This window comes from Schistocerca serialis, chromosome 7 (genome assembly GCF_023864345.2).
Source record: "Schistocerca serialis cubense isolate TAMUIC-IGC-003099 chromosome 7, iqSchSeri2.2, whole genome shotgun sequence".
In the NCBI taxonomy this organism is placed as follows: domain Eukaryota; kingdom Metazoa; phylum Arthropoda; class Insecta; order Orthoptera; family Acrididae; genus Schistocerca; species Schistocerca serialis.
Window position 1 is genome coordinate 309814812 of NC_064644.1, and position 72089 is coordinate 309886900.

At 41.7% G+C, this 72089-nt stretch overlaps 1 protein-coding gene across 2 annotated transcripts; it reads right to left on the minus strand.

The window, feature by feature from the left end:
- Window positions 1-24120: 24120 nt before the first annotated feature.
- Window positions 24121-54664, minus strand: LOC126412275 (single-stranded DNA-binding protein, mitochondrial). Of its 2 annotated transcripts, XM_050081782.1 has the most exons (4): window positions 54528-54664; window positions 54357-54450; window positions 32050-32169; window positions 24121-24822 (listed from the first exon to the last, which is right to left on the minus strand). In XM_050081782.1, the coding sequence occupies exons 1-4, from the start codon at window positions 54636-54638 to the stop codon at window positions 24608-24610; spliced, it is 540 nt and encodes a 179-aa protein (XP_049937739.1). In that variant the 5' UTR covers window positions 54639-54664; the 3' UTR covers window positions 24121-24607. The 2 variants fall into 2 exon arrangements, with proteins under 2 accessions (XP_049937739.1, XP_049937740.1); XM_050081783.1 differs by lacking the exons at window positions 54357-54450; window positions 54528-54664 and adding an exon at window positions 54017-54159.
- Between the last annotated feature and the right edge of the window lie 17425 nt (window positions 54665-72089).

Genomic DNA, 72089 nt, shown 5'->3' on the forward strand with positions numbered 1-72089 from the left:
ACCTTCTGTATTTGATGCGAAATACAGCTGTTCTCTTTAAAAACCTCCTCCAGATGCACCAGTTCTCTGTGATGGCTTTACATGCACCCGATGAACTAAAGTACTAAGAACACTTGCAGTTTGTGCAGGGCAGCTCGAGCTTTTTTGTGGATTCTGCAGACGAAGTTCGTAGGGAATCGTGTCGCACCTCATTGAAATGTGCGCCGCAACAGAGTAACATCTCTCCAGCGGAAAGAGCTGCTCTTCACAACCTCTGTGAAGATATTGGTACGGTCTTACTCCCTGCTGGTAAGGGTAATGCTATGGTCCTTTTGACAAGGGAAGCCTACAATGAGAAGATATATAGTCAATTAAGTGATTCTATGTACCGCAAAATTGATGAGGACCCAACGAGCCGCATATCCAGGAAAACTGCCACTCTTTTGAACTATAGTTCTTTACCTGAGCAAGTTATGAAGAGGCTGTGACCACACAATGCTGTTCCACCAAGACTGTATGGGCTACCCAAGAAACACATGGATGGTGCTCCACTACGATTGATAGTGAGCAATATTGGTGCCTCTACTTATTCGACTGCAAAATATTTGGCCTCCTCTCTCAAGCCATATGTGGGTAAGTGCTGCCACCATACACGTAATTCCAAGGATTTTTTCAGTCGTTTGAAGACTGTTAAGCTGAGCAGCTCGGATTTACTAGTTAGCTTCGATGTGGTCTCACTTTTTACTAAAGTGTCTTTACTTGACTTGCTACATCTTATTAGTAACTTGTTCAGTGATGATTTGATGGCTTTTTTGGACATACTCTCTCCTCAACTTATTTTTTATATAATAACGAATTTTTTGAACAAACTGATGGTGTTACCCTGAGGAGTCCCTTGTCCCCAATCTCTTCATGGAAGGCTTTGAGGAGAAAGCTCTTGAGTCTGCCGTCATAAAGGCTATGGTTTTCTGGCATTATGTAGATGTTACTATTGTTGAATGGCCTCATGGCAGATAAGAACTGGAAAAATTACTTTGTCATTTGAACTCTTTACATGAGAACATCAAGTTTACTATGTAGATTGCAAAAGATGGAACTTTACCCTTTCTAGACATGTTAGAACACCGTAAGAACGACGGTTCTTTGGGACATTCGATGTACACAAACCCACACATACAGATATATATCTTCAGGCGTCCAGCTGCCATCCCCCCCCCCCCCCCCCACACACACAAACCACCTGTTTTCTTAGTGCTTTAAGTCTTCGGGTGCATGTAATATCAGATGCTGATAGCCTTCACGAAGAATTAGTGGATCTGGAGAAGGTTTTTAAAGAGAATGACGGCACTTCACGTCAAATACAGAAGGCCATGCACAATTATAATAACAAGAAGCAATGCTCTGGGGAGACTGATGATGATTATAAATCAGCTTCTGGGACTCTCTAATTAAAGAATCTGTGCAAATACGTCTTGCTGATAATTTAATGAATCGTAATAACGGCTTTCAGCTGGATAAAAATTGGAATCCAATTATTAAAATTATGTGGTCACAATGGAATCAACACACTCAGCCAATACTCAGCGATTAGTTTGTTCTTACTTCACCATTGATAGCGGCACACACAACTTGGCTGCCTAACACATGTTACCTCTTAATGCATGCGCTGTAAACTGCCAGTATTATCCGCATGCGTGAATTCACTATAAATACCATGACTGCATCAGATCTCTTCAGTACTTCATCTATTCACCTGAGTATGGCCAGAGGTCTCTGGGCTGAAATATCGTGGCAGAATGTTGATGGGATCCGACTGCAAACCCGAAAATCACTGGAAAAAATACAGAAAACTAATTTTGAAAATCCAGTACAAATAATTACCAATGATGGGATGATGGACTTGCTTTACTTGTGACTGAGTTTAAGGAGTGCTCACTGCATTATGCAATGAAGCAAATACATTTTAATAATGACAGGACTCCCTAGAGCCAATGAAAAGACTGAGAGAATCAATTGGGAAAACACCATATGAACTTCTGATAGGAGTTAAGGTGCACACACACACCAACTGATCTTATCACAAAATAATTAGAAGAAGAAACTGTTAATTCATTTGAAGATAGACCCCGTAAACTGAAGGTAGATGCTATGCTACAAATCAGCAAGGTGCAAGAATAAAACAGTGCTAGCTTCAACCACCTTTGGGAGAATGCCTCAAAGTATGAAGTTGGTGACCTGGTGGCAATAAAAGCAACACAGACTGGAGTAAAATTAAAGCTGAAGGCCAACAATCTAGGTCTCTATTGAGTTATAAGTGGGATTTGGATGGTAGGGGTTAATCTCTTACTTCAGCACTGAGGGCAGCACACACAAGACCAGTGACATATCGGAGAAGCTGAATACTGGACACACACACACACACACACACACACACACACACACACACACACACACAAGGTGTAGCCATGGCCTTTGTGTAAGATGTAAGATATGAAGTTTCACATGAAACTTGGAAAAAAATGCTACTGAAACCTGTATGTTACTAGAATAAGTATGTGGCAAAGACTGTTTATGGCATATGTGATTTTTTGAGTGGTTCAAGTGTTGCTGAGATGGTCGAGAAGACGCCAAAGATGACTCGTGCCTGGCACATCACATCCTTCAAAATCAAAAATGGGTGAAAATCTCGAAAAGTAGGGTGATCCTATCAGTTTGTCAGTTGAGTAACCGATTGATTGCTGAAACTGTAGGAATTGAAAAAGAACGCGTAAGGCAAATCTTGCACAGCCAATTTAACATGAAAAATGTATTCGTGAAACTAGTGCCAAAAATTCTCACAGTTGAACAAAAAGGAGCTCGTGAAAATGTTTGTATAGACACTTTGAATGTCTTTGAAAATGATCCTACTGTCTTGCAAAGAGTAATAATGTGAACCACTTATGATGCATAAACCAAGCACCAGCTGAGCACTGGAAGGGTCCAAATTCATTGACAGCGAAAAAAGCTTGAATGGTCAAATAAAGATTCAAAGTAGTGATCCCTTCCTTCTTTTTTATATTCATGGAACTGTGTATCTTCACTGGGTTCCTGAATGTCAGACTATTAATCAACATTAATACCTTGAGGTTCTTGCTCAATTGTATGAAAAAATAAAAAAAAACCCAAATTATGGAAGAACAAATCAAGGAAACAAACCGGCTCACACAGTACTGCACAGATTGTGAAGACAGTTCAAGCGAAGTTCAGAGTACCAGTGTTAGACCATCCACCTTATTTGCCTTATCAAACACCATGTGACTTTTTATTTATTCAAAATGGTCAAACCTGCATTAAAAAGGAACAATACCTCAGTGAATTGAAGCAGTGAAAGAGAAATCAGCATGCGTCATCAAGGAGCTCTCAGGAAAAGCTTTTCCAAACTGGCTAACTCAGTAAACTACACCATGTGATCAAAAGTATTCGGACACCCCCAAAAACTTATGTTTTTCATATTAGGTGCAATGTGCTGCCACCTGCTGCCAGTAGGCATTAGACATCGTGAGAGAGCAGAATGGGGCGTTCCGCAGAACTCACGGACTTCGAACTTGGTCAGGTGATCGGATATCACTTGTGTCATACGTCTGTATCCGAGATTTCCACACTCCTAAACATCCCTAGGTCCACTGTTTCTGATGTGATAGTGAAGTGGAAATGTGAAGGGACACGTACAGCACAAAAGCGTACAGGCCGACCTCATCTGTTGACTGACAACAGTTGAAGAGGGTCGTAATGTGTAATAGGCAGACATCTATCCAGACCATCACACAGCAATTCCAAATTGCATCAGGATCCACTGCAAGTACTATGACAGTTAGGCGGGAGGTGAGAAAACTTGGATTTCAGGGTCAAGTGGCTGCTCATAAGCCACACATCACGCTGGTAAATGCCAAACTACGACTCGCTTGGTGTAAGGAGCGTAAACATTGGACGATTGAACAGTGGAAAAACTTTGTGTGGTGTGATGAATCATGGTACACAAGGTGGCAATCCAATGGCAGGGTGTGGGTATGGTGATTGCCTGGTGAACAACATCTGCCAGTGTGTGTAGGGCCAAGGAGGCGGTGGTGTTATGGTGTGGTCGTGTTTTTCATGGAGGAGGCTTGCACCCCTTCTTGTTTTGTGTGGCACTATCACAGCACAGGCCTACACTGATGTTTTAATCACCTTCTTGCTTCCCACTGTTGAAGAGCAATTTGGGGTTGGCGACTGCATCTTTCAACACGATCGAGCACCTGTTCATACTACATGGCCTGTGGCGGAATGGTAACACGACAATAACATCCCTGTAACGGATTGGCCTGCACAGAGTCCTGACCTGAATCCTATAGAACACCTTTGGGATTTTTTGAAACACCAACTTCGTGCCAGGCCTCACTGCCTCACTGACCGACACACTGATACCTGGCCTCAGTGCAGCACTCTGTGAAGAATGGGCTGCCATTCCCCAAGAAACCTTCCAGCACCTGATTGAATGTATGCCTGCGAGAGTGGAAGCTGTCATCAAGGCTAGGGGTGGACCAACACCATATTGAATTCCACCATTACCTATGGAGGGCGCCACGAACTTTTAAGTCATTTTCAGTCAGTTGTCCAGATATTTTTGATCATGTAGTGTATATGCATGCCACTGGGGTTAAAGTACACTGTGCATGGCGATATGACACTATCTGAAACTGGTGCCAAGGCAACTGTGGTGCACCAAGGTTCATAGATGACAGAGCGAAATGACGGCTGTGGAGATGGGTATGGGCGAACAGATGTCAGTGGTTGTCAAATTACGGCAAAAATCAAGTGTTTGTGTGGCCCGCATTTCTCAGATTACATTATAATAATATGCACCTAACAATTAACACTAACATTAAGAGCTTCTTAAGAGCACACAGTAACAAACACAAATACTTAGAGAGACACTAAATATTTTAAGATGAGCTTAATTTCAACTGGCATTGGTGAATTTGGCAATGAGTTAAGCAAAGTCAGCCACTTACCTCAGTGGAAAGGGGTAAATAGCATGGCGAAGATGATGGGTACGAAACTCATTGAAACATTGTGACAAGACAACGCCACCACTCGGCTGATAACTTGACAAGAATTTATCAGTGGAATATGCCAAGAAAGACTGCAAGGGGCAATGTTTTATTGTTTGTCTAGTGACAACTCGTAAGCAGGTGTGCCTCATACCAACAACTGCTATTGTATACATATCAAATGGAAGTAACAGATTCATGAATGCAAATTACAGAGACGACCATATTCAAATGCAGTACATATTCATCACAATAAATTTGAAATTAAATTTAGGCTTTTGTAATACAAGGCACCAAGTAGAAGAAAAATAGCATTTAAAACATTTAATAAATGTTTGTGAGTGTCTCATATTTAACTGCATTATGCAATATACATACAATTAGTGTTATTAATTAATTAATCACCTGGTCACTCAGACAACACAACAACACTCTGTCAGACAACTGCAGTCAGACAGTTTCGGAGTCACTGAGGGTGGCAGCAGTCAAACAGAGAATAGATGACACAAAGTGTCCCATATGGTGCTGACTTCTAATGATCAGTAATTGGGCCTGGGGGCCAGTGGTCAACATATCATGTCTCTACAACAGTTAGACTATTGGAGACTCCAATCTACTGATTTAAGTACGTTACCAATTAATAATAAGATCAGTACATATAAGTGCCATCCTATACCAGTATTGGCTCTTCAGCAAAAAATGTTTGATGAACACTAGCCAAGATAAACCAATGGGCTATGAACATTGCTGTGTATTAGTGACAAAGGGTGGAATGTGCACACTAATACCGCAGCTGGGCAGGTGGCCTTTTAAGATTAATCAAGTTTTACACTCCATCAGAAGATGGCTGTTGGATTGTACAGCCCTGCAACAATTGTCGGAAGAGTCCAGGTTCTAACAGGGAGTGTTACAGTCTGAAGAATGTTTTTTTGGCATTCTCTGGTTGATCTCATCCTTCTGGAAGGCACAGCCGATAAAAAAAAAGGTATGCTCCTACCCCTGGGGACCACGTCCACCTCTGGACCAGCTTACACTGTGATAGGTTCCATTGTCCTGCTGGTAGACACCATTGTGCTGAGGAAAAAACAAACTGCTTGCAGCAGCAGCACCAAACTCCCAGATTTAAACCAAAATGAGAGTCTGTGGGGCCACCTTGATCGAGCTGTTCACATCTGGCTCCTCAACTGAGAATCCTAGTGCAGATGGCCATGGCACTGGAGTCAGCGAGGCTCCACATCCTGTCAGTAACTTCCAGAACCTCACTGACTCTCTTCCTGCACATCTGTGCCATTGATGGGAGAAGAGAGAGACCTCTGATGTGAAGTTAAAGCAAGATTCAAGCAAAGGAGATGAAGGTGGATAACTGGCCCCAAGAGACAAGAAAGGGCATGAAGACTAATTTTTTTTAATGTGCCACAACAATTACACACTTGAGTTGCTTTGAAAAAACAATGGAAACAGTTGCTCTTCACAAAAAGACCTGGACTGAACTAGTTCAGCCTGTGTCTACAAAAATCTGACACAAACTATTTTTCTCTCTTCTTCCTGTTACATAAATTTAGTGACAGCATCTCATGCAAAAATACTGTACAAGAAATTCTTAGGTGTGATTAATACAACAGTCTTAGATTTCACACATGAGAAAATGATACATGCTCTTGAGTGAATCACTCAATACATTGTATCTTTTATTGCGTTATCATACGTTTACATTTATTTTTTTCAAATTTATTATTCGTTATCTGACACTATTTCAAATAATTACCTGTCTGTACTACTCCATTTGCAAATGTTTTACAACTGAGAATTTCTTATACAGGGCTATTACAAATGATTGAAGCGATTTCATAAATTCACTGTAGCTCCATTCATTGACATATGGTCACGACACACTACAGATACGTAGAAAAACTCATAAAGTTTTGTTCTGCTGAAGCCACACTTCAGGTTTCTGCCACCAGAGCACTCGAGAGCGCAGTGAGACAAAATGGCGACAGGAGCCGAGAAAGCGTATGTCATGCTTGAAATGCACTCACATCAGTCAGTCATAACAGTGCAACGACACTTCAGGACGAAGTTCAACAAAGATCCACCAACTGCTAACTCCATTCGGCGATGGTATGCGCAGTTTAAAGATTCTGGGTGCATCTGTAAGGGGAAATCAACGGGTCGGCCTGCAGTGAGCGAAGAAACGGTTGAACGTGCGCGGGCAAGTTTCATGCGTAGCCCACGGAAGTCGACGATTAAAGCAAGGAGGGAGCTAAACGTACCACAGCCGCCGGTTTGGAAAATCTTACGGAAAAGGCTAAAGCAGAAGTATTTCTTAAACAGGAGACTGGAAAACCCATGGATCGGTCGTGGTGGAGATCATGATCAACAATTCATGTCATGGCCTCCACGCTCCACGCTCTCCCGACTTAACCCCATGCGATTTCTTTCTGTGGGGTTACGTGAAAGATTCAGTGTTTAAACCTCCTCTACCAAGAAACGTGCCAGAACTGCGAGCTCGCATCAACGATGCTTTCGAACTCATTGATGGAGACATGCTGCGCCGAGAGTGGGAGGAACTTGACTATCGGCTTGATGTCTGCCGAATCACTAAAGGGGCACATATCGAACATTTGTGAATGCCTAAAAAAACTTTTTGAGTTTTTGTATGTGCGTGCAAAGCATTGTGAAAATATCTCAAATAATAAAGTTATTGTAGAGCTGTGAAATCGCTTCAATCATTTGTAATAACCCTGTATAGCTATTTTTATTCTGATAAAATAAGAATTTCTAATCCTGGGAGGTGGTAATTCGCTCTTATAATGCATGCAGAGAGGAGGGGGGGGGGGAGGGGGGAAACAGCAGCCCGGGTGGCCTGGCACAGAACTCTTTGACATCCACAATTCACTTATTAAAAGTGAAAACACAGTGCCTCTCATAGCTGGTATGGAACTACTACGGAACACTGCACATACACACACAAACAAACACTTCACTTCTCCACACTAGCATGCAACAGCTATCATGCCAGAAGCTCTACTAGCCCCTTCAGCTGAAGTGGACCATCAGTATCAAGGAAATGGCCAGGTATTTGGACATGGCGTCCACATTGGTTCATACATGTCGGTGGGTGTTCTGTAAGCAGTTGTGCCCCTGGTGGTGCTTGGGCTAGTCATCTTGCTCAGGCAGGTTCTGATATGTCTGTTGGGCAGTGAATGGTTATGCCTTTTGAAAAATGTACACAGGCTTCACTGTTCAGAGAAGAGGATGTTGACTTGCTGTTCACCAGTGTGTCCATTGTCCTCATACTTCTCCATAACATACTGTATGGGCCAATGTACAGAGGTTGTAAGGGTGGTTTGACACTATAGGTGCGAATTTATTTATTTCTTGTTCCGTAGATCCAGTTAGTGAGTCAATCACAAGGATATGGAACGTGTCAAATTGTAAAAGCAAGATACACAAGCAGTGATCAGTGTCCTGATGCACAAAACAAAGTGGTGTGCTGTGATGTGAAGCCTTTGAAGGATGGATCTGTGAAACATGGTTCTGCACACAACTTAAGAAATCCAGTTGGCCTTGAGAGGGAGTGTACAGTGTATCGGCATCAACGAATTTGCCAGACAGACACAATGTGTCTCCATACACAGTCTCCCGATCGAGAAATTGATGTTGGGGTTATAAGTTATTCGTGAACGAGTAGAAATGTTGGAAGAGCCAAAATCCATGTGTTTTCATGACACATGAGTGCCGTGTTCAAGAAATGATACCAGCATTTGACAATGTTATTGCTAAGGAAATTGTAACCAGTGGTCTTGTGGGCATACGCAGAAAACCTGGCAATCTGCACGATCAGGTCCGACTCAAACTGCTGTCCACAGTCGGTAGTAATATGCTGTAGGCACCCAAACCTCACTAACCCATGGACACAAAGGTAGAGGCTAATGTTTCAGCGGTAATATTATCAATTAGCACTGCCTTTAGCCAGCAAGAAAGAATGGTTGGTCATTGTGAAAGAGAAGTGTTGACCATTTGATGGACGAAGCTGTCGCACAACATCCACTTACACATGGGCAAAATTTACAGCTGTATTGGCAAAATCACCGAACATGGCATATACATGGCGATATACTTTACATCTGTGGCATTGCAAACATGATCTTGTCCATTCTCAACAGTTCTTTCTTATGCCTGACAATGCAGAACATTGAGAACCAAGCTGAAAAATGGGATGAACTCCTGGATGGCACACAAAATTCGCTTCTGAATGCTTGTGGGAAGAAACGGGTGAGGTCATCTATGAGAGACACTGGAGCAGAGCTTGGGATTTTCTTCCCAAATGTCAATGACCTACAATTGTAATGCTGACACTGCACTGTCCTCAAATGTTTGTCTTCTTGCTGTGCACAAGCCAGTGTAGAAAAATCAATAGAACTTGTCATGCTGCCGATGCGTGATACATAGTCGGCCGCTACCTTATCGATTTACAAAATGTGTTTGACATCAGTAGTGAACTGGGCTACAAACTCTAGATGGCCGAATTGGTGAGAAGAGCACTTGGCACTGTTCCACTTGAATGCGAAAGTCAGTGGTCTATGCCTAGATAACTGTAAAATTGTGTCAACTTTCTCTGTCACAGCTACAGAGACCACAGTACAGACCTTAAGACCAACAAACATCACTTCAGGCTATCTGTAAATCTTGTTTATGTCCAGTATGTCTCCATATTGTTCTAGTTGTCTGAATACTTCACACAGCAGAAACGCAGGAATCTTTGAGTGCAGTGCTGACTGGTCCTACGACGAAAAGTAACTCCCCAGTGTAGTTGACTGAGGCTCTGTGTTCCACATTCGAGGCCGTGAAACAAAGCATGGTTGATGCAGTGCTTCTAGCTCATCCTAACCTTGACACACCTTCTTGCATTAGGAGTGGATATAAGCCAGATGGTTATCGGCACGGCACTACAGCAGTGGTCAGATGGTTAAAGATTATCATCTTCTAATCTATTTACAGTTTGAATAGTTGGTCATTACATTAAATAGTGCTTTTCTCGAAAAACACTGCTGTGACCAATTACTCTAACTGTAATAGTTCAGTAGATAATAATATCTAACATTTTTTAAAAGCTAGTTGCTTGTAACAAGTACTATAACTTTAGCACTGAAGCCTCTGCATATGGTAGTGTTCAAGGTGTGTTCAAGGTAAGCAAGCAATTCTGCAGCAATTTGCATATTTCAAAAGCAACTACTCGAAATCAATCGTTTCTGAATTTTTGAATAAAAAGAAATTTTATAAGAACACAGTGTCAAATGTTTTCTTCATTATTATAAAACTATCAGGCTTACTTTTTGAGAATATGTAATTTCATTAGAGCTTTACAAAGTATCTGGTGGTTATAATTAAACTGACAGTGCTCCGAGTGCTGCAGTGCAGGTTGCATATATTGTAGCATGCTGAAACATCATAGATATTCTCATTAATCAGAACACTCATGGAGTATGATGAGAAAATAATAGTTACACTTTCTGCTACCATGTGAAACTATGGCACTGTAAGCAGTCAGAATGTGGTATGGGTGTAGGAAAAGGGGAGGAATGATCAAACACAAGTTAATGTACCGTATTTACTCGAATTTAAGCAGCACTCGAATCTAAGCCGCACCTGTAAAATGAGACTGGAAATCGAGGAAAAAAAAATTTTCCGAATCTAAGCCGCACCTGAAATCTGAGACTCGAAATACAAGAGGAGAGAAAGGTTTTAGGCCGCACTTCCAAATCGAAACAAAGTGGGTCCATTGTAATATGAGACACAATTTAGGTTGAATGAATGACGATACAGCTGTAGTAGTTTGGTTCGAGTCGTAAGCTTAGCAGTTAAGCTTTACCAGGTAGCCGTTGTTATGCGTCAGGCGCTCCGTCCGTATTTATACGGGTATTCTTCCTTTTTCACGTGCTTCGTCTGATTTGAATTGATTGCTTATTTTTCTTTGATCTGACAAGTGCAGTTCTCTTTGTTATAGGTGTTTCCGTCACTCAAAGCTGAAAATGCATTACTGTACTGTGTCATGCATTGTTTGTCGCATTCTGAAAATGAGGGTTTACGGCTGTCGCCGCTCGCGGCATGGCTTGCTTTTGTGCACGCTACCGCCACTTACAATTAAAAAAAACAAAGAGAGGAATCGTCTCATTAGCGAAACAATGGCAAGAGACTGCTATTCGTTGCTACTTACACTGCTGCTTTCTTTGATAATGATCAACAAGAACCAAATAATAGACTGCGTATGATTGAAGATGTTCTGAACGAGAATTTAGCGAAAATTTTTTCCGTTTGAAAATCTTTGCAGACGCCTCTTTTGTACATTCTCATTATGCACAGAAATTAGAGTCATCTTAGATTTAAAAATCTAGTCAATTGCCGTGCTTCATTTCTGACTGTATCACTATTAGGCATAAGAATAATACGAATATAAACATGACATGGTATGTATATTCTTCCGCGTCTGTTGTTGTCTCACTCTAGTTTCGTAGTTTATTAGGCGGACAGGCTTTAAATGAGATAGCAGCTAACACGAAAGAATACATGGCAAAATGTTTATATTCGTATTATTCTTATGGTGAAGAGAATACTGCATGTGATTCACAATTCATAAAAGTTCCTATTAGCAACCATTTCTTCTCACAGTTAGGAAAAAATTCAGAAAGCAGAGTTGGCCATATTGACAAATATCCCAAACAGTCTTGCCAGTCGGATTTTCGTAGTACATTGAAATGCTGCTACGTTCGAAGAGGAACAATAAGGAATTTGTATTTACTTCGTTGGATAATGTATGAAAATGCAGTGGTCGAAACTCGGGGCGGAGAAAAAAAAAAGCTTTTTTTTTTATTCATTTACTGACGCAGAGGTTTTGGTGCCAGTATTTGTCTTTGTGCCTGCGAAGCATGCCTGCGTAGCGCTACATATATTCGACGACAGAAGTTAGTTGTGGCGGCACCTACCAACATTTTTCAGAACTTTCGCTTACTTTGCACTCGATTCTAAGCCGCAGGCGGTTTTTTGGATTACAAAAACCGGAAAAAAGTGCGGCTTAGATTCGAGTAAATACGGTAGTTATGGCATGTTTATTGGGACGTGCTCACAAGTTATTCAGTATCATCTCCTGACTCAGCAACATGCTACATCCTTAACAAGCATGGTTGACAGTTGCTTGCAGCACATCTGGTGCAATGAGAGCAATATGTCATCATATGCTATCCTTCAGACCACAAGGAGTCCAGATAAATCACTGTAGAAATGATCTTTCCGCAATCCCCACAACCAAAAGTCACATGGATTTAGGTCAGGGGACGGGCGAAGGCCACTCAGCTTGAAATTCCCTGGGGATGATATGGTCATTACCAAAGTTTTCTCGAAGTAAATTTCTTGCAAAGCTGGAAACACATTTTGCACAAGCAGGTCCTTATAATGTGCAGAAATCACTGTACACCTAACAGGCCCATGTGGCGTCATCTCCTATAAAGAAAACGGACTGAGAAAATAGGAGCTTGTGAAACCACACCACATAGTCACAAAAGTTGAGTGCAGTGGATGTATCTGCACAACATGTAGTGGAGCAGAGCCACATATGCGACAGTTCTGCACATTTACAATACTGTGCAGAGCACAGATCCCTAGCCATGTCATCCACATTCAAACAACGAGGGCCAAGTCACGGCATTGTAGCCTATTTTTTAGGCTTCACTTGGTCTACATTCTGAATCTTGTAGGGGTATCAGTGTAAAATATGCCACAAAATCTTTTGAACAGGGGAGAGAAAATTCCTATGATACAGCTTGAGTACTGGCAACAGAATCTGCGGAATGTGCTGCAGGGTCAGCTATAGCTACAACAACTTTTTTACTTGCCGTGGGTACGGGCCCCCCGACTCCCTGCTGCACCCATTTCTTCAAATTTCTTAATCATGTTCTTTAGCCCATTTGTTGAGATGGGCCCCCTTCACAGCTGTTCAGCATTATTCCAGCAATGCAGTGCTGCTACTACTGCTGTTCTGATAAAACAGCAGAGCACTGTCTTTCTTCTAAAGAGCTATTTTATTTTGTATTAGAAACTTCAACCTTCTTAACCCTTTACAACCCACAAAAGAAATCAATAAGCATTGCCAAGCGACAAACAGCATAATGCTATCAATAAGGGAAGTATTCACATTCTGACTGTTGCAGCACCATATTTTCACCTTGTGGCAGAAATTGCAGCTATTATTTTTTCGTCATATTCCATGAGTGCACTGATTAATGGACATACCTACAGTGTATCAGGTTCCTGCGATGTGTACAGCCCACACTGCAGCACTCTAAATGCTGCCAGTTTAATTATAACCAAGCAGTATTAATACTAATAATAAACTTATCAAGGATTATTACTTTTTATGAAGAGGCAGCAAAAAGTTTCCATTTCAGGGCGTTGCTGCAGCAACTCTGGTGTGGATTCATGAGCACAGCCATACAGCCACAGGATTAGTGTTCATGTCTTTCCATTGTGCATAAATGTTAACTTTGGTGACATTATTACCAAATGCATCCAAACAGGACCAATATGCTGTTATTCTTTCCTTGGCTGTTGAAGGACACACAGCGGTAGTTGTCCATCAGAGAATGAAGAAACTGTATGGGTAGCACGTCCGTCGACAGTCACCACTGTGGACTAGTGCCCCACTTTCTGTGCTGCTGCTTCATGATAACACGCATCTCCGTATTGAAAATGTAACACAGAAGTTATACAAGCTCAATTGGGAAGCACTTGAGCACCTGCCCTATAGTCCCAATCTCTCCCCATGCGATTATCATGCATTCGGTTCCTTAAAAAGGCCCTTGAAGAGTTGACGGTTCCTGTCAGACAAGGATGTACTGCAGGCAATTACGTACTTGTTAGAGTTTTATTTCAAGAGGGCGTCTGCTATTAACAAACAAGGTCAGCTACTACCACCCTCAAATACTTCAATGTAAGCATTCATAACAGAAGTTTTGTTTCCTGCTCTAAAAATTGTATTTCTTGCAAAACAAACTATAGACGAGGAAAATGAAATTTATAATAGATTTTGAGCTAATTTATATTTCACACACACACACACACACACACACACACACACACACACACACGCACGCACGCACGCACGCACGCACGCACGCGCACACACAAACTAAATGTCTCAAAAATGACACGTCATGAAAAAAAAAAAGTTCTAGGTGAAATGTCAATATTAGTACAGGGGATATCAGCTTGTGCTACAACTCGCCACATTGCAACAATGCCTCCTGTGTGGGCGGGGTCAACTTCGTATTTTCAAAAGGGAACACCTCTGCTTTATTGCATGTTGGAATTCTATGCCAAAAAATACATGCATGAATACTAGTGCAACACTAGAATGGTGGTTAATTTCCAAACTGCTCTCTTTCTAAGTAGAATTTTCTCTGATGACATCACTTGAATCGCTGAGTTGGAGAAAGTGTCTTGCCCAGACAAACAAGCATATAGTGGACCTGTTCTAGGGGGAAAAAACACCCCCACACAGCAAGGTATTAGACAATGTAAAGAAAGTTCTACAATACGTACCGGAATAGCAGAAATCATTTCCTTGCAGTATCTGCCAGTGGCCAGCAAAGGATGGACAAGATAAAGCTGAAAATGATTGTATTTTGGGTACATTACGAATAAACCCTTAGCGGGCTCACAGGTGATCATTTTGTGTTCCAAAAATGAACAGCATAGAGACAGAAGTGATGACACTTTCTGTAGAACCTGACAATCATTTTGCAAGACAATGCTCAAGCACGTACAGTGCAAGCTGTTACTGATTTGTTTGACTGACGGGGCTGCTAAGTTCTATACCACCTACTGCACTCCACTGACTTAAAACCTCGTGAGTTCAACTCGATTTCTTAACTGAAGGAAACACTACATGGCATTCGCTTCAGAACTGCTACAAATTTGTCGGTCAATAGAACGCGCCGCTCGAACTGTTAACCCAACTGGCATTGCTAAGAGTATCCTACGACTTCTACATTGCTGGCAATGGGTTATTCTGGTACCGCGCGCCGCGGAATTTGAATCTGCGCCAGACGTCATGGACATCGAAGACCCATAGAGGTCGCTGCACCGTAAGTTGTGGCGGCACACGCCTCCTGGCCCACTTTTAATGTGGGGGCGCCACCAGTGGAACACGTGGTCCCAGCGGCCAATAGCGGCGCCCCCGAGAGCGTACTTAAGCGCCGGCCACTCGCACATCAAGTCAGTCTTTTCTCGCTTACGTCAGTTTGCACCTCGCTTGCGCTAGACTGCTTTCATCCTGGTACGTGTACGAGTTTGTTTCCTTGTGACTCTGTTGTTCGGTCTTGTTGTATTCATTCTGTCGTGTCCGTCCTTTTCCATTGTGTTGTTGTTCGCGGGCCTCTCCGCGGGTCCCGCCGCCCTTCGTCAGTGCTACCCCGCGACAGTCTTGGTCACAGTTACAACAGTTATACACAATACTGGTGATTACTTTGAAGGTCAGTAAAACTTCAAAACATATATCCATTTTGTACGAGCTGTAAATAAATAGTTTCCACTATTAAAGTTCCAACCCTCGTATTATACCAGTAGTACCATGGGTCATTTTTGACCCATGCACAGTTTAACACAATCTGATATCAGTAACACCTGTTTTTAGATAAGAACTACTTTGTGGGCGTACCTCGACACTATTCACGAGAGGTTGGAGTATATTATGACACTTTAGGCTACAAAGACCGTGAAATATACAAAAAATTTGGTGGTCAGGCGACGCCTTATACCAGCGTGACTTTCGGTTTTCTGTAGACTGGCAACAGGCAGACGTATGAAGTTACACTGGGAAGCCACAGAACAATCACACCTCTGAGGCACTGGTAATGGTTCTGTGATGCAACATAGTATGTGAGGCGCGTCACCCTTACAGAAGTTTCCTGTCTGTGTACCTTTGTCTTTGGTCAAGCCGAGTTGGCTGGGGCATTTATGGTGGCAAGAATGTGAGCTCGTGGTTTATTTTTGCAAGTTCGCGTCACTGAAGCTACGATGGCAAGACGACGCGGTCTTATGTGTGCCGAGATTGTCTACTATCTGGAGAGGGTTTCACCAATGCAATTGAAAGACGAATCTGTTAGCAAGACATGCGCAGAGCGGAGGGGAGGGGGGGGGGGGGGTTGGGTTGTTTGGGGGAAGAGACCAAACTTCGAGGTCATCGGTCTCATTGGATTAGGGAAGGACGGGGAAGGAAGTCGGCCGTGCCCTTTCAAAGGAACCATCCCGGCATTTGCCTGGAGCAATTTAGGGAAATCACGGAAAACCTAAATCAGGATGGCCGGACGTGGGATTGAACCGTCATCCTCCCCAATGCGAGTCCAGTGTGCTAATGCGCAGAGGAGGATAACGATTTTGTTTCAGTGGAAACTGCTGAGTCAAATGATTCAGTAGCATCAAATGAAAAGCAAACAGAGTCTGAAACACCTGGTGATGATTTACCTCTTGCAAAACGTAAGCATGAGCCATTCTACCTCAGTTTTTGAACCAATAAGCACGCAGTCCTATCCTCTAGGTGTCGGATTTATGGATTTTACCTGTGGATGTCCATCCTGATGAGGAGCCAAATGTGTGTGAAATGTAGGGCGTAGCCTGCGACAAGGACAAAGACAGTGGCGTGGAAGAGTTATAGGTGAGTTGCCAGATGAAACCAGTAAGTCACTGATGAATAAATCTTTTCAAAACAGAAATGCAGTATCACTGATCATCTGACGTAAGCACATAAGTCTGTTTTCGTCATGGTCAGTCTTCTTCTCTCTTACTAATTACAAAGAATTTTGACAGACAATTCAATCTGCAGGGGACAACTCACAAGATGGTGGCAGTGTGGCAGGCATTGAAGTTGACAGAATGGTGAGATCTGGACACAGTCGCAGTACACTGGGTGCCAGTTGTGGTTCAGCAGCTTATCCCGGACAAGGAAGAGGAAGTGCTGTGTGGCACCCACGCTCTGGCAAGGAAGTGAAGAGTACTGATGGCACCAAGTGGACATGGACTGGTTGGTTGGTTTAAAAGGGGGGAAGGGACCAAACTGCTTGGTCATGGATCCCTTGTTCCTGTTAAAACAGCAATAGGTACACCACAACACCGAAAGAAAGGAAAAACCACAAGAATGACAGAAAGGCAACAAACACTATAAGGAACAAAAGAGGACAAGAAAACCACAGAGAGACATAAGAAACAGGTAGAAGAGGTTAAAACAAGAAATCAGATTACCATGGATGGCTGACCATGAGAATAAAAAGAACTCAGCAGGACAAAGAACATGTGCTAAAACTTAGAGAGACTGATAAAACACATGCTCAAGGATAAAATGTAAATCAGCTGACGAGGCGTTGTCAACTAAAATTAATGGCAACAAGTCTAGTAACTGAAGATTTCGTTGCAGGGCAGCCCAAGTAGGACAGCGCAACAGAATATGGGCCACTGTCAACCAGGTGCCACAGCGACACAGAGATGGGTCTTCACGGCTCAGGAGATAGCCATGGGTGACCCAAGTGTGACCTATACGGAGCCTGCAGCGAACCAGTCTCCTTAATGACACAGTTTGTTGTGCATACTGTTATGCCAGTCCTTCTGCCAAAGATGAAAAACCTTGCAGCATAAGGAACGCAGGTCAGTTACAGGAATGCCGATCTCCATAAGCGGTTTTCGTGTAGCCCATTTGGCCAGCCTGTCAGCAAGTTCATTGCCTGGGATGCCGATATTTCCCAGGATCCAGACAAACACCACTGACTGACTGCACCATTCAAGGGCATAGATGGACTCCTGGATCACCGCTACCAAAGAATGGCAAGGGTAGCACTGGCTGATAGCTTGTAAACTGCTCAAGGAGTCAGTACAGAGAAGAAACGTCTCGCCAGGGCATGAGCAGATGTGCTCAAGAGCACAAGATATAGCCGCCAGCTCTGCAGTGAAAACACTGCAGCCATATGGCAAGAAGTACTGTTCAATATGTCCTTTGTGAACATAGGCAAAGCCATCGAGCCGTCGCTGTAAACTGGTTCAGAGCCCTGGGACATGTCAAGAATCGAAAGGAAGTGACAGCAGACAGCTGCGGGGTTAACTGAGTCCTTAGGGCTAGACGAAGCTTCGGCCTAAGTTTCCACCATGGAGGTGTATGTGAATGGACCTCAAGCAGAGGTGGTAAGGAGAAGGACTCCATTTCATACTGAAGGGATCTGAGCGCATCTGATCTGCAATGGAGGGACTACAGCTTCCACCAGTATGCTGGTCAACAGACTCATCCCAAAAGCTCCTGTCACTAGTCGAACTGTGCAGTGGTGCACTGGGTTGAGTAAATGCAATGCTGAGGGTGTCGTCGAACCACAAACCACACTCCCACAGTCAAGGTGGGATTGAACAAGGGCTCTGTGGAGTCGCAGCAGTGTAGAACAACCACACTCCCACAGTCAAGGTGGGATTGAACAAGGGCTCTGTAGAGTCGCAGCAGTGTAGAGCAATCTGCACCCCAGTTGGTGTTGCTCCGGCAGAGGACGACATTGAGGTGCTGGCAGCACTTCTGCTTAAGCTGACAAAGATGATGAAAGTCGAAAACCAGTCCTAAGAATCAATATGTCTCCACTACCATGAATGTATCATCATTAAGGTAAAGTTCTGGTTATGGATGAATGGTACAATTCCGACAGAAGTGCGCGACACGTGACTTTGCAGCTGAAAGCTGGAGGCCATGGGCTACAGCCCATGACTGCGCATTGTGGATGACGTCCTGTATGCACCACTCAGCAACACTAGTATTGGAGGAGCAGTACGAAATGCAGAAGTCATCTGCATACAGGGAAGGTGAGACTGATGGCCCTACAGCTGCTGCTAGACTGTTAATGGACACTAAAAATAAAGAGGCACTCAATACAGAGTCCTGCAGGACTCCATTCTCCTGGATATGGGGGGGGGGGGGGGGGAACTATGGGAAGCACCAACTTGGATACGGAAAGTATGGAGCAACAGGAAGTTTTGGATAAAAATTGGGAATGGGTCCTGGAGACCCCGCTCATATAAAGTGGCAAGGATATGATGTCACCAGGTTGTGTCAAATGCTTTCCATAAATCAAAAAAGACGGCAACCTCGAAAAGGCTGTTCGATGGCAAACTCGAGGGACCCAAGAGTATCAGTGGTAGAGTGACCCTGGCAGAAACCACTCTGGCATGGAGCCAGTAGGCCCTGTGACTCCAAGAGCAACACAACTGCCGACTTACCATACACTAACAGCTTACAAAGAACGTCGGTAAGGCTGATAGCTATCCACATCAAGCAGGTTTTTACAGAGTTTCAGCACTGGAATGATAGTGCTCTCCCACCACTGCGATGGAAGGCGCCATCACACCAGATCTGGTTGAAGATAACGAGGAGAAGTCACTTTTAGTCTGACGAGAGATGTTTAATCACCTGTCTGCGGATGCGATCTGGTCCAGGAGCTGTATCGGGGCAACATGCAAGGGTGCTGAGGAGCTCCCACTCTGTAAATGGAGAGTCATAGGACAGGAGTACTTTCCCTTCCATCCACCGTTTGAGGTTGCGAAAGATGGGGGAGGGGTAATTCTTCGACACAGAGGCTTGAGCATAGTCCTCAGCTAAGTGCTTGGCAATGGCATTTGTGTCAGTAAGTAACATGCCATTGTTGTTAATGCCAGGGATACCTGACAGAGTTTGGTACCCAAGAACACGTCTGATCTTCGTCCAGACCTGGGAAGGTGCCGTATGGCACCCAATGGTCGAGATGTACCTCTCCCAACACTTCTGTTTTCATCTTTTTATAAGCTGGTGAACACAGGCACTGAGCCATTTAAAAGCTATTAGGTGCTCCAGGGAAGGGTGCCGCTTACGTTGCTGTAGAGCTCACCGATGCTCTTTAATTGCCTCAGCAATTTCCGGCGACCACCAAGGTACCGACTTTCGTTGGGGGTACCCTAAGGAACAAGGGATCGCGTTTTCCGCCACAGAAACGATCGTCCTTGTGACTCACTCAACCACCACATCAATGTTACTGTGTGGGGGAGATGCAAAGGTGACAGCAGAGGTGAAACCTTCTGTCTGCCTTGTTTAAAGCCCATCTGGGTAGGTGTCCATGGGCATGACGCCAGGGGAGTGACAGGAAGATGGGAAAGTGGTCACTACCACACAAGTCATTGTGGGCTCTCCAGTGAACAGATGGGAGAAGCCCTGGACTACAGAGGGATAAAACAATGGCTGAGTAAGTACCATGAGCCACACTGAAATGTGTGGGGGCCCCAGTATTTAAGACGCAGACAGTAAATTATTGACGTATCTCCCTCGGCCAGTGAGCATTGTGCCACCCCATAAGGGGTTATGAGTGTTAAGATCTCCCTAACGTAGGAAAGGTTTAGGGAGTTGTTGAATCAGTTCAGCCAATATTCAGGGGTATTGCACCATCTGGACGAGAGATATACACTGCAGACGGTTATTTCCTGTGTCATCCTTATCCTGACAGCCACAGCTTCAAGAGGAGTTTGAAGGGGCAAAGGTTCACTACATACCAAGTTCAGGACACAAACTCCACCTGATACTCTATTATAGTCTCTATGGTTCTTGTAATAACCCCTACAGCCACAGAGGGCAGGGATCCGCATTGCTGGGAACCACATTTCCTGAAGGGCACTGCAGAAAGCAGGTGTAAAGCTTAACAGTTGCCGTAGCTCAGCCAGGTGGTGGAAAAGACCGCAGCAATTCCAATGGACGATGACGTTATCGTGAGGCTGGGAAGGCATGAAACGTGCAAGGAGGCAGGTTACTCCTCAGGATCACCTGCTGCCACCGATTGAGTATTGGTATCCATTCCTACTATGGATGAGGCATCAGTAAGATCCAGGTCCTCAGTGGACGCTAAGATCTCCACCTCATCCACATATGCACAATTGGCACAAGGTGGTGATGTTGGGGCCGCCAGAGTGTCCTGTTTCTTTGCAGTCTTCTTCTTAGATTGCTTACCCTCTCACTTCTCTTTAGAAGCTTGCTGGGAGGGCTTCTTCGAAGTAGCTTCAGGCATGGAGGAAGATCATGACGCTCTTTGTCCAGCAGCTTTTGGCTCCTTTAGCCACAGGCGGGTGTCCGCTGTGGCATTAGTAGAGACCTTGGAAGAGAGTGCTCCCAATGGACCCCTTCTGCATGAGAGGAGCCAGAGGACACTGTTGCTTCTGTGGCTGGGGAGAGGGGACTGATGGGAGGGCATTGCTCCTGAATTAGGTGCTTTGGGAGCAATGGGATAAGATTTATCCCCTACTGCCAATGGGGTGGTTCTATTCTGGAGGCCAAGAGGGCCCACTGTTTGTGGCACAGTGTGTGGAACTACTGGCATTTGTGACGGTGATACTGAAGTAGCTGCAGCTTGTGTGGACGTCAATGTCGTTCAAATTTACGCTTAGCCTCTTGGTAAGTCAACTGGTCCAGGATCTTTTACTCCACGATTTTCCACTCCTTTTGGAGTACTGTGCAGTCTGGCGAGTAGGGGGAGTGGTGCTCTCCACAGTTGATGCAAGTGGGAGGAGGCGCACATGGAGTATCTGGATGCACTCGACATTTGCAGTCTCGACACGTGGTGCTCAAGTGCAGCGGGAAGACATGTGCCCGAATTTCCAGCACTTAAAGCACTGCATAGGGGGAGGGACGTATGGTTTGATGTCACAGCGGTAAACCATCACCTTGACCTTTTCAGGCAATGAATCGCCCTCAAAGGCCAAGATAAAGGCACCAGTAGCAATCCTGTTTTCTCCAGGTCCCCTGTAAACGTGCCGGATGAAATGAACACCTCGCAATTCTAAATTGGCGTGGAGCTCGTTGTCAGACTCCAAGAGGTGGTCACGAGGGAAAATAATCCCCTGGACCTTGTTGAAGCTTTTATAAGGAGTGACAGAAACAGTAATATCACCCAGCTGGACACAGGTGAGTAACGCCCGGGATTGGGCTGGGGGTGCTGTCTGAATCAAGACTGCATCGTTTCTCATCTTGGACAGTGTTGTCACTTCCACAAACTTATACTCGAATGTTCAACAAAAAATTGAGGCTGTCGATGAGCAGCTGTAACCTTGCAAGTGCAGGTGACCATTCATACAGTACAAACCTGATAAATATGGCATAAAATACTGCTTTTTGCATGATGCTGACAAGTGCTACATCCTAAATGGATTCCCTTACTGTGGGAAACCTAAAACTTATGATCCAAGCAAGAGTCTTGGTCACCGTGTCATTATGAAGCTGGAACAGCCATTCCTCAACTGTTGTCGTAACATCATGACTGACAACTTCTTCACTTCCGTGAAACTGGCGAATGAGCTGGAACAAGAAAGAACATGTTTAGTTGACACTCTTCAGAGATCACTCAAAGAGGCCCCTCCTGTGGCACGAAGTGGAGAAAGTATTGTATGCAACACACTAACACACTTGTATAAGTTAGGTGACGATCTTCTCACAGTATACCAAGGGGAAAAAAAAGTCTTTATTCTGAGTACAATGCATGGTGAATGTCAGGTCAATGACAATATGGAGAAGAAACTTCCAGAAACTATGAAGTTTTATAATGAAATCAAGGGTGGAATCAACGTTGTTGACCAAATGGCAAGACATTACAGCGTCCGAGGTGGCAGCCACTGACTGCCTGTACATGTCTTTTACAACATTCTTGACCTTGCAATGATAAATGCTTATACAATTTTCAAGTTATGTACCTCTAAGAAGACTTCATGGTGGGAGCTTATTCTCAAGAGTAGCAGTCGCGCTTGCTGCCCACTACAAATTACAAAGTGGAGCCAGACTCCCCTCTCAAGCACTTGGCACAAGTGCTGGCCAATATAGAAATAGAAGACGTTAAATTCAGGTTTCCGGCAAGCAATGTGTTGTGTTTCAAGTGCAACAAGTACATGTGCAAAAGCTGCGAAGCCAAAACTCTTGTCCAGTGTCTGAACTGTGAGCCCATCCCAGCTTAGACAATACTGTCGACTATTTGTTCCTAAATATTTCCAAACATTTACAAGTATAGACTGAAATAGTTTGTGCTTATGTTTTTGTCCCTTGATTTCAACAAGCAACAACACTTGTTGCATTTTAGACTCTTTTAAAATACTCCATACTTACCTTCTATGTCCGTAAAAGTAAAATTCCTCTGAATAATCATATAAACTGTGTGTTTTGGGTCTGTTTCAATTTTTTTATAAAAGTAAACATTGCAAAATTCTTTTATTTGTTTTAACAAACTTCTATGTAAAACAGTGGAATTCCTTCTGTAAAATTTAAAATTAAAATAAAATTTATTTACAAAAATTTGCTTTTGATGATGTATTATTTATTTTAGAGAATAAATAATAAGTTTTTTGCACGTTAGAGTCTTCTTGAATGTAATGTCAACATGGCAAAGCCCAAAATACCATCCAAAAACCAATAAAATTGTGCTTTCTTACTGTGGGTAAAAAATGATCCTACTAGGGGTACGGAAAAGTCTGGTACTTCTAGAATTAAAACTTATTCCTAGATATTAAAGTTTATGATGATGCTCTATATGCAACAGTCTGCTACAACGTCTGGCCAATATCCCGAACTATTACTTCCTTCTCCTACCACCTCAGTAAGCCTTTTCTTCCTAATTCTGCTTAATTATTCTAGTCAAGTTTTTTGTTCTTGCTCTTGAGCACATTAACACTCAATAGTTACATTACATTTAGAGAGACTGTTTAAATGCTCAGACAATCTTCACATAACTTCATTAGGAAGAAGAGAGACACAATTGTACATTTACAGTTGTAGACGACCTTTTCAGCTTCTGATGCAAATGGGTGAAGTGGAGACCTCTCACTTACCAACATCTCTTACCTTTTTATTACATCCAATAGCTAAAACATTTTCAGCCTTGCTGAATGTTTTATTCACTGAAGTGCACTCTGAATTTTGCTGTAAGACAAGATCTTCATACTCGGCAACTGGCAAATGCGAACTGGTGGTGAGGGATAGGGATATATTGAAACAATACAGTGATTTCAATTATCAACTATGTCTTTTGTCTCAGATCTTCAGAAGATTTATTTCCTGCATCAAATGGTCACTACATTTGCCACAATACATTATGTTAGTATCTGAAGTGAGTAGTAAGGTGCTGGTTCTGTTTCTTACTCTCATTTTATTGACATGAGAGATGTGAAAACAGAGGCCATCCACTAATGATCTGGCATCCTATTGCAAGAAATATATCATTGTTCTCAGTCTTAACAGTAAAGGATGTAATTTCTCAACTGCAATATCTGTCACTAACATGCTGAGGGCAAGTCACAGGAAGAGAATTTATCACAGAATGACACCCATTAGCTTAATTACAGCAGTCAGGGCCACCAACAATAATGCATCCCATGCACTTAGTTCTTTTGTAGGGACTGCATTTGCTCAATCCCAAATCAAATACAACACTGAACACTTGTGTTTCATTCTCACCAGGTGGACTGATTTGATTTTATTGTTTCACACTACATTATGATGGCTCTGACGACTGAAAGAAAATAACATCATCAGCCACAACAGCTGTGGTTGTCCTTGTGTTTCCCTCTCCATCTTTCACTTCTCCATACGTTAATCGGCCAGTGATGTACACCCTTTGTCCCTTTTTGAGGTAGTTGTAGACCACTTCTCTCAATGAGGGCTTGAAAACACAGATTCTGTGCCAATCAGTTCGTTGCACAAACTCACCTGGAACAATAAATGAAAACAAATATTCGTAATGTTACAAGAGTTGTTATGTGTCATAAAAGCATTTTTGTAGTTGGATACAAATTACGAAAAATGCTTTTAGAACAACATAAAAAAATCAATTTTTGACAATATAACGCAACTGAATAGATAAAAAAAATCTACTCATCAAGTTGTGGCAGGGGGAACACATTTATAAAAAAAGGTTCTCCTGCTGCTGCTTGGTGAATAATTTTTTTATCTATCCAATTACGTTATATTGTCAAAAAATAATTTTTTTATGCTGTTCTCAAAAGCATTTTTGTAATTTGTAATTTTATTTGAACAAAGGCATTAGGGAACAGTGAAAACATCAGATTCCACAGGAAGGTGTGAAAGGCACAGATATGCCTCTCTTTAAGAACCTGCTACCTTATTCATTTTAGTTACTTAGGAGAGCAACAAAAACATTAAATATGAATGGTCTTCCTGGGAATTTGATCCCAACTCTTACCAAATAAAAGTACACTAAATGACAGCATGACTTTACACAGTACACGCTGTCTGCTATTGACACTGAAGTCCTAGTGTAGTGCTATTTCATCGGCTGTAGAAAAAAATATACATCATGAAGAGCTTCTTATATTTCCCTGTTAAGGAAGTTATTTACTAACTCACTCCACCCATCAATATTCCTGTCAGTGTTGCATTTGGTAGCTCTCAGGCAGACTATTAGACAGAATAGTGGCAAGAGAAAATTTAGTACATGTTGTAATGGCAGCAGCACATTTACATGCACAGTGCTTGTCTCATTGCTAGGGAGCATCCTGCTGAGGATTATTCAATGACAAGCACCCAAACTCCAGGCAGTACTTCATGGTGACAAGAAAAAAGTACATGTCAAAACAGTAAAAAGAGGGGCAGAAGAATATTCATTAGAAATCATAAAAGGTTACTAACATACATCTGTAGCACATAACTACATTCTATTCCACTAAGTTCAAACTAATGGTAGACCTCCACACCAATGACATGTACAAGTCATTGACAATAAAGTTCTGCTGTTTTGTTATTCACATCAGTAAAAGTGCTACTACCTGCTCTCTCACAGTAAATCTGTCTGCTACACAATCACATGTAATTTAATTATGGAAGCAAGCCACGTAACTGTAAAGACAATGTACATGTTATGTCTCTCGTATTAAGAGAACATCCTACTGGAATAGTTGTCGATACGGAAAAAGATTATTTGCAGTAAGAGAAAATTTGATAAACAGTTGTAGAAATACTGAAAATTATTTTCCGTACAGACGCCATTCAATATGTTCTATTGTTATGTAATCATAGCTTGATACAATAAGGACTTGACCGAGTAAGTGCTATTCTTAATACTGAGAATCTCTGTCAACATTCTTGAAAACCTACACCCTTAGATAAGACTTAGCTAGTGACAAAATAATCTATTTAGTGCATTTTACTGATCCTCTAAGATTCATTTGTACACAGATTTTTGAAAATATTTTGATCCACGAAGCAACAGTAAAAGCACAAACTTCACTGAATATACAGTGGTGTTGCCACATTCAAGTAACGATTGGAAAACCATCTTATTAGGTAGCATCATATTCATCAACAAAATGTGGAAAAATATGTTTGGTTTCTGGAATCAGATTCCTGGCAAATTACAAATGATGGCTGAATAAAGCAACACATCTAAAATTTGGTCCAGATTGTTAAGCTAATAATAATAATAATAATAATAATAATAATAGATGCTGCTGCATAAGTGTGGTGCAACTACCATTATATGTACACTCCTGGAAATTGAAATAAGAACACCGTGAATTCATTGTCCCAGGAAGGGGAAACTTTATTGACACATTCCTGGGGTCAGATACATCACATGATCACACTGACAGAACCACAGGCACATAGACACAGGCAACAGAGCATGCACAATGTCGGCACTAGTACAGTGTATATCCACCTTTCGCAGCAATGCAGGCTGCTATTCTCCCATGGAGACGATCATAGAGATGCTGGATGTAGTCCTGTGGAACGGCTTGCCATGCCATTTCCACCTGGCGCCTCAGTTGGACCAGCGTTCGTGCTGGACGTGCAGACCGCGTGAGACGACGCTTCATCCAGTCCCAAACATGCTCAATGGGGGACAGATCCGGAGATCTTGCTGGCCAGGGTAGTTGACTTACACCTTCTAGAGCACGTTGGGTGGCACGGGATACATGCGGACGTGCATTGTCCTGTTGGAACAGCAAGTTCCCTTGCCGGTCTAGGAATGGTAGAACGATGGGTTCGATGACGGGTTGGATGTACCGTGCACTATTCAGTGTCCCCTCGACGATCACCAGTGGTGTACGGCCAGTGTAGGAGATCGCTCCCCACACCATGATGCCGGGTGTTGGCCCTGTGTGCCTCGGTTGTATGCAGTCCTGATTGTGGCGCTCACCTGCACGGCGCCAAACACGCATACGACCATCATTGGCACCAAGGCAGAAGCGACTCTCATCGCTGAAGACGACACGTCTCCATTCGTCCCTCCATTCACGCCTGTCGCGACACCACTGGAGGCGGGCTGCACGATGTTGGGGCGTGAGCGGAAGACGGCCTAACGGTGTGCGGGACCGTAGCCCAGCTTCATGGAGACGGTTGCGAATGGTCCTCGCCGATACCCCAGGAGCAACAGTGTCCCTAATTTGCTGGGAAGTGGCGGTGCGGTCCCCTACGGCACTGCGTAGGATCCTACGGTCTTGGCGTGCATCCGTGCGTCGCTGCGGTCCGGTCCCAGGTCGACGGGCACGTGCACCTTCTGCCGACCACTGGCGACAACATCGATGTACTATGGAGACCTCACGCCCCACGTGTTGAGCAATTCGGCGGTACGTCCACCCGGCCTCCCGCATGCCCACTATACGCCCTCGCTCAAAGTCCGTCAACTGCACATACGGTTCATGTCCACGCTGTCGCAGCATGCTACCAGTGTTAAAGTCTGCGATGGAGCTCCGTATGCCACGGCAAACTGGCTGACACTGACGGCGGCGGTGCACAAATGCTGCGCAGCTAGCGCCATTCGACGGCCAACACCGCGGTTCCTGGTGTGTCCGCTGTGCCGTGCGTGTGATCATTGCTTGTACAGCCCTCTCGCAGTGTCCGGAGCAAGTATGGTGGGTCTGACACACCGGTGTCAATGTGTTCTTTTTTCCATTTCCAGGAGTGTATGTATTCAGCTATTTTTCTTCATAAGTAGGTGAGGATGAGTAATTTGTGTGCAGCACTAACAGATCAATACTGGTGAGCATTATTATTTTTTTTTTATAAGTTTCTCTTTAATGCCCTTAGAAATTCATGAAGTATAAAGCAACTACACCTGGAGAGCATAGTGCCAGCAATGGCCAACTGAGCAGCAGCAAATACATGGCAGATATGTGCCTGTTGCTAGAGCATAGCAAACCTTCCAAGAATTATCATGCTGAGAGCCTAGGCAAAATTTGCCAATACCAGTGCTTTCTTATTATTTAGTGAACACTGTTACAGTCCAGAAAGTGACGTTAGACTGTCACAGTGGCCATTTAGAACTGATCTCAGCAGATGTTTATACTCTGGTATATGAACACAGTTTGTGTAAGTGTATCACTGTCACCTTTTTTTCCATTTTTAACTGTGGTAGTGAATGGACTGGAAGCACTTTTTGTTGGCGAAGAAAATACAGGGTTATTACAAATGATTGAAGCGATTTCACAGCTCTACAATAACTTTATTATTTGAGATATTTTCACAATGCTTTGCACACACATACAAAAACTCAAAAAGTTTTTTTTAGGCATTCACAAATGTTCGATATGTGCCCCTTTAGTGATTCGGCAGACATCAAGCCGATAATCAAGTTCCTCCCACACTCGGCGCAGCATGTCCCCATCAATGAGTTCGAAAGCATCGTTGATGCGAGCTCGCAGTTGTGGCACGTTTCTTGGTAGAGGAGGTTTAAACACTGAATCTTTCACATCACTATGCGTGAAACTTGCCCGCACGCGTTCAACCGTTTCTTCGCTCACTGCAGGCCGACCCGTTGATTTCCCCTTACGGAGGCATCCAGAAGCTTTAAACTGCGCATACCATCGCCGAATGGAGTTAGCAGTTGGTGGATCTTTGTTGAACTTCGTACTGAAGTGCCGTTGCACTGTTATGACTGACTGATGCGAGTGCATTTCAAGCACGACATACGCTTTCTCGGCTCCTGTCGCCATTTTGTCTGTCTGGCAGCAGAAACCTGAAGTGCGGCTTCAGCCGAACAAAACTTTATGAGTTTTTCTACGTATCTGTAGTGTGTCGTGACCATATGTCAATGAATGGAGCTACATGATTTATTATGAAATCGCTTCAATCATTTGTAATAGCCCTATAGTTTATGTTTGGTGTGCACAGAATTGATAAAAAATTTTGCATAATTGTGGGAACATATTAACCAGAGCCAGAGCTAGAAGTAGGACTTTTTTGTGTAGCCAAAATGTAATATAGAGTTCAGTAGCAAAGCAGTCCTCGAGATATTTGTTTTATTTCTGTTTGGAATTTCAACACAGCTGGTTCTTACAGTATGATCATACAGAATTGATCACAAATGAGCAGGAACACCAAGTAAAACATTTTGGGTTGTACAACTTTGCCTAACACGAATTAAAAAGAAGTTTATTGTCTTCAAAAGGAAGGATTACAACATCCTGTACTAAAAGAGTTCACCGCCGTAGTTAAGGGATGAGCAAAGATGGCTGTCATATGGATGACCCAGGTTCGATTCCTCGTAATGCCAAGGATTTTTCGTTGGTGGGAGGACTGGTACAGGGTGCACTCAGCCTTCCAAAGCCAACTGAGAAGCTACTTGACCAAACAGCAGTGGCTCCATGGTCTGAGAAGGGTCAAAACGTCCGTGAGAGCAGTGTGCTGACCAAATGCTCCACCTCACCACATTCGCATGATACCGCATGACAGAGAATGACATGGTGACCGGTAGACATTCCTTGAGCCTTCACAGCTTGGTAAGGTTATTTTACTAAAATAGATCCCTTTAACTTTGTAGCTGTTAAAGTCACTGTTACTGGTAACTAACACCTAAACTAATAAACACAGGAAGCTGTCAAAGTAAGCAGTGACTTCTTTTAATTCTCACAGTTGCTAAATCACAACACTGTATTTAAAGTCATTGTTAGTATTTGAGAAAAAAGACATGTTCAGCCAAAATAATAATATTGAGTGGAGCTTATAGGTGCTCGACACTAGAGTTACCAGCGCTTTTACACATATTAAACAAAACAAAGGTGGATAAAATGATTAAAATTGTTGTCACACAGTGAGAAAGAAACCTATAAAATGACACTCATTCACTCAGTCCCACCTGCTTGCACTGACCTACACAAACACTATCTCACAGGCCTTAATACAACAGAGAATGGTGAAAGCTGCTAAACATGAGATTAAAACAGAAATAAAACTACAGAAGAGCTAAAACAAAGGCACAGGGGAACCATGACTGGCTAACCACTTACAAAAAAAAGCAAATGTGAGACAGTCACACTTTTAACACATTAAGAACATCACACGACCTTAGAACTCTAACCACATTCCTTTCAATGTCACTTAAAATAGAGGGCAGAGCTGTGGGCAAATCTGGTCTGAAAATAAAACATAGTCTAGTAAAATGTGGCACACATTATTTGTACACAACAAGCACTACTAGCTGCAGCCACTGGTCTTCCACTGATGCAAGACTCTGTACGTCAACAATGAGGTGATATCATCCAGGGCGATAGCACACTAACAATTGAGGGTTGCTACACACCTCCTTGGATGCTATATCCAACCTTTCATTCCCTGGTACCCAGCACAAAGACATCTCCTTCCCTAGTCACTGTAGTTGAAGCCGGCCATCCTGGATATTGCGGACTACTGTATCTGCTTGGTTACAAGTGGTGTTGTAAGTGAAGGGCACTCAGAGAATTGGAATAATAAAGGACTTTAGCACGTAAGCATGCCCGATCTGCTACAGTTCCTGCAAGATCACATTCAGTTCCGCATTGAAGACAACAAAGTCTTGAGGCAATCAAACCTTGAGGACACAATGAGCGAAAACAACAAAGCAACCACTAGAATCCCCCTGTTTTGCCCCAGCCATAAAGACAACTGAACAGTTGTGGTGCTCAGTTAAAATGGCAGAAAATAAAGCAATAAAAACATATGCAAGAGTGCAATCTCTCCTGTACTGCACTAAATCTAAAATTACCAATCACGGTGGCAGGTGGTTAAAACACTGGATTTGAGGTCATATGTTTTCCACACCAAGTGAATCCAGCACATGCTGCATGCAGATACCAAATGGCACTGCTGCTTGTGGACGATTGGAGAAAGGTGTTCAAGAGGTGGTCGAGCAACAGTATGGTGGGCAGGTGAATTTGGAGCTGCGAGGAACTTGCACACCTGATGCACCATGAGGAGCTTCTGCTGGAAGGTGAGTGCCCGTTCCCAAGCCTCAGCACAGGGACTGGGTACGGGGCTGGTCCTACAGGTGCCTGTGGCCAGCCTAATCCCCTCCTGATGGATAGCGTCAATAACCTTCAGGTAAAAAGGTCTTACTGACCTGTACACTGTGTATCCATAGCCTAGCTGTGAATGCACAAAAGCCCTATAAAACTACAGCAGGTGCACCTTCTCTACTCCCCCACGACCTGTAGCTAAGGCACTTTACGATACTCAATGCCTTCTGGGTTCTGGTTTTCAGGTCTCTCAGATGTGTTAACCACGACAGTGTGGAGTAAAAAATGAGGCCCAGAAATCTTACAGTGTTTTTAAAATGCAGAATGAATCCAGCATATGCAAGTCATGTAAATTACAGATACGACGAGAACAATCAAAATGAGCACACGCAGCTATTGCTACAAATGCTAACAGTAATAAAATCAATGTAGCTTTTTACAAATTGCACTTCAGAAACTTTCAACATCCTTTAATAGCAATATAACCAGCACACTTCTTATTGTCTAACATTTTGAATGTTACAATTCCAGGGTAAGAATATCAAGCGCACACAAGTAGGAGCAGCTGAAAATTTTAACCATAGCTTAAATAGAAGAACTTACCCCAATCAATGAAACAAATCAAGTTATCAGATTATCCATTGTAATAATTTTATATCGGTTGCAATTTCACCTTAGTCATATACTTACGATTCATTGCATTACTCACCAGATTCATATTTGTAGTTAGTGTGTGTAGCAAGTGAAAATATGACAACTGGATGTTCTTCAGTACCCCTCCTTTGTGGCTCAGCTCCAACACGGCCTAGGAGTTTGACTTCATTTATTGCTGAAAAAGCAAAGATATGATATAGTATTTCTAGTGCCCTGAATACATCTGAGCTACATACAAGGCATATGGCTTCTAACTCTAAAAATTGATGTAGTTTTAGTAGTTTGTAATATGCTAGATATACACGGCCAGTCACATTAATGTGACCAATGCCTATGTTTGACATCAAAGTGCAATAACCATTCACAGATGGCAGGTGGCAGCATTAGCAGTAATGAGTATATAAAGCATGTTGGGGGGATGAAGAAAATAGTGCAGTCATTGTTATAACATGGAAATGGAACAATTTTGGGCCAGGAGTGGAAGCATTTCCAAAACTACTATGTTTGTAAACTACTCATGTGCTTGGTATACTGTGGTTCAAGCATGGCAAAACGGCACTATCAAAAATCGGCACTGAAACAACTGTGGTGCTGTAATAGAACATTATGACAATTAATCCACAGTCTCCCAAGATATGAGATGATGTAGAAATTATAATCTCTGTGTAACATTGGTGTTGTGTTTCTGTTTTTAAAAACAACTGTCAGGTCTAGCTCACTTCTTCCTGTACCATTTACTTTTTGGTGCCTTTTCTGTCTGCATGGAAAAGTAGAAGGTGATTTTGTTCTACAACTTACATTAATTGCATTTGATTCAAAGCTCTATTACCTAATGAATTTTGTCTTTACTAAAACAATGAGACTATTCATCAGCTGCCATTGCTGCTGCCTTAAATGCAAATTGCACAATCAATAAAAGAACTTGCGTTTAATCAAAATTTGTTTCACGAAGTCCAATTCTTTTAAAAGGAGCATGAAATACTTATGTTTCCTTCCACACACACATCACTCCATTAGTAATGGACCATCTATCACTGATTGTGTCAATTTTACTGCCACTCCCGTCTCTAAGATAATTCCACTCTCTCTTCTTGTTAATCACATCAACCCACCTAAACTTAAACTTAATTATTCACCAAAGAGGAGGAGGAATAATAGTACAACACAGGCCAAAGATGACAGGTGTGAGTGACAGCAGCAGAGATGTGCATGGGCAAACAGACATGCAATTGTTGAGCAACTGACTGCAACTGACCTAGGGACTACCAACAGTGTCCCTCAATGACCGTTCAGCGAACATTGCTCTGTATGGGCTTCCACAGTGGGTGCCTGGCTCATGCACCCCTGCTGACTTCAGCAGTGAAGGCTGAAATCTGCAATGCCAACATTGCAACTGGACATCCACTGATTAGCGACAAGCAACCTTCTTCAATGACTCACGTTTTATGCTCTATTGGACAGATGGCGATTGGACTGTACAACGTGAAATGTCTGAAAGCAAACACCACACAACTATCATTGGAGGAGTCCAGTCCAGAAGAGGGAGTATTATAGTCTGAAGAATGTTTTTTTGAAATTCCCTGGGTGATCTCCTCTTTCTGGAAGGCAGAATGAATAAACTCAAGTACCCATCTATCCTTGTGGATCATGTCCACCCCAAACATTGTTTACTTTTCTTCGGCACAATGGCATCTACCAGCAGGACAATGCAACATGAAGCATCGGGTACCAGGATGAGTATACAATATACCCCAGACCATCAAACTCCCCAGATTTAAGCCCAACCGAGAATCTGTGGGACTACCTCAATGAGGCTGTTCGTGCCATGGATCCCCAACCGAGAAACCTGGCACAGGTGGCCACGGCACTGTTGGTATCTTCCAGAACTTCATATACCCTATTCCTGCATGTCTCACACTGCAAAATGGTGGTTATTCAGACTTTTGACAAGTGGTTACATTGATGTTAGTGAACAATGTAGATCTGATTGCCATACTTTTGACTTTAAGGCAAGATCACATGCCTTACCTAGGACACACGAAGGATCACGTTTTTCCATTCTACACAGCTTTTACACAATTACAGTTATGATGTTGCAGCTTTCTCTCCCACAGTCATGTGATACCTTATGTGTGATTAATTTCCCCCACCCTTGTCAGGCATCTTAACAAGCTTTGAGAAAATATTTCCAAGTAAAAACATTATCTTATTTCTACAATTTAGCAAATGTCCCTCAATAACCCTTAGCCATTCTGAGCTTAAGAATTCCATAATCTTAAGACTTCTTACAATACAAGGAGATTGTATTCCAGCTCTCTGCCCCTCTCTATTTACATGTTCACAATACTTTAAATTAGCACTGTAACTATGTGATGACAGTTCACATTAAAGGGAGTACCAAGCTTTTTCTGTGTGTCCCCTCAAGATTCAATTTATGAATGAATTCATTATATCTGATGCACCATCACATATTATTTTAATTATGGAACACCCAAGACATGAGGAGCCACAGGAATTCATGTAGCGGCTCAATATCAATGCCCACAGAGAAGTAAGTTAATAATATCCTGGACCCCTTTTCTTCAACAAAAGTTGGGAGGAGGTGTTAGTCTGCGAGGGAACTGTAGTAAAAACTAGTATTAATTCCGTGAAGGAGGAGGGATGGAGAAAACTAAGCATTTCTTACAAAATAAAACTGAAAATGATTAAAAATGTGTTTATTAATTACCAAACATACTAATGCTATCACTTCAGAGTAAGTGCCAACTAGGGATAATGTACTGAACTGCCAAAAGTATAGTTCTTATGAGAATTCTGTATTTTTTTTTTTTGCTCTCAGGTAGGTTAGTAGTTTATGACACTGGCTGTAATAAGATCATGAATTCGAAGTGCAATGCTAGAGAACCCATAGTCATCTGGCACTTTCAGTTACAAACAGTGAAGAGAAAAAATTCTAGGTGTACTTGTTGCTAGTTAATACTCATTATACATTTTGACTTTCTTCAAACTGATGCAGGATTCATACATCTGACTGTGGGGTAATGCGGAACACGAGTTTGGTTTGTGAAGACTATTTTGTGTGCATGTGCGGGGGAGGGTGTGGGAGGGGAGGCTGTGAGTGAGGGCAGGTTATCCTCCCTGGGTACACCCTTGCCTGAAGGGGTACACTGTGACTCAACTGTCCCATCATGCACAGTGTCCACATCATACAGGCAGACAGTAATGCAGTAACATGGGAGTGAATTGTTGGAGCTAAGAAACAATGAATTGCAGATGAGGAAATCAGTGGCTTGGTTGTTCTGTTCCCCAAAATGTGTGTGAGATACCCACATAAACATCCCCAATTAAACTGTTGAAGGCCGCTGTTGTTCCAAGTACTGCCACGGCTTCCCCAAGATGGGAGAAGACACCTACCAAATATTGTATGAAGGCGTAGCCTATAGCAAAACTGTTTCCAGCAGTATCACCCATCAAGCATCCTTGAACTCAAAAAAGGAGGAGAAATAAGCTGTTGACCATTCTAGAAAATGACACTGCCATTGGTGACACAGCATTAATCTGTTTGGTCTTTTGGTGCATTTTAGACAAGGATCAAAGCAGTCTTGGACCACATTTAATTTAATTATTTATTTATGAATCATCTTACAATGATACAGGATTTGTCATTGTAATACAATGAAAATAAATAGCTCAAACAAACTAATATGGCAGTAAAGTGCTATGACATCCAGATTTAATAAAATGATAAGTATTATTCATCAGTTGACTTTGAGGATGGAGGGGGGAGGGGGGGCAGGTGGAGGCAATTGAAACAGCAATACAATGTAAGATTACGGTATAGAGCCAAATTCTGCACCTCTGATAGTGGAAAATTCAGAGTTCATATGATGATAGGAGCATTAAACACTTGAAGGTTAGTTGAACTGAAGTCGCGATGGCCCTTCTACATAGCAGATCATCTGTGGAGGGAAGCTGCATCATTGTTGCCTTGATACTGCCTATGAAATACCAGTGAGTGCGCATGTTATTTCTTTAAATGGTGTTGTGAGACTCCAGCATTAATATTACAGATACCAATGATTTAGAGATTCTGCCAGAAATAATCTTAATTGGGTTCCACATTTTCAGGAAACAGCTGGGCAGCTCCTCCACAGTTGGTCTGCACTTTTTTGAGCTGATGCAGTGCTACTGCGCTTATGTATAGATGTCACTTCAAAATAATCACTAGAGTGTTACTAGCTACTGAGTTTCGATGGGACATCAAAGAATAATGAGTAGCCAACAGTGAAGACACTAGACAGGCAATAAAGAAAGATCAACTGTGAACTTTCAGCATTCCCTCCAAAGTATTTGAGGAAATTACAAAAATAAACCTAAATCACCGCTGTCAGATGGAAATTTAAACCACACTCCTCTAAAGTGTGGGTCCAGTGTCTTAGCCACTGTGTCTCTCGCTTCACCTGGTACATAAGTCTCAGTGGTATGGTAATGGCAACCAACATATTACAGGTGCTATTTTTGTATTCAAACACAGCTCAGCTTGATGGATGCTGTTTTTGCCAACTTGATGGCAGTTTACTGGTTGGTTGATTTGGACAGAGGGGCCAAACGGCGAGGTCATCAAACCCATCAGATTAGGGAAGGAAGTCTGTCGCGCTGTTTCAATGAAACCATCCCAACATTTGTCTGAAGCAATTTTGGGAAATCGCAGAAAACCTAAATCAGGATGGCCAGATTTTCATCCACTTCCTATCCAACAGTATCAACAAGGAGAAGAGTAGTGAAAAATATTAATCATGTAGAACCATTATATGAGACTACCTTGGTGCTTAACATGTGCTGCTCTAAAATGCACATACTACCTGGCGAAGCAAACTGAAGACCCATCAGGTTGGCAGTACCATTGTGTTTACACCTGAGAAACTGGGTAAATAGGCAGTAATAGCATACACATCAGTATTGTTACAAATTGGGCACTGCCACACACTGCACATCTACAAGTTATGTCACGTCCCGCATAGCACAAAGATTCAATGTAGGTCAGAACTTAGGTTTGACAACACTCTTAGGACACTATCAATTTTCCAGCATTTATTCACTGTTGTTATATGCATGAATCCAATTTTAATCTAAATAGGCCGCTAGCTGCTTCAATTCTGGCACTTTTTTTTATGAAACAATATCACCTCGTTTATTTTTATTATTCTCCTTTTAGAAATCTCTGCTTGATAAAATATTTATGTATATCATCAACGGAATATGTACTGCATTAACTTCGCTGTTTCTTCTCTGGGGTAGACACTGCATTTCCACTCATCTCAGTATCATGATTGTTCTGCTGCAATTTGCACAGCGCAGACTTACTCAGTTTTAATATTCTGGTTACACATTCCATCAGCTTTTCCTATACAATTGTAATTTCTTTCTTCTCCTCACTATCAATATACTTAACGATGTTAACAGCAAGCACACACTGCTCCCAAAGACACTTTCCAAGCTTCCCCATGGCTGCAATGCACACCACTCTGGACTGGAATTTGGCTCACTTAGTCATGTGCTCAAGTCATTTCTACTACCTGCAGACCTATGGTTTGGTTTTTTGGGTAATACATTCTGCAATTGATGTGACCCACCAACTCAGTCATTTGGGCAGACTGCTAATGTGCTTCAAAGCACAGTAAGCAAGTTCTGAAGTCCAAAAATGACAAAAGGTCGGGTAGATTATTAATATATCCTTTGATTTGTTCATATGTCACTAAGTTCATTTAGTAGTTGGAAAAAACTTCATATACTCCCCTTGGATGAGGCACCTAATACACAAGAACCTTGAGAAATTGTAGAAAATACACACAAGCGAGGATGGGTATATATGATTTACAAATACGGCTATCCCACAGTTACTCCTATTATTCTGATGCCATCCTTTCAATGATGATTTACATGGGTCAACCACATGGTGTGGTACCACCCCATCTCCTTTGACCCATGATATAACGTTGTGCGACATTATTGGCATCTTTGAAATGGATTGTTTTTGCAGAGAGCATGTTGGAGTAAGTGTTGGTGCACTCTAGCATGAAATGTTTATGTTTCTAAATTGTTTGTGAGTGATGTTAATGTGGCGTTATACTTAGTGCTGTGTGGTACTCAGTGTTTTGGGAATTTGTATTTTTTGGCTTGTCAATGACTTCTTTCAATGTTGTTAGTTATTGGCCAACGTTGTTTTTTTTCTTTTTCTTTTTTCTTTTTTTTCCAGTTTTGGAATTGTTGGTTTATTGTATTGTTAATGGTTAGAAATTTAATTTTGTTTGTATGTTGTTTTATGCTAGGTGTGGATCCTAAGACTAAAATTATTAGTTGTTCATTAGTTGCTGCTATGGGTGAGGACATCGCTGCTAGGATTAAATTTTTCTAGTTATATGGTCTCTTGGCAGCGTCTTTGAGGTGTCAGCAGTCCAAGGAATTTGTGAAATTAACCAAGGTCACTGTTTCGTAAACCAGGGACGAGTACACATAGAGTACGGGAGTCGCAGTATTTGGAGGGTATTAGGAAGGGCTTCTGGTTTGAGATCTCTATTATGGTTGTAAAAGACACTGTTTGGCTAACTTTTTATTGGTGTTCTCATTTATCAATTCAGTTTTGTTTCCCTGACATGTCTAGTTTAGATTGGTTTTCTTTTTGTCATGAGATTTAGTGGGTTTCTGGGGCGTGCAGGGGTAGTTGTTGAAATTGACGAATCTGCATTTGGGAAGTATGGAAGAGGCAGTGGTGCTGTGGATATCTGGGTCTGGGGCTGTTGTTCCAGGTGCTGAGTTTTGATGTGGCTTTTTAAAGATTATGCAACAGGGGCTTACACCCATACTACAGATACTACAGAGGATGTATTGAGAGGCTGTGAAGTTTTTTACAGGGAGAACAAAAGGGTGCTCTTCTACCCTACAGTCTCATCTTGATGGGTATTTTTAAAGGAAGAGTTGGCCTGACATTTACTGTCTTGTCCAAAGGTTGTTAGTTACATTTGTGGGCGGGGGAGAATTGCCTAACATCTTTCAGAGTATTGCGTTAGGGAAGTGGTTTTTTGTGGTGGTGCAGGAAATTAGGCTTGTGTTAGTGCGTTTTGTTTGTGTTGGATTTTATTTATTTTCCAAAGTTGTGAATGATATTCACTTTTTTTGTACAGGTATTGTGTTGGGAAAGGGAATTAGCTGGTTATTTTAGATTTTTAAGTGTATACACGTGTACATGCGTGGGCGCGCGTTTTCCTTTTTTTTTTTTTTTATCAACCTATACAATCTGTCAGCTGACTTTGGCGATAAGAAAATTGTTATGGTTTTTTGTTCGATTGTACAAAATGTAATGTGTTTGTCAACATACATAATTTTCTTTGAGGTGTGCATATCTAAATTGATGTTGAAGCAGGTTTTTCATGATTTTATGGTTTGGCTTGGTAGCTGAAATTCATATTTAATAGTTTATAGTGTTGATAATCATGAAGTACGTTGTGGTTATTTTCGTCTTGTTATGTTTCAAGAATAGTCAGTTCTGCTAGTTGTGGTTTGTTGGTATTGTGTGCTTTGTTTCGAGCTGTTTAGTTCAAGTGAAAGTATTGGTACTGGGTTTTTGGAGTTATGTGTGGATTTGTGGTTTCGTGGACTCTGAGCTATATATATTATAGAGGGAAACATTCCACGTGGGAAAAATATATCTAAAAACAAAGATGCTGTGACTTACCAAACGAAAGCGTTGGTATGTTGATAGGAGACGATAAAAAACACACACACAAATTTCAAGCTCTCACAACCCACGGTTGCTTCATCAGGAAAAAGGGAAGGAGAGGGAAAGACAAAAGGATGTGGGTTTTAAGGGAGAGGGTAAGGAGTCATCCCAATCCTGGGAGCGGAAAGACTTACCTTAGGGGGAAAAGGGACAGGTACACACTTGCACGCGCGCCCCCCCCCCCCCCCCCCCACACACACACGTCCATCAGCACATTTCTCAGGTTTTTGTTAATTACAGTTTAGTCGATTGCTGAGGTCTTTTTTCATAGATTTCTGCATTAGTATTTGTCTTGTTATTTCTTTATTATTAGGATTGTCGTATTTTTAGTTTGTCCCCAAAACAAAGCCCCCTAATGCCTCTACTTATCCCATTAGTTTCACATTATCTCTACAATTAAATAGTTGTCATATTTTTCATGTGTCTTCTTGCATGTAATGTGTGATGCCACTGTGTACACTTTAAACAGTGGTATCCAAAACCCAACAATCAAAAACACATTGAACAGTAGTGGTTGTGTTGGGTTGTTTTGGGGATGGAGACCAGACAGTGAGGTCATAGGTCTCATCAGATTAAGGAAGGATGGGGAAGGATGTCGGCCGTGCCCTTTCAAAGGAACCATCCCGGCATTTGTCTGGAGCGATTTAGGGAAATCAAGGAAAACCTAAATCAGGATGGCCGGATGCGGGATTGAAACAGTAGTGGTAAAGTGACCTCACAGAAAATGGTATTGACCCACAGCCAACTACATAGCTTACAGACAGACAGAAAATCAATAAACATAACTTCTTACACAAGAACTCAACAGGAAGGAATTTGAAACTAAAAGAACACTGACACAAGGATGAAAACATGCGCAAAGTGAAACACGGACGAAGTTTTGGGAAGATAAAAAGAAAAAGAAAGCCAGGTTCCATGTGCTTCTTAGAGGGCAAAATGCATATATAGCGGAATCTGCCATGTTGATGACATCATGTGTCAAAACTGATGTGTGGTACTGTAGTCTTTGAAGGGTGGTCATTGGGATTCAAATGCATACACCAGACTCTTGCTAATCTGGCGAATCCTGGTACAGATGGGTGCTGGATTAGCAGAAGTGTCGGATTATTGAGAGTCTGAAATCTATTTTATTCATTTATTTTGAAAACATAGGGGATAAAGTACTGTACCTTATTAAACCAAAGGATACAATTTTAAAACAGAGGATATACTTTATTACATCCAAAAATACATTAATTTCCAAAGAAAACTTAGTCCTTGACTGTATACTGTACATAATTATACAGTTGTATTACTCACTATGAAACATGTCCCTAATTTTTAACTGTCACAATGATGATACGCGATGGTGGCATGCTCTATCATGCAACTGCTTTACAACCATTACAAGGGTACTGCATGTATCTGGTTGTCGCATAATGTATTCCAGGAGGAACTCGGTAGCTTCAGCACCAGCAGTGTGAGAAATCTTCTTGCTCTCTCCTCCTGTGTCCTCTTCTCCATCACTTTCATCATTACTTTCTTGCACACTTTTGATTATTTCTTTATCTGTCAAAGTTTGGCCCATGTTACAGTTTTCCTCATTCAGCCACTAAGTATCATATCATCATCAATTTCTTCTCCTCCTGGAAGGTTGTGGAACATTTCAGTGTACAAAGTAATTGATAATTCTGAACTGACCGGCTCATCGCTGTCACTCACTACTGGATCCAACTCGGCATTAATGGATGGCCACAGTTTTCTACAGCTCTTTATTATGGTAGCACTCTCCACTTAATCCCATGCTACAGCTGCTTGGAAAACAATATCATGTATGTTAATTGCTTTCCACACCTTCAGCATAGTCTCGATAGTCATTTTCACTTTCGTTCAGCAAGGAGACGAGAAGTAAATGTTGATAATGACATTTAATTGATTCTCAAATTCCCTGGTCCGTGGGCTGAATTAGGGCTATCACACTGGATGGGAGAAAGAGTGCTTGTATACCATCAGACTCTAGAGAAACATCTGAAGGATGACTGAATGAATTGTAAATTATAAGGATAGCTTTCAGTGGAAGCTTTTTCTTCTTTAGCTCTTTTCTCACTGCTGGTACAAACGTTTCATGGAACCACCGAGAGAATATCTGTCTGTCCATCCACACTTTCTTCTGAGCACAATACTGTATTGGTAGAGTACAGTCAGTGTGTTGAAAACAACATGGATGTTGGGATTTTCCAATAACCATAAGCAGTAGTTTATGACTCCCATTTGCATTACAACATGCCATTAATGTTATGTGCTGTTTCTGTTGCTTGTAACCACAAGATTCCTTCTCGTTCTTGGCAGCCAATGTTTTTGAAGTAAGCATCTTGTAAAAGAGTCCTGTTTCATCAGCATTGTACAAGGCATCAGCAGTTAAATCTTCTTCCTCTATTATCTTCCGTATCTTGCTTACAAATACATCAGCTTCCCTATTGTTAGCTGAGCGACTTTCTCTAGTGATTGTCAGCTGGCTAATGACATGTCGTTTTTTCCAGTTTGATAGCCAACTTTCGCTTGCTGCAAACAAGTTGCTACCGCCAAGTTGTTTGTTAAATGCAGCTGCTTTTTCGTTTATAATCGGGCCACTGTCTGGAATTCCTTTACTGTGTTGTTGTATGAGCCATCTATAAACAGCTATGTCCAATTCTTCATTCCCACTCTTTTGCATAACCTTCTGTTTTCCCAACTCACTATCCATTCGTGTTGAGTACTGTCGAATATCATCATCTTTCTTTTTGATGTTATAGATTGCTTGAGGTCTAGTGTAACATGTTTCCTTTTAGAAGACATGATTCCAAACTGTAAAGAAAGCTACAATTTCAAATACACTATATGAAGCATTGTTTACTTAAGCATTGTTACGCACAATAGTTCATTGTCCATGTATTTTTGGATGTGCACTGGATTACTGAGAGGCCGGACTACTGAGAGCTGTATTAGCAAGAGTCTAGTGTAGTTGTATTTTCAACAGCTAACAGATTCAGTTGTGCACACAATTAAGTATGTTTACCTGTACACGGGCACCTTAAACGGAAGTTTCTTAGACTTTATGTACAGTTTTTTCCACTGCGTGTTTGCCTTTTGTAGGTGCGGTGGAGAAATACAGCTCACGATGCAGGCTTTAAGAAATCTGTTGGCATGGAGAGATTATGGACTGCTTTATATGGTGCAATTTTGTAAGTGAACTTGCCTGCCTCTCTGTCAAGGTGTATTTTCAACAGTTTATGCAAACAACATTAACAGAAAGATGATGATTGAGGGGATTTCAAGATTGCAGTTGGTCGTCATAAACTTCACTCCACAATATTTCAACTGGACACCTTCAGACGAGCCATCGAAGACTGACAAAGATGTTCTCCACACCGCCTTATATATTGTGCTGATAGTATTGCCACACATGCATCAGTCATGGTGGCAGAAGGACCACACCGCCCGGCGGCAGCGCCCTCACTGGTGGAACTGCAAAGATGAGCTGTCTTTGGCATTGCCACTCGAGCAGTCGTCCAAGTATTCTGGCGTCTTTGGAGAAGACAGGGTTCCATGCATTATCCAACTGGTAGCCACTGTCACGATTCATTAGATTTTCTGCGATGCATATTTCAATGGACTCTTTTATAATTGAGTCCCAAAAAGATATTACTGTGGCCAAAACTAATGTCTTGTCATACTCCATTGAATGTTCCTTGGAGATACAATGTTCACAATTGCAGACTTGCTGGGTTGCAGAAGATGAGTGCAACCATTACATTCAGTGTGACATTCTTCCACTGTGCATATTGTTTGTCCTATATAGGGCATACCACACTGGTAAGGTATTTTGTAAATTCTTACCTTCCACAATTCAAGTTATCCATCACTTATCCCTGCAGGTCCAAAATCTTAGATTGGTGTGTGGAAAAGTACTTTCACTTGGAAATTACTACAGATCCTTGCTATTTTGAAGGAAATAGTTCCAACAAAGGAAAGAAAAGCTAGGGACTTTGCTGGTGTGAGGACTGTATTCTCTGAATGCCTCTCCCCTCAGCGTATGAGCTTTGTTTAAACACCTAAACTATTTTTACTCCTTTACAAAATAATGTGGCACTGAAACTTCCTGGCAGATAACAACTGCGTACCGGACCGGGACTTGAACCCATAATCTTCCTTTCCCAGGTAAGTGCTCTACAGCTGAGCTACTCAAGTATGACTCACGCCCTGTCCTCACAGCTTTACTTACCTCATCTACTACCTTCCAAACTTTCCTGAGGTCCCCCTCAAAACTTGCAGGACTAGCACTCCTGTAAGAAAGAATATTGTGGAGACATTGCTTACCCACAGCTTGGGAGACATTTTCCGAACGAATTTTTCACGCTGCAGTGGAGTGTACACTGATATGAAACTTCCTGGAAGATTAAAACTGTAAGCTGGACTGGGACTCAAACATGTGATCTTTGCGTTATCTGGGTAAGTGCTCTTCTGGCTAAGCTACCCAAGCATGACTCATAATCCATCCTCGCAGCCTTACTCCCACCAGCACTTCATCTCTCTTGTTCCAGGAGTGCCAGTCCTGCAAGTTTTACAGGAGACCTTCAGTGAAGTTTGGGAGGTAGAAGATAAGGGACTGGCAGAAGCGGAGCTGTGAGGACAGGTAATGAATCGTACCTTGATAGGTCAGTCAGTAGAGCCCAGGTTTGGGCCTCGATCCAGTGCACAGTTTTAATCTGCCAGAAAGTTTCACATCAGCTCACACTCTGCTGCAGAGTGAAATATTCATTCTGAAAATGTGACACTTTCACACTAAATTAGGTGTTGGGAAGAACATTTCATACAAACTTTTGGGGAATAATATTTTATCCTCATTTACTAACATGGCAAGACTACAATGTTGCATTTGGGAAGACATCCACAATTTGATAGGACTGGATCTAATGGAGACTAACATTCCCTTAATTTATTCTGGAAATACTGCTGTGTTTAAAAATCAATGAAAAAGCTGTTGTTCACTACACACATTCCTCCCATCAGTGGACAAACCCTTCTTAAACTCTCAGTTCCAGAAAATAATATCTTTGCCTGGAAAACTTACACCATGTTTTACAACTCTGCCATAATCTGACATCAGTATAAGTGTTTCATTTGAAAACAAGATCATTTATTGGAAAGCGACACATGGTGTTTGGTACTGCTTCAGTTGGAAACAATGCATACTACACTGCTGAATGAAGAGTATTCTCATTTTTACTTCCCAACACCATGTGATTTATGAAACAACACAAATTCACCCAGCAGAAGATCTCATTAGTAGATATAAATCATTTAGGAGTAAAGAAGACCACTACTGGTGCACATATTGTGACCAAAATCAGACAAAACTGGGAAAGACTCAAGAACCCATGGAGACTGGCCATAACATCAATAATCAGCCACCAAAGAGTAACAGTTAGACAACAAGAGAGAAAGTCAGACAATGGAGATGGCACAGCAGAATAACAAGTCCAGTGAGCAAACCAAGGTCAAAAACCAAGACAATGATGCATAGTGAAAGCAATACTGCACAGAAATCAGAGTTGACTGTCAAGTTCCTGCTCTGCTGGCTTTAAAGGGAAGCTGTGACTGTCAACAGGCTTTCATATCATGTGTGTCTCTGTGGCGGGTGCTCATGGTGGAAACAGCAGCACCTGCAGATGCACCTTAGCGGCTGTCATTGATTCCAAATCATCCAACAACCTTCAAATATGCCGTGTCAGGATACCATATCCCCCTGAAAAGGGCTTGTAGAGCAGGAAACACCCTAGCTGAGGCTGGGGAGGGCAAACAGGTGGCACAGGGCGAGGTCCAGGAAAATACTGGGGGACCCCCCAACATGCTGAGAGACTGGCTGACTGGCCCAGAGTGTCAACAGTGAGCCACCAGGAAGCAACAGGTGGACAACAAAAGAGAAAGACAGACAACGAACATTGCATGACATAATAACAAGTCCAGCAGGCAAATCCAGGTCGAATATTAAGGCATAGTGAATTCAGAACAAAGACAAAGATGTGTAGTGAGATCAATATTGCAGTGCAGAGAAATCACAACTGACTGCTGAGCCACTGCTCTGCCGGCTTTTAAAGGGAAGATGCAAACATCAATAGGTCGGCACAGTGGCCACACTCTGCAGTGGTACTAGCAGTGCCAGCAGCCACAGCGGTGCGGCTAGCGCCTGTCATTGATTTCCATACTAATCTGCAAGCCTTCAAACACACTGGGCTGGGATACCAGCCTCATGCATGGTGCTGGATGGATGCTCATCATCAGGATTGCATTTTGGGAGGTGGCTTGGGATGGGGTAGGGGTTTAGATATTTTGGTTTCCAAATCCGTGCATCCTGTATTCTGTTACTTTCAGCCACTAGACTCCAACAGCATAAATGAATTTGAAATTTGTCAAGCCCAGGAAGTGTTCTTATAGATTTCAGCAATTTTCAACAAGATCCTTCAGTAACACCAAACACCTGATCCCTGCAAAGATTAGATTTATACTTACTACTATTTGCTGTGATTGTCTACCATGGTGTAGTGTTCATGACTGCTGACCAGGGACGTTTCAGTCACCAGTCTGGTTCATATCTACGACAGTTATTTATCATTTAACATTTGTGATTCTGGGAATTAACGTACTTACTGAGTATTGTACTTTCTAGAACACACTATGTATGTATAAACAGGAGAACTTTGGCACAGAGAGGCAGTTCAACTTCATGTGTACCTGCCTCTGCACTCCATAAATGTTCTTTCAGTGAGAACTGTTAGTTACTGTTGATGACCCTTCTCTCGTAATTAGCACCAGATTGTTGATTGTAAATGAAATAGTTTATTAGAGATGCATTAACGTGACTTCAATAAGGATTGCAAAAGTCATCATCTCTATTGGCAGAACCCTAGTACAAACAATACCTTCCTAATATGGTCTGTATAGTTGAAGTACCAATGAATACAAAATCACTGGTTGGCCAGAAGCACAGAAGCATGTCAAGAATCTACAATTTTTTTGAGACATTGGCTAGCGTGTGCATATCAGTGTGTGTGTGTGGGGGGGGGGGGGGGGGCGGGCGCACACACACGCGTGCACAGAGACATTGGTTGGTTGATTTGGGGGAGGGGACTACGCAGCAAATCATTGGTCCCATCGGATTAGGGCAGTATGTGGAAGGAAGTTGGCCATGGCCTTTCAAAGGAACCATCCTGGAAATCGCCTAAAGCGATTTAGGGAAATCACAGAAAACCTAAATCAGGATGGCTGGATGCAGATTTGAACCGATGTCCTGGCGAATGCGAGTCAAGTGTGCTAACTACTGTGCCCCCTCACTCACAGTGCACCTGTGCTCAAGCACATGCAGGCACGCACGCCCGCCCGCCTGCCCACCCACCAACCCGCCCACACACACACACACACACACACACACACACACACACACAGACAGACAGACAGACAGAGAGAGAGAGAGAGAGAGAGAGAGAGAGAGAGAGAGAGAGAGAGGTAGGTCTATGTTCCTACATTATAGACAAATGGCATGCTCACAAACCCATAAAGACCTTCAGGATTAGAAAAAAGTAGTCACTACACGTTTTCCTTTTTTTTATAACTACAAAGAAATTGAACCTTAAGGCTTTATAGAGGCAATTCTTTGGTTTCCTTGGGCAACACTGCTGAAACAGATCTTTTTTAACACATGAGAAAGTGAGTAACATTTTCTTTGTAAAACTTTATACTGGTACATTTTTTGAAATATAATCTGCTTATCATGACACTGGTTTGGGTCGGATGATCAAAAATGTTGCAATATGCATATGAAATGTGTCTAGGTTTTGAGGCATACTTGTTTTATACAGTTAGGCTACTTCAGTACTGATAGAAAAGAAATATGGGGGCAATCTGCAGTGTAATAAACTCTGAAGAAAAATTTCAAAAAGCGAGAATCTCTAGTAAAGCATTCATTTCAATAACTGGTTTCGGTAAGACTACGTTAGGCCTATGACCTTTGGATCTACAACGGATGGAACCAAATTGGCAGTGTAATAGGTTTACATGTTGAGTACAATAATGTACAAAGTTAAATGTCCATAAACTTAGAAAAGTAACAGCTCAGCAAATTCACATTATCTCCTCTGTCTGTGCTATGTACCGTGTCACATCAAGAATAAGCACGTGAAGATCAAAAAAGATCGTTGGATATCAACATGTCAAATTTAAAGTAAATAAAGAATAGTGTACTGTGACAAGAAGGTGAGCATTGGGTTGAAAGGGAAAGTGTACAAGTCGGTGGTAAGGCCTGCTATGACATAAGGGGCAGACACATGGCCAATCCCAGTAGCCCAGGAAAGGAAGATGGAAGTTGCAGAAACGAGGATGCTGAGGTGGATGTGTGGGGTAACAATGAAGGACAGGATTAGAAATGAATTTGTTAGAGGAGCTGTGAAAGTGGGACCCATGGGGAAAAAGATACAAGAGAGCAGACTAAGGTGGTATGGGCACTAACATAGAAAAGGGGAGAGTATATTGGAAACAGAGTTGAAGATATAAAGATTGAAGGAGTGAGAAAGAGAGGAAGACCGAAGATGAGGTGGAAGGATAAGATATCCGGGGACCTAAGGGAGAAAGGATGGAAGAAGGAAGAGGCAATGGATAGAATACTATGGAGGAGAAGGATCCAGAAGAGAAACGCCGACCCTACGTGATGCGGGACAAGGCGACGATAAAGAAAGAATAGTGTACTGCATATACGTGCTCATGCTCACATAATAAAAGAAACAAGCATGGAACTATTTCTTGAATTCAGAAATCCCGTAACATTGACTTGTGGGAAATTTTAGGTGGCAATTATAATCTTATTAGTGCCAATGGTAAAGTTAGTTAGTTGGTTGCATGTTTCATTGATCAATCGCACGGTATGGTAACTGTTATGATGTGGAACATGTCAAGTGCACAAGCATATGAAACAATATATAAATTAATAGAGGGAAACATTCCACATGGGAAAAATATACCTAAAAACAAAGATGATGTGACTTACCAAACGAAAGCGCTGGCACGTCGATAGACACACAAACACAAACATACACACAAAATTCAAGCTTTCGCAACAAACTTGTTGCCTCATCAGGAAAGAGGGAAGGAGAGGGAAAGACGAAAGGATGTGGGTTTTAAGGGAGAGGGTAAGGAGTCATTCCAATCCCGGGAGCGGAAAGGCTTACCTTAGGGGGAAAAAAGGACAGGTATACACTCGCACACACCCTCATATCCATCCGCACATACACAGACACAAGCAGACATTTGTAAAGCCTTTACAAATGTCTGCTTGTGTCTGTGTATGTGCGGATGGATATGAGGGTGTGTGCGAGTGTATACCTGTCCTTTTTTCCCCCTAAGGCTTTACAAATGTCTGCTTGTGTCTGTGTATGTGCGGATGGATATGAGGGTGTGTGCGAGTGTATACCTGTCCTTTTTTCCCCCTAAGGTAAGCCTTTCCGCTCCCGGGATTGGAATGACTCCTTACCCTCTCCCTTAAAACCCACATCCTTTCGTCTTTCCCTCTCCTTCCCTCTTTCCTGATGAGGCAACAGTTTGTTGTGAAAGCTTGAATTTTGTGTGTATGTTTGTGTTTGTGTGTCTTTCGACGTGCCAGTGCTTTCGTTTGGTAAGTCACATCATCTTTGTTTTTATATAAAAGATGCTGTGACTTACCAAATGGGAAAGTGCTGATTAATATTTCTATTATTTACCCCATTCCCTTAAATGGTACAAAATGCATATACTATATTTATACACTCCTGGAAATTGAAATAAGAACACCGTGAATTCATTGTCCCAGGAAGGGGAAACTTTATTGACACATTCCTGGGGTCAGATACATCACATGATCACACTGACAGAACCACAGGCACATAGACACAGGCAACAGAGCATGCACAATGTCGGCACTAGTACAGTGTATATCCACCTTTCGCAGCAATGTAGGCTGCTATTCTCCCATGGAGACGATCGTAGATATGCTGGATGTAGTCCTGTGGAACGGCTTGCCATGCCATTTCCACCTGGCACCTCAGTTGGACCTGCGTTCGTGCTGGACGTGCAGACCGCGTGAGACGACGCTTCATCCAGTCCCAAACATGCTCAATGGGGGACAGATCCGGAGATCTTGCTGGCCAGGGTAGTTGACTTACACCTTCTAGAGCACGTTGGGTGGCACGGGATACATGCGGACGTGCATTGTCCTGTTGGAACAGCAAGTTCCCTTGCCGGTCTAGGAATGGTAGAACGATGGGTTCGATGACGGGTTGGATGTACCGTGCACTATTCAGTGTCCCCTCGACGATCACCAGTGGTGTACGGCCAGTGTAGGAGATCGCTCCCCACACCATGATGCCGGGTGTTGGCCGTGTGTGCCTCGGTCGTATGCAGTCCTGATTGTGGCGCTCACCTGCACGGCGCCAAACACGCATACGACCATCATTGGCACCAAGGCAGAAGCGACTCTCATCGCTGAAGACGACACGTCTCCATTCGTCCCTCCATTCACGCCTGTCGCGACACCACTGGAGGCGGGCTGCACGATGTTGGGGCGTGAGCGGAAGACGGCCTAACGGTGTGCGGGACCGTAGCCCAGCTTCATGGAGACGGTTGCCAATGGTCCTCGCCGATACCCCAGGAGCAACAGTGTCCCTAATTTGCTGGGAAGTGGCGGTGCGGTCCCCTACGGCACTGCGTAGGATCCTACGGTCTTGGCGTGGATCCGTGCGTTGCTGCGGTCCGGTCCCAGGTCGACGGGCACGCGCACCTTCCGCCGACCACTGGCGACAACATCAATGTACTGTGGAGACCTCACGCCCCACGTGTTGAGCAATTCGGCGGTACGTCCACCCGGCCTCCCGCATGCCCACTATACGCCCTCGCTCAAAGTCCGTCAACTGCACATACGGTTCACGTCCATGCTGTCGCGGCATGCTACCAGTGTTAAAGACTGCGATGGAGCTCCGTATGCCACGGCAAACTGGCTGACACTGACGGCGGCGGTGCACAAATGCTGCGCAGCTAGCGCCATTCGACGGCCAACACCGCGGTTCCTGGTGTGTCCGCTGTGCCGTGCGTGTGATCATTGCTTGTACAGCCCTCTCGCAGTGTCCGGAGCAAGTATGGTGGGTCTGACACACTGGTGTCAATGTGTTCTTTTTTCCATTTCCAGGAGTGTAGATTTATTTATTCCTAGTCACGAATTCATCTATGGTCTAGAAGGAGTTGTCAAGGAGATGTGATTTCCAATTTATTTTTGAAGCTATTACTGCTGTCTGTCAGACATTTTATTTCATCTGGTAGTTTGTCGAAAATTTTTATAGCAGGATATTTTACCCCTTTCTGTGCCAAAGGTAGGTTGAGTAAAGGATAGTGAAAGTCTTTCTTTTTTCTGGTATTATAATCACGAATGTCACTGTTGTTTTTAAACTGGACCATGTTGTTGAGAATAAATTTCATTATTGAGTAAATGTACTGTGAGGCTGTTGTAAGAATTCCCAACCTTTTAAAAAGATGCCTACAAGATGTGAGACTATGAACCCCAGACATTATTCTAACCACCTTCTTTTGAGTAGTGAACACTTTTTGTCTAAATGTTGAGTTATCCCAAATTATTATTCCATATTGACATTAGCGAGTGAAAGTATGCAAAGTATGTTAGTGTACTAATTTCTATATCCTCAAATTTGGCAATTATTCTGATTGCAAAAGTTGCTAAACCTAGTCGCTTTACAAGATCCAAAATATGAATTGTCCAATTAAGATTCTCATCTATATGTACACCCAAAAACTTAGTATGCTCTACCCTGTCTACTGACTTCTGTTGATGTGTTATATTTATTGAAGGAACTGTACTTTTTGCAGCAGAAAATTGGATGTACCGCGTTTTTTCAAAATTTAGAGCAAGTCCATTTGCAGAAAAACAACTAATGACTTTCCCAAAGACCTTATTTGTATCATTTTCAATTGGAGTTCCTTTTACTGGATTAATAATGATGCTTGTATCATCAGCAAACAGTGTCAGTTCAGCTTCCTGTTTCAGATAGGAAGGGAGACCGTTCACTTGTATCAAGAACAGTGGGGGACCCATGATTGACCCTGTGGAACACCTAATTAATTTCATCCCAGTTAGATGAAGTGGCAAAGTTATTTAAATCATTTGACCCATATAAGGAAACTTTTTGCTTCCTTTTCTGTAGGTATGACTTAAACCACTCATACGCCATTCCATTTATATCATAGAATCGTAATATCTATATAACATAATGTCATGGCTCACACAATCAAATGCTTTGGACAAGTCACAGAAAATTCCTATTGGTGACATTTTACTATTTAAAGACTATTATATGGACAGTGAAATTGTATATTGCTGCCTCAGTGGAACAGTATTTTTGAAATCTGAACAGTGACTTACTAAGTATCCCATTACTGTTGAGATGCCTAAGCACTCTTGAGTACATTACTTTCTCGAAGACTTCTGAAAATGCTGTAAGCAAGGATACTGCCCGATAATTATTGACATCTGTGGTGTCCCCCTTTTCGTAGAGGGGCCTAACAATGGCGTATTTTACCCTGTCTGGGAAAATACCTTGAGTTAGTGATGCATTACATATGTGACTCAGAACATCAGCTGTAATTGCTCCACATTGTTTTAATATCTTATTAGAGATGTCATCTACTCCAACAGAACATTTATTTATCAAAGATTTAATACTTTTACTTATTTCACAAGAGGTTGTTCGATGAAAGTTAATCTGACTAAAATTTTTCAAAACAGGCTCTTCCATGTACTGCCTGGCTTTTTCTTTTGAACTGTTCTCACAAATTTTTTCTCCTACACTTAAGAAATGGTTGTTAAATACAATAGCTACTTGTGTACTGTTGGTTAGGATGGTCTCATTCTCTTTAATAGTAATACTACCTACCCCAGTCGTTACTTTTCCTGTCTCCCTCCTAACAAAATTCCATATTGATTGTGTTTTTATTGGCGGAGTTGTTAATTTCTTCTCAAATGTACACATTTCTTGACTTCCTTAGAACTTTTCTCAGTACGTTAGAATAATTTTTATAGTGTAAAACTACTTCTGGATCTTTACTAGTTCTTGCTGTCTCATACAGCTTTCTTTTCCTTTCTGAAGACACTTTAATATCTGTAGTAATCCAAGGTTTCTTTAGGAAATAATGTTCAAAAAGGGATATAAATTTATCAAGAAATATGTTGCGTTTATAATTACCATTTGAAGTGCTCTATAGATACCTGCTTGAGCAACCACACACTTTTACTTAATGGTTTCTGAACTGTACACCCTGTTAGGTTTTGTAAGTTAATCAGTTGTGCATCGTGGTCTGACAATCCACAGGGAAAGCATGTGTGTGTTTTACATCCTCTTTCTGTAAAAATACATTGTCTATTAGCGTGCTACTGTCCTGAGCTATACGTGTAGGAAAATTGATCACTGATTCTAGGTTATATGTTGTTAATAACATGCCTAGTTCACTTTTCTTATCAGAATTATTTAGGAAGTTTTCATTGAAATCACCACAGATTAATAACTTCATCTTTTTGTCTGACAGACAGCATAATAGGGAGTCAAACTTGTTTTATGAACAGCTCCCAGTCTCGTAATGGGGACCTGTACTACATTATCTAGCTATAGTTCACAAGTACAAACCTCAAAGTGCTGATCAACACAAAATTTGCTTACTCCTACAGTTTTGCATTTACACCCTTGTTTTAGGAAAATGGCAACTCCTCCTTTATCCATCCTAGATCTACAAGTGTAAGATGCTCAATTATACCCACTTACACTAACACTATCCATGCCCACAGTTACATCGTGTTCAGACAGAGTGTATCAATCTCATCCTTATTTTTGAGATCATCTAAACACATTAACAGCTCATCTACTTTATTTTTTATTCCTCTGATATTTTGATGAAGTAAGTTGATACTGCCCTTAGCTTTACCCCTTTTTAATGTACATGGAGTTTCTTTTGCTCTATTTATCTTGATTGTCATCTGTCTGGACTTCACCAACTATATAATAGAATGAATACACAACAGTCTTAATTCATGTACCGTAATCTCCATTTGTAAATTATAAGCTATTTACTGTCTTCAATCCACAAAGTAAAACAACTGTCTCAACTGGGGTCACGAATGTAATTATGTTTAGAGGGGAAAAAGTACCTGCAACTGCCCGAAAGTGTAGCTGATAACTGAACATTTAATTCCCTCAGTTTCGATGTGTCACTTCATATGTCTTCTCCATTTGTATATGAAGCTCGCTAAACTTAATTATATAATCAGTGAACTGATGTAACCGTTAACCATGAATTCATTACGAAATCAGAATTTGTTCTGCTTGTCAACTGTCTTCACGAGAAGTGGAATGGATCCAGTGCCTATCCTTTGGAATACCCGCGAAGAATACGCAGGCCTACAAGTTCTTGCTGTAGATCAAATACGCTACCTGCTCGACCACATACAGTACATGAAACAAAAGAGGCACAGTAGTTCTTATACTCACTTTTCTCGATGTTCGATGTTTCAAGTTTCTCGGCGAACTGTCTGTTACATCGTAAAACCGAGGAGTACAGCTGCTGACTCAGGAGCCCTGAAAACTGCCATGCGGCCGCATAATTCGTCAGACGACTGCTAAAATAAAGAGCGCTGTAGATGCTGATGGCGTAAAAATTACCTTTCTGCAAAACATGATAAAGTCGCTTCCAACAAATAAACTATTATTTTCGTCTCCTTCTACTCTCCCTCCCCATATTTTGAAAATATACCCACGCCCCAAAGTTAACATCTGCAAAGTGCTTTCAGTTCAAGATTTATTTTTTCGATCGAACAAGTATAATCGACATGGCCGAATTTAAGAACAAAATTTAAAATGGGAGGACACAATTGTATCAATCAGTCCTTGCTCAGTATTTTAAAAAGATACCAAGTACGATATTTCAACTAGGCACCTGCCAGAAATTGATGTGAACTCTCGAAAACTGTCTCAACGGCACCTGAAGATGTCTGGCAAGCGCGTAGTTGCGACTGGCTCTAATCCTAAACCAAGAGGGAAAATTTTCAAGGTTTGTAAAACTGAACACAATCACGCCCATTGATCCACAGCTCTGACACAATTCGGTTTGCTAGGTATCAAGCGTTCATTTGCGAATGATACGTTGACATTTCATAAAAAGAAGCTTTCCATCTTGTGGAGTTCCAGCATGTACAGCTTACTTAGCCATGTCGTCTACTTTCTAATTTACATTAAATCCACAATGAGCTTTAATACATATAAATATAATTCGCTTTTGTATCCTTATCCATTCATAATACATAGGTCAAACTTTCAGTATATGTTGTCAATGTTATCCGAGAATTTAATCCGTGATAGAGCTTGTAGCGGATCCTTGTAGTCTGACAGAATTACAAAGGATGAGTACTTCAGACTCATGCTACTCTATATCGCTTTTAAGACTGTGTTAGTTTCAGCCATATAATTCGACATGTTTGTGGGTAAGTGAAATTTTTGCGAAACTGAAGATTCAATATGGAACATCCTATTTTATTTTCGTCGTCAGTCTTTAAGCCGTCTGTATATATGTCAATTGTTTGTTTTTATGTTCATTCACTTTTGTTTCCCATATTTTGATTATACCTAGAAAGCCAGCCTTTCCATATGTTGTGTGGAATGGGATGTAATCTCTGAGAATGAAGTGGTCATATGAGAAAACAAGCTACTGTGTGTGTGTGTTTGTGTGTGTGTGTGTACGTGTGTGTGTGTGTCTTAGCAATTTCGCTGTTCAGAACTGCAATTTCATTGTATGCTAAAATGAAATTATTTGTTGTTTCGCCCCAATTATTTGGAGGTTTGTGGCAATATCAGAGTATCTGATGTATTGGGCGACGTGTACAGTATAGTTTCTCCACTAGGAACCGCCCCTTGTGAATTTTATTCCTTATATGACGGTCTGTCTCACGTTCTCAAATCAATAGTGCAGTGGCTGGAATACTTTCCACTGCTCCCAATTAACTGTGTATGCAGCAGAATCGGAACTTCGCTACTTTCTCTAATAGCTACTTTTTAAAAATTTGTAGAGTATGCATATGTAATACAATCTGGATCGAATGAGAGAATGATACAGAAGTAGCAACATAGATAGATGTCCCCCCCCCCTTACGCTCCAATAAATTATGTAGTAGTGAGAAATGTAATAATATCAAGAATCTGCTTACTAACTTCAAATCTGATGCTGATATGCACCGCCCAGATTGTTTATTGTCCAGCACCATTAATGGGAAATGAATATGTGTCTTCACATTTACAACATTACATGCATGTACCACAATATTTTAGATAATACTTTGGTATGTCACCATTCTAAATAAATATTACTACTGAAGATTTCACTGGCACCATCATCATATCACTGCCGAATAGCCTGTGGCTCAAGTTAGTTATTGATGAGGTGAGTTTGTTTAGCATCCTGTAATATTTTGTGGGTAGTGGAAAAGACGCATGCAGTCAGCAAACCGAATGATACCAACTGACTAAGTTACAACTCTTCCCATATTGTATTTGTAGACTCCAAATAGGAGTGGGCACAAAGCAGTTCGATAGGCTATGCTATTGTGCAGTATATGGTAGCACTTGAAGTCATTTTCCACTGTGATGTATATGGTTTGCTCACTGATTAGAGTTGTCATACATTTCACAAATTAATATGGTGCTTCTAACTGTTGTAACTCACCTAGTAGGACGCTTGTCTGTACATTATAGTAGATCGTCACGATATCCTAGAACAGGGCAGCTGTTCATTTACGATTGCTGAAGCCAGGTGCTATGGAAGAGACTAACATAGACATGTTGTCCATACAAACTGTAGTTCTCTGAAATCCAAATTGAGAGTGAGCTAGTAGGGATGAGCATCCTAGACATCATTCCAAGAACCTTCTAATCATTTTTTTTTCAGTTTTTACTGATGCAAGATGATAATGCCATTGGTTTGTGGGCTGCAACTAAAGATAGGTCTTTTCCCTTTTTGTTAATAGGAACTTTAATCTGTGTCTTCCAGCCTTAGACCTGTTCTTGTCGCATATATATTAGCTTTATATTTGGAGAAGCTGTTCTAAAGCGTTCCAAGGCGTCATTTATATCATTTAGAAGGGATCTGATCCAGTTCTGGCATGAATTTGGACAGACTTTGATGACTGATATCAACTGGCCTATGTCAAATGATGCAGTTAAAATATGTTGGATCTCTGTACTTTCCTTTGCATGAAGAGTGTAGACCCTTGCTGAAGCAACAAGGTCGCTGAATTCTTCTATCCATTCGCATGATTGCAAGAGACTGGATGTAGGGGCGATATTTCTGAATCTGTTGATCTTGAACGATATCTCCAATAGTGGTCTTAGATAAGATGTTGTAATATTTAATCCAGCTGTTCCTCTTGGTTGTCTTAAGTACCTTCTTCGTTCTAGCTGCAATTTGATTGTAACTCAAGAAGTTGTTCGTTTTAAGCTGCTGAACGTGCCTCATTTTGTTAATGCTCTCCTTCTGTCCTGTAGTGATTTGTTGCATTCTTCATTCCACCACGGATTACCAAGTCTTCTTGCTTTTAGTATTAGGACACATCAAACATAAGTGACCGAAGTGACAAACAGCACACAACAGCTACGGATGACTAACCACAACCACAGGTTGTTGTTGTTGTTGTGGTCTTCAGTCCTGAGACTGGTTTGATGCAGCTCTCCATGCTACTCTATGCAAGCTTCTTCATCTCCCAGTAACTACTGCAACCTACATCCTTCTGAATCTGCTTAGTGTATTCATCTCCTGGTCTCCCTCTATGATTTTTACCCTCCATGCTGCCATCCAATACTAAATTGGTGATCCCTTGATGCCTCCGAACATGTCCTACCAACCGATCCCTTCTTCTAGTCAAGTTGTGCCACAAACTGCTCTTCTCCCCAATTCAATTCAATACCTCCTCATTAGTTATGTGATGTACCCATCTAATCCTCAGCATTCTTCTGTAGCACCACATTTCGAAAGCTTCTATTCTCTTCTTGTTCAAACTATTTATCGTCCATGTTTCACTTCCATACATGGATACACTCCATACAAATACTTTCAGAAACGACTTCCTGACACTTAAATCTATACTCGACGTTAATAAATTTCTATTCTTCAGAAACGCTTTCCTTGCCATTGCCAGTCTACATTTTATATCCTCTCTACTTCGACCATCATCAGTTATTTTGCTCCCCAAATAGCAAAACTCATTTACTGCTTTAAGCATCTCATTTCCTAATCTAATGCCCGCAGCATCACCCGACTTAATTCGACTACATTCCATTATCCTCATTTTGCTTTTGTTGATTATATCCTCCTTTCAAGACACTATCCATTCCATTCAGCTGCTCTTCCAGGTCCTGACAGAATTACAATGTCATCGGTGAACCTCAAAGCTTTTATTTCTTCTCCATGGATTTCTGTACAAATTGTAAATAGCCTTTCGCTCCCTGTATTTAACCCCTGCCACCTTCAGAATTTGAAAGAGAGTATTCCAGCCAAAATTGTCAAAAGCTTTCTCTAAGTCTACAAATGCTAGAAACTTAAGTTTGCCTTTCCTTAACCTATCTTCTAAGATGAGTCATAGGGTCAGTATTGCCTCACGTTTTCCAATATTTCTATGGAATCCAAACTGATCTTCCCTGACGTCGGCTTCTACCTGTTTTTCCATTCGTCTGTAAACAATTCGTGTTAATATTTTACAGCCATGACTTATTAAACTGATAGTTCGGTAATTTTCACATCTGTCAACACCTGCTTTCTTTGGTATCGGAATTATTATATTCTTCTTGAAGTCTGAGGGTATTTCGCCTGTATCATACATTTTTCTCACCAGATGGTAGAGTTTTGTCAAGACTGGCTTTCCCAAGGCTGTCAGTAGTTCTATTGGAATGTTGTCTACTCCTGGGGCCTTGTTTCGACTCAGGTCTTTCAGTGCTATGTCCAACCCTTCGCACAGTGCCATATCTCCCATTTCATCTTCTACAGCCTCTTCCATTTCCATAATATTGTCCTCAAGTACATTGCCCTTGTATAGACCCTCTATGTACTCATTCCACCTATTCGCTTTCCCTTCTTTGCTTAGAACTGGGTTTCCATCTGAGCCCTTGATATTCATACAAGTGGTTCTCTTTTCTCCAAAGGTCTCTCTAATTTTCCTGTATGCAGTGAGATAAGCCTCTACTTCTTTACATTTGTGCTCTAGCCATCCCTGCTTAGCCATTTTGCACTTCCTGTCGATTTCATTTTTGAGATGTCTGTATTCCTTTTTGCCTGCTTCATTTACTGCATTTTTATATTTTCTCCATTCATCAATTAAATTCAATATTTCTTCTGTTACCCGAGGATTTCTATTAGCCCTCGTCTTTTTACCTACTTGATCCTCTGCTGCCTTCACTATTTCATCCCTCAAAACTACCCATTCTTATTCTACTGTATTTCTTTCCCCCATTCCTGTCAATTGTTCGCTTATGCTCTCCCTGAAACTCTGTACAGCCTCTGGTTCTTTCAGTTTATCTAGGTCCCATCTCCTTAAATTCTCACCTTTTTGCAGTTTCATCAGTTTTAATCTACAGTTCCTAACCAATATATTGTGGTCAGAGTACACGTCTGCCCCTGGAAATGTCTTACAATTTAAAACCTGGTTCCTAAATCTCTGTCTTACCATTATATAATCTATCTGATACCTTCTAGTATCTCCAGGCTTTTTCCACGTATACAACCTTCTTTCATGATTCTTGAACCAAGTGTTAGCTATGATTATGTTATGCTCTGTGCAAAATTCCACTAGGTGGCTTCCTGTTTCCTTTCCTTCCCTCAATCGATATTCACCTATTATGTTTCCTTCTCTCCTTTTTCCTACTATGGTATCGAATTCCAGTCACCCACGACTATTAAATTTTCGTCTCCCTTCACTACCTGAATAATCTCTTTTATCTCATCATAAATTTCATCAATTTCTTCATCATCTGCAGAGCTAGTTGGCATATAAGCTAGTACTACTGTAGTAGGCATGGGCTTTGTGTCTATCTTGGCCACAATAATGCGTTCACTATGCTGTTTGTAGTAGCTTACCTGTACTCCTATTTTTTTATTCATTATTAAACCTACTCCTGCATTACCCCTATTTAATTTTGTATTTATAACCCTGTATTCACCTGACCAAAAGTCTTGTTCCTCCTGCCACCGAACTTCACTAATTCCCACAGGTATAGTTACAGAAGTGTGCAAGTGCTGCTTGTCCTCCACTACAACTTGTGATGTTTGAAATCTTGTTGTGCACCATGTGTGAAATTGAGAGGGACAGCTGCAAGTCTTCTTTGCAAAGCGCTGGAGCTAATGCACCAGCTACTATGAAATATTTATTATCCGATTTTAAGAAAACTGTTTCATATCTCACTTGATAAACGAATAAATTTCTTTTCGTTATTCATCATAGTTACTGTGCAGCATGAATCTAAGTAAATGACTGAACGAAATTTTTGAGATACACTGTATAGACTTTCCTCATAGTTCATTTCAGATCATACATATCTGCATGTGAAATGTAGTTGAGTTATCGGAATTGTATTTAAAGTTGAGAACAGAATGATATCTCTCATCCAGAATGAGATTTTCACTCTGCAGCGGAGTGTGCGCTGATATGAAACTTCCTGGCAGATTAAAACTGTGTGCCCGACCGAGACTCGAGCTCGGGACCTTTGCCTTTCGCGGGCAAGTGCTCTACCAACTGAGCTACCGAAGCACGACTCACGCCTGGTACTCACAGCTGTACTTCTGCCAGTACCTCGTCTCCTACCTTCCAAACTTTACAGAAGCTCTCCTGCGAAACTTGCAGAACTAGCACTCCTGAAAGCAAGGATATTGCGGAGACATAGCTTAGCCACAGCCTGGGGGATGTTTCCAGAATGAGATTTTCACTCTGCACCGGAGTGTGCGCTGATATGAAACTTCCTGGCAGATTAAAATTGTGTGCCCGACCAAGACTCGAACTCGGGACCTTTGCCTTTCGCGGGCAAGTGCTCTACCACACTCCGCTGCAGAGTGAAAATCTCATTCTGGAAACATCCCCCAGGCTGTGGCTAAGCCATATCTCAGCAATATCCTTTCTTTCAGGAGTGCTAGTTCTGCAAGTTTCGCAGGAGCGCTTCTGAAAAGTTTGGAAGGTAGGAGACGAGGTACTGGCAGAAGTAAAGCTGTGAGTACCGGGTGTGAGTCGTGCTTCGGTAGCTCAGTTGGTAGAGCACTTGCCCGCGAAAGGTAAAGGTCCCGAGTTCGAGTCTCGGTCGGGCACACAGTTTTAATCTGCCAGGAAGTTTCGATATCTCTCTTACTTCTCACGATTTTGGACTGTATATGTGGTGGATGGGTCGCGCACAGAGCACTTAATCGCACCCCTATGCATCATGCATCATATGGTAGTAAAAATCGTCATATTTCATAAACAGTTGAAGATAACGAAACGAGTTTTCTTGCAAATGACTGCACACAAAGACGACATATTTTGCAGTGTGATTATCACTCAAAACGTTTTAGTCAGTTGTTTGGAAGTCTGGTTTTGAAATAAATATTCAATTGCTTGAAAGTAACCAGAGTAATTAAGGAAAACTCCAGGGATAATTGAAATATTTCATGAACAGGCTAGCTATATAAATGATGTTTCAAAAAGTTCATCTCTTCAAGCTCTAACTATTTTGTGCATAAAATTATATTGGTATGATATTTAACTGTCAAAAATGCTTTCTTCGAATTATGAAATAAATTTAGGGCCTTTTTGGGAACAGGAGTCGCTAGGAAGACGAATGAAGTGTCAATAAGATCATGCTTTTTGAATATAACTTGAAAATAGAAAAATTGGGAAAGAAATTGATCAAAAATTTGTGAAATGATTTGTCTAAAAGAAATAAAATACATTAGAGAAACATTAGACATGCCTCTGAATGATTCTCAAAATCACTTGTAGCTAATGAGGTGCATCAAATACATCCCTAAATCTCTAATATACTCATAATTTTAGGAAAATCTTTTCACAAACGATTGAACTTCTTAAAAAAAATTGTATTTATGTTTTTGTGCTTATTATTTTGATTAATTGAAGCTTTTGGTATTAATATTGACTTGTGATGAATTACATTATCAATAGTTAGTTATCAGTAAAATTTCACAGTTGTTCATTATGATTTGTTAAGAATTAAATGTGAGTGATTACTGGAATTGGTGTGTACACACTGGAAGATCACTTGGGCAAGACATTAAAAAGTCTACTTTGAGATGCAATGTAAACAATACAGATAAAACTTGATACACAGAACATGTGACAGATTGTAGTTGAGTTACTTAAAATATAAAATCATTAGTAAAAACCTTTGCTAAAGATGTAAAAATTCTTTATTTTTAAAAATGGAAGCACTTTACTTTTTAGAAATAAATAGTTTTTACTGCTTTAGCAGCACCTTCCTTTGTAGAAATAAATAATTTTTGCAACTGCAGCGTATTTTATCATTGATGATGAATATCAACAGTTGTGGGTGTCCCATCAAGAAAAACGTGTGTGAAGAATAAAAAGTTCCTGGGGACAAACCTGGGACCCACAACAATTCAGATTACAAGTGAAATACGCTCCCATGACCCCAAGAACATCTTATGACAATAACCAGCTATTTTTCCATATTTACATGAATTCATCATTCTTACACTCTTATCGATTGTTGAAAGTTCTTGATCGCATACGAAACACTTGTCGTTGATTCATTGATGAGGTAGTTGGATGTATCCCTGCTCAACAGCTTACATTTGAAGAATTAGTTTGGTAGTCTTTATAGTTGACGACATAAATTATGAAATTTTCCATGAGGCTCCTCCTTTTGTAAATTTGATGCACAGCGCTCTTTTATCGCCTTATTTTCCCAATCAAAGCTAATTTTGCAGCTTTACTCTCCAGTTACAACGTTCCACGGTTTATGGTGCCGTTTTATAGAAATAGCTGGTCAGCCCTAGTAACCATCTAGTAGTAAGAGTTTGTCACTCACATACAGAAAGCCAGGACGTACCACCGAACTCTGCTAGTTGTAGCTGGAAGGGTATCCAGATGCCGCGCACTGCTACTCACTTCTACATCTACGTCTACATTTATACTCCGCAAGCCACCCAACGGTGTGTGGCGGTGGGCACTTTACGTGCCACTGTCATTACCTCCCTTTCCTGTTCCAGTCGCGTATGGTTCGCGGGAAGAACGACTGTCTGAAAGCCTCCGTGCGCGCTCTAATCTCTCTAATTTTACATTCGTGATCTCCTCGGGAGGTATAAGTAGGGGGAAGCAATATATTCGATACCTCATCCAGAAACGCACCCTCTCGAAACCTGGCGAGCAAGCTACACCGCGATGCAGAGCGCCTCTCTTGAAGAGTCTGCCACTTGAGTTTATTAAACATCTCCGTAACGCTATCACGGTTACCAAATAACCCTGTGACGAAACGCGCCGCTCTTCTTTGGATCTTCTCTATCTCCTCCGTCAAACCGATCTGGTACGGATCCCACACTGATGAGCAATACTCAAGTATAGGTCGAACGAGTGTTTTGTAAGCCACCTCCTTTGTTGATGGACTACATTTTCTAAGCACTCTCCCAATGAATCTCAACCTGGTACCCGCCTTACCAACAATTAATTTTATGTGATCATTCCACTTCAAATCGTTCCGCACGCATACTCCCAGATATTTTACAGAAGTAACTGCTACCAGTGTTTGTTCCGCTTTTAAATAATCATACAATAAAGGATCCTTCTTTCTATGTATTCGCAATACATTACATTTGTCTATGTTAAGGGTCAGTTGCCACTCTGTGCACCAAGTGCCTATCCGCTGCAGATCTTCCTGCATTTCGCTACAATTTTCTAATGCTGCAACTTCTCTGTATACTACAGCATCATCCGCGAAAAGCTGCATGGAACTTCTGACACTATCTACTAGATCATTTATATATATTGTGAAAAGCAATGGTCCCATAACACTCCCCTGTGGCACGCCAGAGGTTACTTTAACGTCTGTAGACGTCTCTCCATTGATAACAACATGCTGTGTTCTGTTTGCTAAAAACTCTTCAATCCAGCCACACAGCTGGTCTGATATTCCGTAGACTCTTATTTTGTTTATCAGGCGACAGTGCGGAACTGTATCAAACGCCTTCCGGAAGTCAAGAAAAATAGCATCTACCTGGGAGCCTGTATCTAATATTTTCTGGGTCTCATGAACAAATAAAGCGAGTTGGGTCTCACACGATCGCTGTTTCCCGAATCCATGTTGATTCCTACGTAGTAGATTCTGGGTTTCCAAAAACGACATGATACTCTAGCAAAAAACATGTTCTAAAATTCTACAACAGATCGACGTCAGAGATATAGGTCTATAGTTTTGCGCATCTGCTCGACGACCCTTCTTGAAGACTGGGACTACCTGTGCTCTTTTCTAATCATTTGGAACCCTCCGTTCCTCTAAAGACTTGCGGTACACGGTTGTTAGAAGGGGGGCAAGTTCTTTCGCGTACTCTGTGTAGAATCGAACTGGTATCCCGTCAGGTCCAGTGGACTTTCCTCTATTGAGTGATTCCAGTTGCTTTTCTATTCCTTGGACACTTATTTCGATGTCAGCCATTTTTTCGTTTGTGCGAGGATTTAGAGAAGGAACAGCAGTGCGGTCTTCCTCTGTGAAACAGCTTTGGAAAAAGGTGTTTAGTATTTCAGCTTTACGCGTGTCATCCTCTGTTTCAATGCCATCATCATCCTGGAGTGTCTGGATATGCTGTTTCGAGCCACTTACTGATTTAACGTAAGACCAGAACTTCCTAGGATTTTCTGTCAAGTCGGTACATAGAATTTTACTTTCGAATTCACTGAACGCTTCACGCATAGCCCTCCTTACGCTAACTTTGACATCGTTTAGCTTCTGTTTGTCTGAGAGGTTTTGGCTGCGTTTAAACTTGGAGTGAAGCTCTCTTTGCTTTCGCAGTAGTTTCCTAACTTCGTTGTTGTACTACGGCGGGTTTATCCCGTCCCTCACAGTTTTACTCGGCACGTACCGGTCTAAAACGCATTTTACGATTGCCTTGAACTTTTTCCATAAACACTCAACATTGTCAGTGTCGGAACAGAAATTTTCGTTTTGATCTGTTAGGTAGTCTGAAATCTGCCTTCTATTACTCTTGCTAAACAGATAAACCTTCCTCCCTTTTTTTATATTCCTATTAACTTCCATATTCAGGGATGCTGCAACGGCCTTATGATCACTGATTCCCTGTTCTGCACTTAAAGAGTCGAAAAGTTCGGGTCTGTTTGTTATCAGTAGGTCCAAGATGTTATCTCCATGAGTCGGTTCTCTGTTTAATTGCTCGAGGTAATTTTCGGATAGTGCACTCAGTATAAGGTCACTCGATACTCTGTCCCTACCACCCGTCCTAAACATCTGAGTGTCCCAGTCTATATCTGGTAAATTGAAATCTCCACCTAAGACTATAACATGCTGAGAAAATTTATGTGAAATGTATTCCAAATTTTCTCTCAGTTGTTCTGCCACTAATGCTGCTGAGTCAGGAGGTCGGTAAAAGGAGCCAATTATTAACCTAGCTCGGTTGTTGAGTGTAACCTCCACACATAATAATTCACAGGATCTATCCACTTCTACTTCACTACAGGATAAACTACTACTAACAGCGACGAACACTCCACCACCGGTTGCATGCAATCTATCCTTTCTAAACACCGTCTGTGCCTTTGTAAAAATTTCGGCAGAATTTATCTCTGGCTTAAGCCAGCTTTCTGTACCTATAACGATTTCAGCTTCGGTGCTTTCTATCAGCGCTTGAAGTTCTGGTACTTTACCAACGCAGCTTCGACAGTTGACAATTACAATACCGATTGCTGCTTGGTCCCCGCATGTCCTGACTTTGCCCCGCACCCGTTGAGGCTGTTGCCCTTTCTGTACTTGCCCAAGGCCATCTAACCTAAAAAACCGCCCAGCCCACGCCACACAACCCCTGCTACCCGTGTAGCCACTTGTTGCGTGTAGTGGACTCCTGACCTATCCAGCGGAACCCGAAACCCCACCACCCTATGGCGCAAGTCGAGGAATCTGCAGCCCACATGGTCGCAGAACCGTCTCAGCCTCTGATTCAGACCCTCCACTCGGCTCTGTACCAAAGGTCCGCAGTTAGTCCTGTCGACGATGCTGCAGATGGTGAGCTCTGCTTTCATCCCGCTAGCGAGACTGGCAGTCTTCACCAAATCAGATAGCCGCCAGAAGCCAGAGAGGATTTCCTCCGATCCATAGCGACACACATCATTGGTGCCGACATGAGCGACCACCTGCAGATGGGTGCACCCTGTACCCTTCATGGCATCCGGAAGGACCCTTTCCACATCTGGAATGACTCCCCCCGGTATGCACACGGAGTGCACATTAGTTTTCTTCCCCTCTCTTGCTGCCATTTCCCTAAGGGGCCCCATTATGCGCCTGACGTTGGAGCTCCCAACTACCAGTAAGCCCACCCTCTGCGACCGCCCGGATCTTGCAGACTGAGGGGCAACCTCTGGAACAGGACAAGCAGCCATGTCAGGCCGAAGATCAGTATCAGCCTGAGACAGAGCCTGAAACCGGTTCGTCAGACAAACTGGAGGGGCCTTCCGTTCAGCCCTCTGGAATGTCTTTCGCCCCCTGCCACACCTTGAGACGACCTCCCACTCTACCACAGGTGAGGGATCAGCCTCAATGCGGGCAGTATCCCGGGCAACCACAGTCGTAGTCCGATCGGGGGATGCGTGGGACGAGCTGGCCGTCCCCGACAAACCCCCATCCGGACCCCCACAATGAGGCCCATTGGCAACAGCCTCAAGCTGTGTGACTGAAGCCAACACTGCCTGAAGCTGGGAGCGAAGGGATGCTAACTCAGCCTGCATCCGAACACAGCAGTTGCAGTCCCTATCCATGCTAAAAACTGTTTTGCAAAGAACGTCTGAACTAATCTACAGAGAGCGCAAATAAATCGACAAAATTTACATGGTTATTAAAATACAAGACTGCCTAGTAAATGCAGTAATGCTGCTACTTGCGCACTGCTGACACTGCTCGGCGGCGGAAGGAGACTACGCGAATTTACACTATTCAGGCACTAAAACGCGATGCTACAACTCTCAAATACTATAATACGCCCGAAATTTATGAATTAAACAATGCAAGTACCAAAAACACGCAAAGAAATTAAGAATTGAACTATGTAACAAATGAGTGAGCTATGAGTGTACGACTTGCTGCTGCTGCTGCTTATCCAATGGCGGCAGGGAGCACACTGTGCAATGGCCACAATGATCTTGTTGTACATCTACATCTACATGACTGCTCTGTAATTCACACTTAAGTGTGTGACAGAGAGTTCATTGCACCCCTCTTTTCTACCATTTCCCTACCATTCTACTCTCAAACAGGACCAGGTAAAAACACATACCTAAATCTTTCTGTGGATGCATTGATTTCTCTTATTTGTTTCATCGATCATTTCTCCCTATATAGTATATAGTAGGTCATCAACAAAATATTTTCACGTTCAGAGGAGGAAGTTAGTAATTGAAATTTCGTGAAAAGGCCTCGCCACAATGAATAACGCCTTTGTTTTAATGTTTGTCACTCTCATTGCATGTCATGTCCTTGGCAATTTCTCCCCTATTTCGCGATAGTACAAAATGATCTACGCTTCTTTGAACTTTTTCTATGTCCTCCATCAATCCTATCCAGTAAAAATCCCATACCAAATGGTAGTACTCCAGAAGAGGATGGACAAGTGTAAGCAGTCTCTTTAGTAGATCTGTTGCACATTTTATGTGTTCTGCCAATAAAACCACTCCATCCATATTAGCCGAAAATTTGTAAAAACAAGATGAAACGTGGTAGCCCAACCAAGCTGCAAAACCTATTGCATTTGCATGGGATCGAAAATCGACTGCAGAATTGGAAAACCGGGAACCAGAAACGGATTTTCAGAATCCATTTTGAAATGCTTGTATGACCACCCAGAAGCGTTATTGGGAAATCGGTTTACGAAATCCGGTTTTGGGAGCCCCACGTAAACGAAATGATTATCTGAGTGGTCTTTTCAATTTAAGTTGCTTGTAACAGTAGTCTGTAGATATTAAGTTGAACTGAAAAACTGTAGATTTCTGTGATTTAGCATGTAACCGAAATTTAACGGATTCCTCTTAGTACACATGTGGACGATTTCACACTTTACATTACTTGGAGTCAGTTGTCTGCAGCACACAGATGTTCTGTCTAAATCATTTTGTAGTTCATATTGATCCTCTGATAATTTTACTAGCCGGCTAGTGACATCAGCTTCTACAAAAAATCTATCAGTTGTTGATAATGCAATGTACCTAAGCTTCAAGAGACACAACCCAGATTAGCCAAACGTAGAGTAAGTGATAACGTCATTGAAAAATCCAATAATAAATATGAGGCTGTATGGAGGGTAATTAAAACAGAATTATTTACTACTAGATTTTGTGAAAAAGTTATAAATAATGTTAATGTCACTGCTAATGAATTTAATCTCTTTTTTGTCAATGCTGCAAATCCTAATTCGTCACCTTCTCGTAAGAAGTGTTTTAAACGTGCAATAAAACCTAATTCCCAATTGGCCAATATAAGCCAGTTTTTACAAAATGTTCCTGGTACTGTGCCGATTTGTGATGAGAGAATAGTGGAAGTGTGATGTAACTAAATCAGTAGCAAAATTAAGTGGCTCCAAATCAGATGTTTATAGTCTCTTAAATTTTGTGATTAAAAAATAATGGAATTGGTATCATGCTCTTCTGTGCACACTTATAAACTGGATGTTTGTTAGTGGTACTTTTGCAGAATGTCTAAAGAAGACTGTAGTCATTCCATTGCACAATAGGGTGATAAATCCTACACTAATACACTGACAAAAAATTGCAGCGCCAAAAAGTAATTGATGCAGAGTAATGAGATGACGGAAATAAACTTGTCTAGATAACATATTGCAAGATCACTGGTTAATGTAAGCACGAGATAACCCATTGCGAATGTGAAATGCTGGTATCTTAGTAGCCAGTGCAACCGCCAAACTATTGGATGCAAGCATACAAATGTGCGTGCATTGTGTTGTACACGTGCCAAATGTCAATTTGTGGGATAGTATTCTATACCTGTTGCACTTGGCTGGTTAACATGCAGGCAGTTAAAGCTGTTTGTGGAAGAGACTGGAGTTGTCGTCCAGTGATGTCCCATACATGCTTGATTGGAGACAGATCTGGTGATCGAGCAGGGAAATGCACAATCTCAATCCTCTGTAGAGTATGCTGGGTTACGACAGTGGTATATGGGAGAGCATTGTACTGTGGGAAAGCACCTACTGGAATGCCATTCATGAATGGCGGCACAAAGCTCGGATCACCAGACTGACTTACAAATCTGCAGTCAGAGTGTGTGGTATAACAACGAGAGTGCTCCTGCTGCCATATGAAAGCAGACCCTAGAACATAACTCTAGGTGTAGGTCCAGTATGTCTAGCACACAGACAGGTAGGGAACTGGGCTCCTTCTAACCAACACACAACATCACTGGAAACAAGGCAGAACCCACTTTCATCAGAAAACATAATAGACCTCCACGCTGCCCTCCAATGAGCTCTCGCTTTACGCCACAGAATTCACAAATGGCAGAGGTTTGGAGTCGCTGGAATGCACGCTATCGGGCGTCTGGCTAGGAGCTGTCCTTGAAGTAACCGATTTGTAACACTTCATTGTGTCACTGTGGTGCCAGCTGCTGTTAAAATTGCTGCTGCAGATGCAGAGTGATGTGCCAGAGTCGTACGCTGAATATGATGGTCTTTCCTCTCGGTAGTGCCATGTGGCTGTATCGAGCCTGGTCTTCTTGCGACTATACATTCTCGTGACCGCCATTGCTAGCAACCATGTACAGTGGCTACATTCCTGTCAAGTCTTTCTGCAGCTCCGCGCAAGGAACATCCAGCTTCTTGTAGCCCTATTACACGACCTCGTTCAAATTCTGTGACATGTTGATAATGGCGTCTTTGTCGCCTTAAAGGCATTCTCAACTAACATCAACTTACCATGTCCATTCTCAAAGGTAACTAACACCCACGACCGTTACAGCGTGATTTTAAAGAAAACCTAATTTGCATCCTTATAGTTACACTACTAGCTCCACGCTTGTGCAACTGGCGTAAAATTTGAATACATCATCTTTCAGATAAAGAAACATGCATAACAACTTTCGTTGATCTTGCACAGCTCCTCCTTGATGTTGTGATTATTTTTGACCAGTGTAGCTATCGTTCACATTCTCTGGCACTTATTTTCTCAAAAATAATTGAATATTGCTTACAAAAGCAAATTTATCAGCATTTGTTAAAAAAATATAGAACAAGTCTCATATTGTTTTAGCCCCAGTTGTGAACAATTAAAGCTGTTGAAAATATTTTTTCTAATGTGCAGTCCTCTTTTGAATCCTAATTATCTGCCAAAGTTACAGCAGTGAACTTCAGCAAGGTATTTGATGCTGTGAAGCACACAATATTACTGGAGAAACTATAGTGTAATGCCGTTAGGAACCTGGAATTCTTTCTCTTTAATTCCTATCTCAGTAACAGGAAACAAATTGTAAGCCAAAATGGTCAAGAGATACTGTTTCTGAATGTTATTAGAGGTGTTCCACAAGGATCGGTGCTTGGGCCACTACCGTTTATAATATTTATAAATGGCCTACCCAGTAGAATGCCATGCAAATCTGTGCTTTACGTAAATGATAGAAGTTTCATCAGTTCTCAGAAGGACGTAAATAAACTAGGGGGCCAAGTAAGGATTTCCTCAGATTATTCAGTACATGATTTCAAGCCAATAAGTTAATTATTAACTGTGAAAAGACTGTAAAGATTTCTTTTAGTTTATCCTTTGTTGATGTTGAGTCCACTTCTACCAAACTCCTTGGAATATATCTAGATAAAAAAATTAACTTCAGAGAGTCACATAGATTATATATATCGAAAGCTATATCTGTTTACTGTAAAAAACATGCACATTTCTTCTGAAAAACTGCTGATCTACCTCTGTCATACCTTTTTTCATTGTCATCTAAGCTATGGCATTCTTCTATGTTGTAATTCTCCAGGCACCAGGAAAATTTTTGTTTGGCAGAAGAAAGAATCTCTTGGATTACTAAATATAATATATCATTTATGGCTGGTTTCAAAGAATTATGGATAATGACAGTCCCATCTCTCTTTATATTCAGCTCCCTTTTGTACATAAATGAGAACCTTAAAAGTTACAACCTTAGGCAGTCTGTTCATAATCATAATATTCATCCAGCATTAAAGATAGAGATATCTACAACTCGACATAAAAGAGCAAAAGCCAGTTACGAATACATAGCAATAAAGCTTTTCAAAACATTACCTGTGTAGTCACATGCTGATTCTCGTAACAGCTTTGAAAATAAGACCCAAAAATGGCTAAAAGAGAAGATTTTTGCACTCTTAAAGTATGTGAAATCTCTTCAAAAGTAGATCTGATTTACTAAATAACTCACAATACTGTGTCTCTGTACCTTTTTCTATGCTTCTTTGCTCCCATTCGTATTGTGTCTTGTGTATATAATGAAAGTGCAGGTGTCGAAATAATGTTCAGCTCATAATTTATTATTGACAACAGTGGGAAATTTTTGTATGTGCCCTCTATTCCTTCTTTGTCTGAAACTTACTAAGTAACTTAATTTTCAGTTACATATTTAACTGTTAACCATATGGAGACATCTTTATGTACTAGCTGTGTTGATTTGTTATGTACATTGTTTTATCACATGTCTTTTAAGTATGTGTAACATCATAATGCATGTAAGTATGTTTCTCAGCATATCATACTTTATAAAAACTCTTGTACATTACCCTAGACGAAATCGAGTGAATGCAAATGCTTGAAGCTGGATGAATAAATAATTAAAAGAGAGCTGTCCGCATTGCCTCCCAAATCATTTATATAGATTAGAAACAACAGAGATCCTATAATACTTCCTTGGGGAATGCCCAGATATCACTTATATTTTACTTGATGACATCCCATCAGTTATTATGAACTGTATCCTTTCTGACAGAAAAACACA

Coding starts and splice junctions, on each gene's coding strand:
- LOC126412275 (XM_050081782.1), bottom strand. CDS start 54,638: ATGTTAACTTTGGGGCGTGGGTATATTTTCAAAATATGGGGAGGGAGA. Junction 54,451..54,527: donor TTATCATGTTTTGCAGAAAG/GTAATTTTTACG, acceptor GCCGCATGGCAG/TTTTCAGGGCTCCTGAGTCA. Junction 32,170..54,356: donor AACATCGAACATCGAGAAAA/GTGAGTATAAGA, acceptor TTGCTTTTTCAG/CAATAAATGAAGTCAAACTC.